Source organism: Siphateles boraxobius, unplaced genomic scaffold, assembly GCF_051911475.1.
Source record: "Siphateles boraxobius isolate OS27281-9 unplaced genomic scaffold, OSU_SipBor_1 25, whole genome shotgun sequence".
In the NCBI taxonomy this organism is placed as follows: domain Eukaryota; kingdom Metazoa; phylum Chordata; class Actinopteri; order Cypriniformes; family Leuciscidae; genus Siphateles; species Siphateles boraxobius.
The window spans coordinates 1,740,211-1,812,299 of NW_027508866.1; the positions used below are offsets into that span (position 1 = coordinate 1,740,211).

Here is a 72,089-nt window from a genome sequence, read left to right on the forward strand (position 1 = left end):
CCATGTTAATCACTGCAATCAGACACAGGTGTTCATCATCTGCACTTGATCTACTTACTCACCGCACAGCTCGCTGACTCGTTTCTCGCTACAGACTTCGCGAGACCACCCCCCCCTCGCCACATACCCCCACCGCCCGACTCAGGCCGGGGAGCCGTCTGGCCTTTTAGTTAGATCAGTCAGCGGGCTAGCGAGGTCCGAATAATTAGGCACAAACCTTCTGTAATAACCCGCTAGCCCCAGGAACTGTCTAACCTCCTTTTTGGTCTTGGGTCTCGGACAGGTCGCAACCGCTGCCGTCTTATCAATTTGGGGACGCACCTGTCCGTGACCCAAGTGGAAGCCCAGATACCTTACTTCCACACGCCCAATCGCACACTTCTTCGGGTTCGCCGTGAGCCCCGCCCTTCCCAGCGTCTTCAGGACAGCACGCAAATGCTGCATATGACGCTGCCAATCATTACTATAGATGATAATATCATCCAAGTAGACAGCGGCATATGCTGCATGCGGACGGAGAATTTTGTCCATCAGACGCTGAAAAGTCGCAGGAGCCCCGAACAAGCCGAAAGGAAGGGTGACAAATTGGTGTAAACCGAACGGCTTTGTGAAAGCTGATTTTTCTTTGGACATAGGCGACAAGGGGATCTGCCAATAACCCGGTCCAGTGTCGAATAAAAACGAGCAGTACCCAGCCGATCATGCAATTCGTCAACCCTCGACATTGGATAAGCATCAAACTTAGACACCGCGTTCACCTTTCTATAGTCTACACAGAACCGGACCGAGCCGTCGGTTTTAGGAACCAAAACTATCGGGCTCGCCCAGTCACTGCTGGACTCTTCTATTACCCCCATATCCAGCATAGCCTCTAATTCGTTCTGAACTACCTTTTTCTTGTGTTCAGGTAAATGATATGGGTGGCAGCGCACCACCACACCCGTCTCAATGTGGTGCTGAATGAGGTCTGTTCGGCCAGGCAGGGGCGAGAACATATCAGCAAATTCAGCTTGTAAATTTTTAATGTCAGTGAGCTGGGAGGGTGAGAGGTGATCTCCACCAAGAGCCAGCGCGAGAGATTGTGGTTTTGTGGTCGCTTCTGGCCCGAGATCCTCCTCTCCGCTCACTACCGTCGCCAGCATCACTGACTCAGCCTCAACCCACTTTTTGAGGAGGTTGAGATGATAAATTTGATGTGCTCCGCCCCTATCTGTTCGAACCAACTCATAATTGAGATCGCTAACTCGCCGTGTGACCTCAAACGGTCCTTGCCACTTGGCGAGTAATTTAGAGCTGGAAGTAGGGAGTAATACAAGAACTTTATCTCCCGGTGCAAATTGACGCAGTCTAGCCCCCCTGTTGTACAGCTGACTCTGTCTGCCCTGGGCCTGTAACAAATTCTCCATTGATAGCCGCCCCAAAGTGTGGAGTTTTGTTCTCAGGTCCAAGACATACTGAATTTTGTTTTTACTAGCGGACGGTCCGTCCTTCCAAGTTTCTCTAAGAACGTCCAACACCCCGCGGGGCTGACGCCCATAGAGAAGCTCGAAGGGGGAAAACCCCGTGGAGGCTTGGGGGACCTTGCGTACAGCAAACAAGAGGGGTTCTAGCAACTTATCCCAATTTTTGGCGTCTTCGTGAACGAACTTCCGAATCATGGACTTCAAAGTGCGCTTAAATCGTTCCACTAGCCCGTCTGTCTGTGGGTTGTAGACGTTAGTGCGAATCGATTTATCAACCAATAATTCGTAAAGCTTGCGAATAGTTCGTGACATAAATGGCGTGCCCTGATCGGTGAGAATCTCCTTAGGGATTCCCACCCGGGAGATTAACGAGAAGAGCGCGCTTGCAACACTTTTGGTAGAAATGTTACGGAGCGGGACTGCTTCGGGGTACCGCGTTGCATAATCCACCAGGACTAACGCAAGCAGTGCCCGCGTGGTGACCGTTCTAATGGCCCGATGAGGTCCATACCAATTCGTTCGAAGGGGACCTGCATTAATGGAAGGGGGCACAATGGTGCTTTTGGATTGGCCGGTGGATTCACCAACTGACATTCACGACAAGACGCGCACCACCTGCGCATGTTCTCGTGAATGCCCGGCCAAAAGAATCGGGCCATGAGACGGTTTAGTGTCGCCGTTTGACCTCAATGCCCGGCCATTGGATTACAGTGAGCCGCCTGAAAAAGCATTTCCCGGCGGCTCTTAGGAACTAACAACTGTGTTGTATCTTCTTTTGATTGTGTGTCTTGGGTCACCCGATACAACTTATCTTTCAAAATAGCAAAGTAGGGGTAAGAGAGCGGTTGGTCTGGGTGGAGTACCTGGCCGTCGATAGAACGGACCTGATCAAACGCACGTTTTAACGTCTCGTCCTGGGACTGCTCCAGGGGACAATCAACGCGCTCTGTGAGGATGGTTCTCTCCAGAGCACTCCGTTCCCCCACAGCAGAAGCCAGAGGTCCCGGCTCAGCATCTCCCACCTGAAAAACCGCTGTCTTTCCCTTCCTTTTCTTTTTCCAAGAGGCATCCGCACACAAAGACCCCAATAATTTACTAAAAGCCGGCCAATTCGTTCCCAGAATTAGCGGATGCCGGAGGTGTGGGTTAACTGCTACCTCTATGCTATGTTTTTGTCCCCTAAATTGAATTACCACAGGCATTATAGGATAACTCACCACCACCCCGTGCACACACCGCACCTTAACCATGCGGCTGTTATCCAATGCCCCAGGTTGAATCAGGCTTTGATGAATGGAGGTTTGGTTGCAGCATGAATCCACCAAAGACTGATAAGTACCCCCCTTGATACTCACTGGTATCTGGTACAGGCCAGCTTGATCGGGGGCAGCCTGCGGCGCATCGGGGACCCGGATCAGTGTCCCCACCTCCATCACCGGACACCGGTCTATAAAGTGTCCTGGGTCCCCGCAGCGCCACCAGGCCGGCCCAGGCCTCTCCACCGCCCCAGTGGCGGGAAGCGGGTCAAGGGATTGGCGTGGAGAGCGTGAGGCTGCAGAAACCGGGGCGGAGTGGTCGAGCAACCCCGTCCCCCCCGGGTGGGGCCCTGGAGGCCGGGACGGGTTCCGCCGGAGGCCCCGTTCTCCACCTCGGCGCCGGCCGGGGCATCAGCCCCCCTAAAGACCTTTGAGGGGGACAGGTGTGGGGAGAGAAGGGGACGAGAGAAAGAGAGAGGGAGAGAGAGAGACAAATGGGAGGGGCTCGCCGACCCCTGGGCACGCCACCATGTGATCCTCCGCCACTCCGTTCCCGTACCACCTTGTTGATGACATCCTCGACGTCGCCTCCGTCGGCCATCAGCCATCTGCGGCAGGAGTCCCGGAGCTGCTGCGCCATGACAAAGGGCCGGCCGGACTCGTCCAGGCCCAGGGACCTGAACCGCTGGCGATGTTGTTCCGGAGTCCGGCCGACCCGCTGGAGAATGGCGTGCTTCAGGTCTTCATAGACCAGGAGATTCTGGACTGGCAGTTGGTGGGCGGCTACCTGCGATTCGCCTGACAGTAGGGGGATGAGCCGCAGGGGCCAGTCCGCTCGGGGCCATCCCCGGGCCTCGGCCGACCTCTCAAAAAGGTCCAGGAACGCCTCCGGATCATCCTGGGCCCCCATTTTATTGAGAGACAGGGGTGGGGCCGAGGCCGTAGCTGGATTGGGGACGGCCCGAATCTCCCGGTCGAGCCAGCTACGGAACAGATCGCGGTCTTCTTGCTGGCCTTGGAGAAGCAGCTGGAACCTTTGATCCTGCTCCTCCTTTACGGCCAGCAGGGCGTGGTGTTGTTCCCTGTGAAGACCCGCGAGCGTTTGGATGAGGTCTTTTGTTCTTTTATTTGTTCGAAATAAAGTGCGACTCCCAAGTTCGCCAACCCTGTCTTCTTCTTCCTTCATCCACATACACTGAAATTGACTACACTGGTACCGAAACCCGGGAAGGAGAAGACCGCCGCCGCCATGCAGAACCCGCCGGGAACGCCATTTGCGGACCTCATCCAAACGCCCGCGGGTCTTCACAGGGAACAACACCACGCCCTGCTGGCCGTAAAGGAGGAGCAGGATCAAAGGTTCCAGCTTTCTGAAAAGTAGCAATGCACAGTAGACACTCTGTAACTTCGTAAGACTCATTCACAAATCGAAGCACAATCAATATATTTTCACATCCTGTGGGTTCACGCGTCCCATCAACTTTCAAGTAATAGGAGTCACCAACTTCCTCCACTATAGCCTCTGTCACCCTATAAGTGTTCTTATAAGTTAATTTTACATATCATGACAGGTGTAAGTGGCATTGTGAGGGATTGTCTTCACCACATTAGCCAATTCAGGATCCTTTTGGATGGTGTAATGAAGCATGGAAAGGAAAAGTCCAGACCCCCCCCCCCCCCCCCCCCCTCCGACATGTCATCAAAAACGTCAATGTTCCCCCATTGTCGCAACTGGTTTTCAACCAAGAACCCAACCACATCTATTAGTGAGGACACATAATACCGTTTTTTCTTAGTTGATCTGCATTGACAAGGCTTGATACCTCATTCCCCGTATTGCGACGCATTTCCTTCTCCTTCCACATTGCATAGCAAGACATGTGGTCCTTCGACGTTTCATGTTTATGAAATCCACGGTCTTTGGCCATAGCGTTTTTCCAGTTATGATAGCCCACACTCGTGAAGGCATCCAATGTCCCAGATTTTCTAGTAAAGCTGAACATCCAACAGCAAAAACAAAATGCTGGATCTGCCTTGACACTGTACTCCAACCACTCTCTGTTGTGAAACCATTTATCAACGAATGATCGCCCCTTACCACTGGATACTGGATACTGTTTTAACACAATTTGGACAGGCCTGTCAGTCCCGATATCATCAACCGCTGTCCGCTGACTCGGGGGGCTTGTAGATTGTTGCTCTATAGCTGCGCTAGTTAAGGCTGTTGGCGGTTGTCCGGAGCTAGCAGTAGCAGAAGGGCTCTCGGCTCTCAGACACCGTGGTCTGCTGATGGGAGAGGCTGAGGAGGACTAAACCATTTTCGTAAATCCATTTTTTGTCGATAATTAGGCTAACAGTTAGCCGCTAACTGTCTATGATATAGTCAGCCAAACTGTTCTTTTCAATTCAAACAACAACTTGAAATGAATTTTGCGCAAATCAAATGTAACAAGTTTACCAAACGACCAATAGGCATTGACCAATGATGACCAAGCCTAGTAGCATGTCATGAACAACCAAAATTATGCGTTTTCCCTGTTCATTTAATTTTATTTCATTTAAAGGGGCTATGTGTAGGTTTTTACTTTAAAAAATCTTTAAGATAGAGTTTTCATTTGTACATTTATGAGCCAACTACTGTATATTGTAATAGAAAGAATGACACCTTGACTGTCCACCATGGTTGCCTCTATCAGCATGTAGGCTCAATTGTGTGTGGAGGAGTCGGGTCCGAATTGGCGAGAAAATTCACTAAATGTGACGTCATGCGCATTCTCGTCTACTTGGGCTTACATCCGTACAGCAGCGGCAATCGCTAGCAGTAGTGTTTCAAATGGACTCTGCGGACGGAAAGAAGCGACCAGCCTCCAGTACAATCCAGATACCCACGGAAACTCCTCGTAAGTAAAAAAAACAAAAAAGAGCCTTATCTAGTGCGGCCAGGTGACGCACAGACATTAACTGACACCGTTCAGACTGAGTTTAACAAGGTTGGCCTGGATAGCAAAAAAATTCTGAGTCAGGTATATGATGGAGCTGCGCTTATGTCTGGGAATTGTTGACTTGGACGTGAGATACCATATGTGCACTGCCTTAATCATCAGTTGCATTTGGTTGTGGTTCATGGCATGTCTGCAGAGACCGCACTTTTGGAGTTTTTTGAGGTGTGCGATTCCCTCTACAAGTTCCGTAGAAAGCCAACGGTTGCTATGCATTATAAAGGTGCGCATCTTAAATGTCTTCTGGAGCTGAGATGGACAGGACATCTTGCCACTGTCTCAGTCATTCTTAAGTCATTTAATGACATAAAATCGATTCTGAGCGCTGCTGACACTGTGCTGAACTGGCGCAGAGACGAGAATGGAAGCTACAGGCCTGCTGCACGACATATCTGAGCCAAGTTTCATGTTCCTTGCCAACTTAACCCAACTTAGTCCTTTCTCTATTGGACCCACCGAACAAGCTTCTCCAGAGAGAGGACACTGACTTGTTGACAGGTTTAAGTATTGTGGCGAGTGCAACAGCATGTGTTAAAAAACTCTGTTGTGATGAAGAGTTTAAGCAGATGCTGGATACGGCCACGCCCACCAGCGTGTCACTGAGACCCGGGCCCAAACGGAGACGCATGGTTGCATCGTTACAGGGCCTACAGGAGGACACAGAGGGGATGATGACTTGGAAACAGAACTTCGGAGATTGTACAACAACACTATTGATCCGGTGGTTGGGGAACTGGAGTGCACTTATAGCACTAAATCCAGAAGCCGATAACTTCCTTGGTGTGAAAGCTTTGAAGCATATTCTCGACATGTCACAATCGAGTATGATTGACGCTGAGTTTGAAGTTGCTAAAGAGTTTTTAATGTCACAAAAGCAAGCAATGCAGGGAATTCAATGTGTGAGAGTTCATTCTCCACCCTGAATTTTTTTTTTTTCGGAACACAGACGCACAATGCTACACGAGAGAAAGGCCAAGTTGGTGCTGCTTGCATTCGAGAAAGACTTGACACGCAAATGCACAAGCGAATGGAAGGACACAGTACTTAGACGGTTCAGCAGCAACACTCGTCGCCTGCAACTCTTCTGAGGGTAAGTCGTTTGTTCATTTCACTTATTGAAGCCAGCCCTGGCCTTCATGATAAGGCCTACTTAGCAGGTGAATTGTTGATGAATGTTTGCTGGGTCTATCTGCATTTGTGTTTTATACTTGGCTGCCTGTAAGATATATGGGCTTATGTCATTTCTGCCTGGTGCGTGGCTTGTCCAATAGGCTACTTGCTACCCGAATGCATGCCTCAGTTATGTCAGCGGCCCTGTCCTGTTACTTATATGTTGTCCAGGAGTGTTTTTGATGATGGTGGAGGCTCAAGTTGTCTATTGTTTATAACCAGTGGTAGGCCTACTTAATGGTTTTCTGGAAGTGCATAAACTGTTGAGAGGTGGATAAACTATTTCTAACATGTCAGAGATGGGTAAACTGCATTTACTTGCGTTTAGCCTCCACGACTGCCCTCCGCTGTGTGTGACTGAGCTGGAGTAGAGAGAGAGAATACTTTACCCCACCCATTTCTGCCTTTTATTATCGTCTTTGTGTGTGTGACTGAGTAAACTGTGTGCATAGGGCTACCACATATTCTCTAAGTGACATGATATAGAAATTAACAACAAGAAGAATAAACGAAATTCGCAAATAATAATAAAAAAAAGTGTTTTTTGTTTTTATAGCATTTCTGCTGTGTTGGACTACGATGTCGCCACTGCGTCAAAATATTTCTCAAACGGCTGTGCCCCCCCGCCGATGACCCAATGCCCCTCCAGTAGATTTGCTCTGGCACAGACTCTGCTGGTTTCCACATCAGCGCTGTTTGATCTAATAGAGATTTACGGTTAATAACGGAGTAATTTGAATGCTTTTCACTCCTGACCATGTTCATTTTCGACATTTGTGACCCAGGTGGCTGTTCCAGCACTGTGACCAGCAAGCTTGCGTGCAACCATTTTGTCCAGTCCTCCCAACAGTGATGTTATACTGGCTTTGATCTAATCCAGTCTTTGAAGGACATCCTGAGCATAGGTATGCATTAGCCACCGGTGCTTGGGAACATAAGGACACAGGCATAACAAGACCTGAGGTGACCCCTTTGTGAAAACTCTGGCAATCTGTCAGAAACTACACGACTTTCGTTTATTTATTTATATAGCACCTTACATGTTACCACAGCAGTACCAGAGTGCTGTACATTGCAATAAAAAGCAACAGAACAATAATATGAAACATAAAAACATCCATGTACTAAAATGCCAAAGAGTACAGATAAGATTTTAAGCAGTCCTTACAAACATTAAGAGTCAAGGAAGATCTAACATCCATTGACAGATTACTCCACAATCTAGGACCAGCGACAGAGAATGCACAATCACCCTTCAATTTGAGAAAACGAAACAATGTCAAGCTGTGATATATCAAAGCTCCCGCTGATCACTTTCCTCTTGCATTTCCTACAAGACAGGTTCTCAGACGCCATAAAGTAAGACGTCTTAACATCGACTCCCTGTGGGATTTTCTGGTGCACTCCTCCTCCTTAACACAGTCTGAACGTGGACATTTTAACTGGACTCTCCACAGCTTTCTTGTAAAAGTGAATTCTTGTTGAATTTGTGCTGTTGAATTGTGTTTGTAAAAAGTTATCTGACGCCTGAAATGGGGGATGATTCTGACATTTGGCAACCCTATATTGACCATTACCACTGAGGCCGAGCAATCTCATCCCCCTACTTCTGCTGTTATCATACTCTTTATTTTCATTCACTCACTTCCCGAAGTCAACTTGAATGTTGTTAAATTGTTAATACAACAGATTTTATTGAGAGAACACCAGAGAAGTTGACTCTATAAATTCACTTTAAAATGGTCAATGAATTATAGCTCATTTTTGAGTTGCTAAAACTTACTACCACTTAGTAGAGGTAACAACCTGAGTATTTGTAACTCAATTTTTATAGTTAAGTAGTTTATAGTTTAGTAGTAGTAAACTTAAACAGTTAAGTACACTGAACTCAACCAAAAAAAAGTTTCCTTAACAAGCTTGGTCACATTACTAGACAAATATGTCTACTCTAAATTTGATGCTTTACTTTAATTTGTTAATACAAAGACATACATAAGATTGTTGGGACAACAATGGACCAATTATTTGTATGTATTTCACTGTATTGTCACAGTGTGGTGCAGGCAGAAGACGAAGAGAAGTCGAAGGTTCGAACTCAAACTTTTACTCATTCACAGGTACATGGAAGAAGGACAGAAGGTTCTCACACACACTAAATACAACATATAACAGACCATGAGCTAGGCAACACATTGGGCTTAAATACATGTGGAAACAGATCAGGGAAACAAGACACAGTTGACAAGACTAACAGGTGAACTAATGAGGGTTGCCATGGAAACAAATGAGTGGCGGGAAAACAGAGCAAAGGAAGACATGTGACAAATGAACATATATACAAACACTGAGACATGACGTGTATTGTTCAAACAATATCTGAAATATGACTGAATTAATTAAACAAGTAATAAAAACTAAAAACAGCTAATTGAGCTAACAAATGAGACGTAACAAATGAGGAATACAGCAAGCGATTCATCATGAAGAGGCAAACAAACATAAGAAGTGCTCAAAATACAAAGTTTCATACATTGCTTATAGGGATTATAGGAAAGTGAGTTTTTTTTTTATCTGTCCTGAAATGTATCATGTCTAATCGCTCAATCAACCACAGAAAGAGGTCAATAAAACCGCTTGAGAACAATACATATTTACCTCAGAAAAGCCATTTACTGACCAAAGCATGTTAGTTAGCTAGAAAACATAACTGTAGAGTATTTTGCTAAATTTTTACTCATGTCATAAAAAATTATAACGTTATCATAAAACCGCATTTGAGTCGTTAATAATACCAGCTCCCTTTATGTTTGGCATTAGTTGAGAGATTTTTTTCCTTGAGGAATGTAACTGTGTATGTTGTCAGTAAACTTAATAAAATGTTTAGTTACCAAATGTTTTGACATTCAACTCCACCTGGGGCCTGTTTCAGAAAGGAGGTTAAGTGAAAACTCTGAGTATGTTAACCCTGAAATAAGGGAAACTCTGGGTTTTCTGTTTCAGAATGGGAGGTAAGTCAAACCTGAGAAAGCAGGGTAAATCAATCCCGTTTCTGAAACAGTGGTAACTTATACTCAGAGTCAGTTACAATGGTAACTTACTCTATGAACCTAACCTGGTCGGGAGCAGGTTTACTTCCGTAAACCCAGAGTTTATTTCGGTCTCCTCCCCTTTTTTAAAGAGGAAGCAGTGTTTAAACACATCATTCATTCTTTCGGTACATTTATTCATTGCTGTTTTTTTTCCCCAAGTTTTTTAATAAGATTAAGTCTATAAAACTTCTTAACTGGCAACTGAAAATACAATAGATTAGAGTTACATTATGTAGTTCTAAACAAATTCTACAGAATTAAACTGTGGCATTCACTGAAAATCACTGAAATGTGTTCATCTGTGCACCAGAAGTTGATGGACCTTCCTCCTGCTGTTCTTCCACACTCTGGGGACGGGGGAGAGATAAGAATATCCGTTTATACTTAGATATAAACTTAGATTCTATAGGCTACTCCACATAAATAATGTGAAGAAATGTGATTGTGTAGATTGTTTGATGTGTAGACACATAATATTAACATTTCCTCTGTAGGCCTCTCTGTGGCAGCAGAAACTTCATCCCCATCGTCCTGTGAAGATGAGCATTTGGTTGAGCACATTTTATAATACTATTTGTCATAATTTCTGGTGTATTGAGTAGGCTACATACAACTGATTGGGGTTCTGTTGGGACAGGAGGCTCCAAAAGACAGACATTACCATCAGAATCAGTTGTTAGCAACAAAAAACCCAACCCAAAGTAAAATATATGGAAATATCAAAAACAGCCTATATAAAAAATAACACATATGCAGACCTCTTACATTTTATGAAGGCCCTTGAATCTTCAGGAGTGACTGGCTCTGATGAGGTCCCTCCAGGAATTCCCTCAGCCATTGGCCTTCCAGCATTCAGGCTCAGGGCCATCTCCATCTCCATCTCCTCTGCATCTCCATCTCCTCTGCATCTCCATCTCCTCTGCATCTCCATCTCCTCTGCATCTCCATCTCCTCTGCATCTCCATCTCCATCTCCATCTCCTCTGCATCTCCATCTCCTCTGCATCTCCATCTCCTCTGCATCTCCATCTCCATCTCCTCTGCATCTCCATCTCCTCTGCATCTCCATCTCCATCTCCTCTGCATCTCCATCTCCTCTGCATCTCCATCTCCTCTGCATCTCCATCTCCATCTCCTCTGCATCTCCATCTCCTCTTCATCTCCATCTCCATCTCCTCTGCATCTCCATCGCCATCTCCTCTGCATCTCCATCTCCTCTTCATCTCCATCTCCATCTCCTCTTCATCTCCATCTCCATCTCATCTCCATCTCCTCTGCATCTCCATCTCCTCTGCATCTCCATCTCCATCTCCTCTGCATCTCCATCTCCATCTCCTCTGCATCTCCATCTCCGCTGCATCTCCATCTCCTCTGCATCTCCATCTCCTCTGCATCTCCATCTCCTCTGCATCTTCATCTCCATCCCCTCTGCATCTCCATCTCCTCTGATTCTGCATCTCCTCTGCATCTCCATCTCCTCTGCATCTCCATCTCCATCTCCTCTGCATCTCCATCTCCATCTCCTCTGCATCTCCATCTCCATCTCCATCTCCTCTGCATCTCCATCTCCTCTGCATCTCCATCTCCTCTGCATCTCCATCTCCTCTGCATCTCCATCTCCTCTGCATCTTCATCTCCATCCCCTCTGCATCTCCATCTCCTCTGATTCTCCATCTCCTCTGCATCTCCATCTCCTCTGCATCTCCATCTCCATCTCCTCTGCATCTCCATCTCCATCTCCATCTCCTCTGCATCTCCATCTCCATCTCCATCTCCTCTGCATCTCCATCTCCTCTGCATCTCCATCTCCTCTCCATCTCCATCTCCTCTGCATCTCCATCGCCTCTGCATCTCCATCTCCTCTGCATCTCCATCTCCTCTGCATCTCCATCTCCTCTGCATCTCCATCTCCATCTCCTCTGCATCTCCATCTCCTCTGCATCTCCATCTCCTCTGCATCTCCATCTCCTCTGCATCTCCATCTCCTCTGCATCTCCTCTGCATCTCCATCTCCATCTCCTCTGCATCTCCATCTCCTCTGCATCTTCATCTCCTCTGCATCTCCATCTCCTCTGCATCTCCATCTCCTCTGCATCTCCATCTCCATCTCCTCTGCATCTCCATCTCCTCTGCATCTCCATCTCCTCTGCATCTCCATCTCCATCTCCTCTCCATCTCCATCTCCTCTGCATCTCCATCTCCTCTGCATATCCATCTCCTCTGCATCTCCATCTCCTCTTCATCTCCATCTCCTCTGCATCTCCATCTCCTCTCCATCTCCTCTGCATCTCCATCTCCTCTGCATCTCCATCTCCTCTGCATCTCCATCTGCATCTCCATCTCCATCTCCTCTGCATCTCCATCTCCTCTGCATCTCCATCTCCTCTGCATCTCCATCTCCCTCTCCTCTGCATCTCCATCTCCTCTGCATCTTCATCTCCATCCCCTCTGCATCTCCATCTCCTCTGATTCTCCATCTCCTCTGCATCTCCATCTCCTCTGCATCTCCATCTCCTCTGCATCTCCATCTCCTCTGCATCTCCATCTCCTCTGCATCTTCATCTCCTCTGCATCTCCATCTCCTCTCCATCTCCTCTGCATCTCCATCTCCTCTGCATCTCCATCTCCTCTGCATCTCCATCTCCTCTGCATCTCCATCTCCTCTGCATCTCCATCTCCTCTGCATCTTCATCTCCTCTGCATCTCCATCTCCTCTCCATCTCCTCTGCATCTCCATCTCCTCTGCATCTCCATCTCCTCTGCATCTCCATCTCCTCTGCATCTCCATCTCCTCTGCATCTTCATCTCCTCTGCATCTTCATCTCCTCTGCATCTCCATCTCCTCTCCATCTCCTCTGCATCTTCATCTCCTCTGCATCTTCATCTCCTCTGCATCTCCATCTCCTCTCCATCTCCTCTGCATCTCCATCTCCTCTCCATCTCCTCTGCATCTTCATCTCCTCTGCATCTTCATCTCCTCTGCATCTCCATCTCCTCTCCATCTCCTCTGCATCTCCATCTCCTCTGCATCTCCATCTCCTCTGCATCTCCATCTCCTCTGCATCTTCATCTCCTCTGCATCTCCATCTCCTCTCCATCTCCTCTGCATCTCCATCTCCTCTGCATCTCCATCTCCTCTGCATCTCCATCTCCTCTGCATCTCCATCTCCATCTCCTCTGCATCTCCATCTCCGCTGCATCTCCATCTCCTCTGCATCTCCATCTCCTCTGCATCTCCATCTCCTCTGCATCTTCATCTCCTCTGATTCTCCATCTCCTCTGCATCTCCATCTCCTCTGCATCTCCATCTCCTCTGCATCTCCATCTCCATCTCCATCTCCTCTGCATCTCCATCTCCTCTGCATCTTCATCTCCTCTGCATCTTCATCTCCTCTGCATCTCCATCTCCTCTGATTCTGCATCTCCATCTCCATCTCCTCTGCATCTCCATCTCCTCTGCATCTCCATCTCCATCTCCTCTGCATGTCCATCTCCTCTGCATCTCCATCTCCTCTGCATCTCCATCTCCATCTCCTCTGCATCTCCATCTCCTCTGATTCTGCATCTCCATCTCCATCTCCTCTGCATCTCCATCTCCTCTGCATCTCCATCACCTCTGATTCTGCATCTCCATCTCCATCTCCTCTGCATCTCCATCTCCTCTGCATCTCCATCTCCTCTGATTCTGCATCTCCATCTCCATCTCCTCTGCATCTCCATCTCCATCTCCTCTGCATCTTCATCTCCTCTCCATCTCCATCTCCTCTGTATCTCCATATCCTCTGCATCTCCATCTCCTCTGCATCTGCATCTCCATCTCCTCTGCATCTCCATCTCCTCTGCATCTCCATCTCCTCTGCATCTTCATCTCCTCTGCATCTCTATCTCCATCTCCTCTGCATCTCCATCTCCTCTGCATCTCCATCTCCATCTCCTCTGCATCTCCATCTCCTCTGCATCTCCATCTCCTCTGCATCTCCATCTCCATCTCCTCTGCATCTCCATCTCCTCTGCATCTCCATCTCCTCTGCATCTCCATCTCCTCTGCATCTCCATCTCCTCTACATCTCCATCTCCATCTCCTCTGCATCTCCATCTCCATCTCCTCTGCATCTCCATCTCCTCTGCATCTCCATCTCCTCTGCATCTTCATCTCCTCTGCATCTCTATCTCCATCTCCTCTGCATCTCCATCTCCTCTGCATCTCCATCTCCATCTCCTCTGCATCTCCATCTCCTCTGCATCTCCATCTCCTCTGCATCTCCATCTCCTCTGCATCTCCATCTCCTCTGCATCTCCATCTCCTCTGCATCTCCATCTCCATCTCCTCTGCATCTCCATCTCCTCTGCATCTCCTCTGCATCTCCATCTCCTCTGCATCTCCTCTGCATCTCCATCTCCTCTGCATCTCCATCTCCTCTGCATCTCCATCTCCTCTGCATCTCCTCTGCATCTCCATCTCCATCTCCTCTGCATCTCCATCTCCTCTGCATCTCCATCTCCTCTGCATCTCCATCTCCTCTGCATCTCTATCTCCTCTGCATCTCCCTCTCCTCTGCATCTCCATCTCCTCTGCATCTCCATCTCCATCTCCTCTGCATCTCCATCTCCATCTCCTCTGCATCTCCTCTGCATCTCCCTCTCCTCTGCATCTCCATCTCCTCTGCATCTCCATCTCCTCTGCATCTCCATCTCCTCTGCATCTCCATCTCCTCTGCATCTCCATCTCCTCTGCATCTCCATCTCCATCTTGTTGTCCATAATTGTGTTAATTAGACCTATGTCAAAAATGCTGCTGCACTGCAAGACACTGGATGCTATTTAGTTATTGAATATGTCAAATGTTTGTAAAGTCAGGTATACACCCATGATATGCTCAAGCCTTACCTGACTGAATTATGTTTTTATATTTCATTTTCAGCTGCTGCCATGTTCTTTTAATGCCTGCAGGATTGCACCTACACGAAAATTAAAATTAGGTTGAATAACATACTGTTCTTCCAGTTTCACCTCTGATATTATAACAGCTGGGTAAGTTACTCTAAAATAGTTATTAATTACTAACTACAAATGACATCTTCAACAGTGTAATTAGATTAATGTAACAATTACTATCTCTAGAAAGTATTGCTCTACTTATTACTAATTACTTTATAAATCCCATAACAACCTCAACCACTTGAACGATACAAAATGAGACAATAAACTGCGCTTTTAATGCTTTCAAATTAACAATATACAATTGCATGAATTATTCTTGAATTGACCAAAGTGTGTAGAGAGAGAAGGTTGCATTAAAAATATACCTTTAAAAAATGTTATGTTAAATCCACTATTGTTTTATACAGAATTTTTCTATAGTCTATGCAGTATTTAATGCAATGACATCATATTTTACTTTATATTACAGAAGAATTAAGAGTAATCCCTTTAATTAAATTACAGTATTTAGATTACTTGGTAATTACACCCAACACTGTATAACAGTAATTAAAATGTAAACTTACGCATTGACTTGTGCAACTATTTTCTCCCAAACTAACTCTCTCGATCGCCGCTGCTGCCCTGTTGCTTAAAAAGAAAATGTTTGCATACTGCTGGTGAGAAATATGCAGACCTCTTTTTGTCTGGCGCTGTTACCATGGTGACTCATAATATCTGCGCTCCATTGATAATGGCTTTTTATAGTTGTGGTGCACGCGCTTAACTCTGAGTCAGTCAACTTAGAGTTGATTGAACTTACTCATTATAGCTATTCTGAAACCGAAAACTCAGAGTTTCCCATCTCAGGCTAAGTCAACTCAGAGTTCAAGTTTTAACTCGGAGTTGGTTGAACCTCCTTATTGAAACGGGCCCCTGATCACATTGGCTATTGATGTCATAAATATGCTTTATAAACACAGTTGTATGACCTTGTCCTTGGCAGAGCATCATTATTGATATATATATACAGTGCTGGTCAGAATTTTTCTTAATTTTTTAAAAATAAAATATCAAAAGGATAAACAATGCAGATTTATTTTTTACAGCCATCTTTGATCATATTTACTGACCTGAACTGTATGATATGGGTAGGAAATAGGTCACAGATTGCGGTAGGTGGCGGCGATGCTCCTAGGAGTGAACAGCCAGTTAGAAGAAGAAGAAGAAGAAGATAACCGGAAGTAGAAAGAGTTTCATTGAACGGCGGTAGCTTTAGTGATGCGACTGTATATGCAGCATACAGTGAAGAAGTTTACTCATATTCAAAATATCCTCTTCATTACACAGTTATTGTGTGATGGCGGCGGGAGGAGCGACGCAAGTGGGCGATGTGGAGGAGGACGCGTCTCAGCTCATGTTTCCTAAAGGTGAGTGATCCCAAACAAACACCCCATCGGCTCTTTATCATGGACAACAAACGAGTCACACACACTCGCTCTGGAGTCTGCACTGTATGGTTTGTGTACTAAGATAATAACGTTTTATCTAACTATCACACAATCCGCAGTGCTGCTTTCTCCAAAATGGGATGAAAGTGATACAATATTATCATATATTCAGTGGCGATCGGCGCTGTTCTGAAATGAGGAGGCAAAGTCTCAGTTTTATTTGTTGCTTATATATATATATATATATATATATATATATATATATATATATATATATATATATATATATATGTGTGTATAAATTAGAGAAACCAAATGCAAATCTATTTTGTATTTTTACATTATGTTATTTATATTATTTTTATTGTTTATTTATTAAAGTGTCTTGCACTTACATGCCCAGCCCTTAGGCTTAAAAGACACTAATGACATAAAACAAACATAATACACAAAGATGACCATCATACAAAGCACATAGGAAAACAACCATCAAAAAGAAAACTATATCATCATCATTTTCACAGTATAAAAACAAACAAAACAAGACAAGACACCGTCAATTTAGATCAGGATATAAATTCCTTTGCCTAAGTTTCCACGCCTTTTCCACATATCTAGCTAAACTATAAATTTCATTTTCAAAGAGCCAATTCAACATATCCCCATCCGTCATCCAAAACAAATAAGGCTTTTTATGTTGAATTCTCTCAAACATACCCATTCTTAATTCATGATATAAAGGACAAAAAAACAAAAAATGCCATTCATCCTCAACCACCATTAAATCACACAAAACACATAATCTATCCTCTTCTGGGACACCTTTTTAGCGCCCCACCTCAATCTGCAGGGGCAACACACCAGCTCTAAGCTGGGCACACAAAGACCTCTGTAACCTAGTTAACCAGCATTTAACATAAGGCTCTGTGGAATATTCATTTTTAAAGTGGACATAACTTCTCAATTTAGGCTTATTTAACACCTGCCATTGCCATTGCTCTTTGTAAGAATTAAACAAAACCTGCCTGACCTGAGATATATCACATTGTAAAGTATTTGTAAATATATACTGTGCTTTTACTGATAAAAGTATTCCAAGGACCTCCATTGACCAAGGATAATTGTGAGCTTTATCCCAATCAAAAACTTTCCGAGTAAGTCTATCTTCAGGTAATCTTATAAAACGATTCCATAATCTTATTAATTCCACCTTTTGTTGCACCATACAAGGCTCCCAACCCATATCTCCCTCTAGCGCAGCTCTAGTAGTGAACGTGTGTACTCCAAGGAAACACCTCAAGGCCCTGCTCTGCAATCTATTACATTCAGGCGCATCTTCAAAGCCCCAGACCCCAGCTGCATAAAACAAAATAGATCCCACCATACTGTCAAACAGCTGGGTAAATGTTGCATAACCTATTTCTGGGCAAAGCTTCAACCTATTAATAACGGCTCCCAGGGCCCTCCCTGCAGACTCAGACAAAACCCTTCTCCCTTCTGAGAATGTCATATTTTCATGAAAAAGGAAACCAAGATATTTATAAGTTCTGGAATACATAAGCTGTGTTTGTCCAAAAAAGAACTCAAATTCACTGCGTAACACAGATGGTTTCCTAAAATGGACAACTTGTGTTTTATCCCCATTTATAGAAAGTCTCCATTTATTACACCAATCCTTCATAATGCCCAACATTTTTTGTAGTTTAATTTCTTCATCTGCGCAAACAACAATAACATCTGCATATAATAAAATGCTGAGGTTAAAACCATCAATGTCTATACCCAAATTTGCTAACTTTATCTCTTGTGCTAGATCATTCACAAAAAGCGCAAAAAGAGTGGGTGAAAGAACATCTCCCTGCTTAACCCCCTTTTAACATTATGTAATACCCAATTAATGTTATATTCATTAAAACCAAGTATAAATGTCAAGTTCGTTTTTTAAGCATTTTTACATTTATTCCAAAATAATAAGACACAATTTAAACAATATATTTTATTTGCGAACTGATGTTCAGCTGTCCTTTTTAATAGTCAACTTATTTTCATCAGTCAGTCATCAACCTTGTACACGTCACAGACACGAAGATGTATCTTTAATTTCCCCAAGCTGATTGCTCACTAAAAAAACCCCACAGTCGTCATGTTTTCAAGCCATTTCAAGTTTGATTTTGACGTGACAGTGGGGTGATATCTAATATGACGTAGACTACTTAATTAGTCTTCACATTAATGCCATCATTTTGGTCATCCAGTCCGATTCGAGAATGTGCACGGAAACTAGAGGTGGGATTTATCGCAGGAGCCGATCATATCCTATCACAGCGCGATGGAGGCATTGCCTCGCCTCGCGTGACTTTCCTCCATTCATTCTCAATTACCCCTCACTAAACCCACCACAGGCTTAAGTGGATCTATTAAAAGTCAGTGGTCTCAGGGGAGGCAAGAGAGAAGCGGCGTCCCACTGTAACTTCACCTGCTGGTGGCCGTGTTTCTCTAGAAAAACGAGTGATTTATGCACTTTTTAAGGTTGTTTTATTTTTTTAATATGCATTATTGTCTCATCCAATTTTTTGAGGAGGCACTCCCGCCCTCGCCTCCTCAGAGGAAACGCCCCTGAATGTGTTTTTGAAATGAAAGTTTTGTGATATTTTCTGCTTGATTTCTTGGGTTTTGCGTCTTGTTTTCAGAGTTGCAGCGACGTGTTGTTCATTTGATGCGCTGACCGATGTTTGTTTTGTCTCAGAGTTCGAGAACTCGGAGACGCTGCTGAACTCGGAGGTCCACATGTTGCTGGAGCATCGCAAGCAGCAGAACGAGAGCGCGGAGGACGAGCAGGAACTGTCGGAGGTCTTCATGAAGACCCTCAACTACACCGCCAGATTCAGCCGCTTCAAGAACAGAGAGACCATCGCCAGTGTGCGCAGGTCAGCAGGCTTCACACAGCAACACACACTGTACACTGATCACTGAGAGACACTAGTTTCTACTAGTGTCCCTTTCATATGAAGGCTTGTTTCCATCGCTAAAATCAGAAAAAGGCAATTGTGCCTTTTCATCCTGATATTTTTCTCTCAGAAAATATATAAACTCACTTTTATTAGGGGAAAAAGTCTGAATTGTGAGATAGTCTCAATTACCTTTATTATTATTTTTTCAGCGTAATAAAAGTAGGTCGTAGCAGCGAAACATGACCTTTTAATTCACATGTCGTTGCGTTGTATTGAGCTATTTGATGTAGGGCTGCACAATTAATCGAATTTCTAATTGCGATTACGATTACGGATGCCACGATTACGTAATCGTTCAAAGCCGCGATTACAAAAGAAAATCCACTCTGCGTGTGTGTGTTTAGAGGATAATTATGTTATGAGAGGGGAATCACGACTACTTTAGAAAACCCAGCACAATATGACATACCAGGCAGTGACGTAAGTGTACGCTGAAATAAAAAGTCTTTCACCTCAGAAAAACGGACTTTACTGTCCTGTCAGCCGTTATCCACCTTTTTCCTGGTTAGCGAATTTACCCATGATTCATAGCGGGCTTGAACCGGAAGCCGGTTGTCCTTTTCCGGTTCGAAGCTTTATGAAGATTAAGCGCGCTTGTTTAGAACGCCCGCAGTGATGTGCTGGTTTGAAAATATGTGAAATAAGTAGGGCTGGCCCTGCCGGTGCACGACTGAAGTTGGGTTGGAAGTTATGTATACTATATGGGAGAGAATGCCAAACCATAATGAGCATTTTCGTAATATATTGCCTATTCTGCATCTCAACGCTCGCATAAGCTTGCCACAAAAAACCCCCGGCAAAAGTAATGATTATGCATTAAACATTTGAATTGTTTATTAATAACTAGTGTTTCCTGTAAGTGTTGACTGCAAAGATAAATTTGATGATGCTGACTCGCCATCTTCGCAGTAGTGAACGCGCCTATAGAGAGAAATGCACACTTATGAATTAACCTATACATAAGCAGAGATCAGCCCATTTCTGCTCGTTTTAATTATTTTGTTTAAAAGTACACATTGCAAGCTTTCTATAGATATACTTCTCAGGTATGTAAGGCAAGTAACTTATACGCCGAGTTTCGTTGATTAATAAGATGCGCTCCAGTTCACGCGCCCGCGCCTCCGTGTCCTGTATATCTACTATATTTGCTTCTTATTTAATATTCCAGGCAATTTGTTGATAAAACATTGATAAAAATGAAGATACAATTTATACTAAACGAAGTTCACTTTAAAGAAAGGCTTTCTACAAAACAAAACTTGATAAGTGGTCAAAATCATGTCTGAGCCATTCCAAATGTATTTTTTTTTTTTTTACTTTTTTTAAACTTTTTTTTAACTTATATTTAAGCGTCACACTGCTCCGCTTTGCTCATGTGCTCTGGTGTGTAGCCTATAGATACATGCATGTGTGGGTGATGTGATGGGTGCGATTCTCTAATATTAATTGCATAATACCCAGCGATCTTCGAATATTATTTTTGCATGAAATGCCCATCCCTTCTGGTAACGTATTACACCTTTTTCGTTGGATGCTTCGGTTTTAGCGCAGCTAACCAATAACGTCTACTCTCTGGCATTGAATGTAGCTGATACGAACCGGACATAGGCATTCTCTCCTTTTTATCTTATGCTCAAAGCACCCAGTTTCTAAAAAGTTTTTTAATTTCTTTGAATTGTTAAAACAACCAACAACAGCACATGTAGAGCCTGAACTCATTCTCTCACTGCTAATACAGTACGAACCGGAAGTAGGCAACCGGAGTCGTCGTCATGGCGTCGCGCATTGTTTAGAGCAGAATAAGGTGGATACTGTGCTCGTAGCGCGCACTCTTCAATTGCACGTGCAAATGCGACGGCGCGCGCTGTGTATCTTTGTGTATCGTGTATAAAGTGCAAAAGAAACTACGAGCATGCAACGTCGTTACAATGTAAATTAGTAAGTCACGGAATAAAAGTAAAATGCCAATAAATCACGTGTTAGCCGAGGAGGATTTGCACGCAGGTGTGATTTTCATTCTATTCACCAGGAGCTGTTTCATTAACAGTTCTTGTTAGTATTGTGTATTCAACATGGTAACTGTCGTTTCCATAACCCCAAAATGCCACCTTATTTTCACTTTGTGTCATTTTTTTATATTTTTAAATGACTGTGGTGGCTCATATCAACATTGTATTAAAAAAAACTAGTTTGGGACTGCTATTTAATTGCTTTAGCATAGTCCTAATGTTCATCTATTAGTAGTCTTTACTATTAGTCATTCTTACAATTTATGTGTATGTTAAGTAAAGGGGGACAGTACTTGTGTGTGTGTTAACAATTTTTGTGTAAACATGTATTATAATACGCCTATACAGGTCCTTCTCAAAAAATTAGCATATTGTGTTAGTTAATTATTTTCCATAATGTAATGATAAAAATTAAACTTTCATATATTTTAGATTCATTGCACACCAACTGAAATATTTCCGGTCTTTTATTGTTTTAATACTGATGATTTTGGCTTACAGCTCATGAAAACCCCTAATTCCTGTCTCAAAAAATTAGCATATCATGAAAAGGGTCTCTAAACGAGCTATTAACCTAATCATCTGAATCAACTAATTAATTATAAACACCTGGAAAAGATTCCTGAGGCTTTTAAAAACTCCCAGCCTGTTTCATTACTCAAAACCACAATCATGGGTAAGACTGCCGACCTGACTGCTGTCCAGAAGGCCATCATTGACACCCTCAAGCAAGAGGGTAAGACACAGAAAGAAATTTCTGAACAAATAGGCTGTTCTCAGAGTGCTGTATCAAGGCACCTCAGTGGAAAGTCTGTGGGAAGGAAAAAGTGTGGCAAAAAACGCTGCACAACGAGAAGAGGTGACCGGACCCTGAGGAAGATTGTGGAGAAGGACCGATTCCAGACCTTGGCAGGACCTGCGGAAGCAGTGGACTGAGTCTGGAGTAGAAACATTCAGAGCCACCGTGCACAGGCGTGTGCAGGAAATGGGCTACAGGTGCCGCATTCCCCAGGTCAAGCCACTTTTGAACCAGAAACAGCGGCAGAAGCGCCTGACCTGGGCTACAGAGAAGCAGCACTGGACTTTTCCTCAGTTTTGCATGTCATTCGGAAATCAAGGTGCCAGAGTCTGGAGGAAGACTGGGGAGAAGGAAATGCCAAAATGCCTGAAGTCCAGTGTCAAGTACCCACAGTCAGTGATGGTCTGGGGTGCCATGTCAGCTGCTGGTGTTGGTCCACTGTGTTTTATCAAGGGCAGGGTCAATGCAGCTAGCTATCAGGAGATATTGGAGCACTTCATGCTTCCATCTGCTGAAAAGCTTTATGGAGATGATTTCATTTTTCAGCACGACCTGGCACCTGCTCACAGTGCCAAAACCACTGGTAAATGGTTTACTGACCATGGTATTACTGTGCTCAATTGGCCTGCCAACTCTCCTGACCTGAACCCCATAGAGAATCTGTGGGATATTGTGAAGAGAAAGTTGAGAGACGCAAGACCCAACACTCTGGATGAGCTTAAGGCCGCTATCGAAGCATCCTGGGCCTCCATAACACCTCAGCAGTGCCACAGGCTGATTGCCTCCATGCCACGCCGCATTGAAGCAGTCATTTCTGCAAAAGGATTCCCGACCAAGTATTGACTATTGTGTGCATAACTGAACATAATTATTTGAAGGTTGACTTTTGTTTTTGTATTAAAAACACTTCTTTTATTGGTCGGATGAAATATGCTAATTTTTTGAGAAAGGAATTTTGGGTTTTCATGAGCTGTATGCCAAAATCATCAGTATTAAAACAATAAAACACCTGAAATATTTCAGTTGGTGTGCAATGAATCTAAAATATATGAAAGTTTAATTTTTATCATTACATTATGGAAAATAATGAACTTTATCACAATATGCTAATTTTTTGAGAAGGACCTGTATATATTCAATGTAAATTGTGATAATCGTAATTAATAATCGCAATTACAATTTCAAGGGAATAATCGGCAATTATGACTTTTGTCATAATCGTGCAGCTCTAATTTGATGGTGGTTTGTATTTGTGCGAATGACACTGTGTGCATCTTCTAAATATCAGTATTTAAATCACCTTGGGAAAAAGCTACTTAACATGAACTTTGTTTCATTATATGACTTTCTCTTTACTCCCTCTGTCGTAAGGTGGTTGTTAGTATATTATAAAGGTAAAGTTAAAATATTAGTATTTTTTATTTTACTATAAATTTGACCGTTTTTTTTCTACAGCGAGATAATTGGGCTTGTGTAGTTTTTCCCAAAATCGAATGGAATGTTTCTGAGATTGTCGGTTTTTTTTCTCTTGTATAATTTTAGTCATTTCGTAAATATGACGTTCATATGATTTTTTTGTGTTACATTGCTGTTAACTGTGGCCCTGTTTCACAGCTTACTTCTGCAGAAGAAGCTTCACAAGTTTGAGTTGGCAAGTTTAGCCAATCTGTGTCCCGAGGCTGCAGAGGAGGCCAAAGCCCTCATCCCAAGGTTGGTCATTATAATGTGCAGATTTATTTATTCAATCTCGTGCCTGTATTCTTTACATGAGATTCTTAGTCATTTTATTGTCAATCTGTCATGCTGTTGATTTGTTTTGCGCAACATTATACATGTTGTCTTGGATTGTGCATGGACTGCAGATCTTGACCCAGGGTTCAATAGGGCTGCATTTCCCAAAAGAGCATATCGATATTAAAACGATACATCGTGCAGCCCTACAACAGACCGAGCCATCTGACGAAATCAGAGCAGAGTAGACCAATCACAACAGACTGAGCCATCTGGCCAATCAGAGCAGAGTAGACCAAACACATCAGACTGAACCATCTGGCCAATCAGAGCAGAGTAGACCAATCACAACAGACTGAACCATCTGGCCAATCAGAGCAGAGTAGACCAAACACAACAGACTGGGCTATCTGGCCAATCAGAGCAGAGTAGACCAATCACATCAGACTGAACCATCTGGCCAATCAGAGCAGAGTAGACTAAACACAACAGACTGGGCTATCTGACCAATCAGAGCAGAGTAGACCAAACACAACACACTGGGCCATCTGACCAATCAGAGCAGAGTAGACCAAACACAACACACTGGGCCATCTGACCAATCAGAGCAGAGTAGAGCAAACACAACAGACTGGGCCATCTGACCAATCAGCGCAGAGTAGACCAAACACAACAGACTGAGCCGTCTGACCAATCAGAGCAGAGCAGACCAATCACGACAGACTGGGCCATCTGACCAATCAGAGCAGAGTAGACCAATCACAACAGACTGAGCCATCTGACCAATCAGAGCAGAGTAGACCAATCACAACAGACTGAGCCATCTGGCCAATCAGAGCAGAGTAGACCAATCACAACAGACTGAGCCGTCTGACCAATCAGAGCAGAGTATACCAACCACAACAGACTGGGCAATCTGACCAATCAGAGCAGAGTAGACCAATCACAACAGACTGAGCCGTCTCACCAATCAGAGCAGAGTATACCAACCACAACAGACTGGGCAATCTGACCAATCAGAGCAGAGCAGACTAATCACAACAGACTGGGCCGTCTGACCAATCAGAACAGAGTAGACCAATCACAACAGACTGAACCATCTGACCAATCAGAGCAGAGTAGACCAATCACAACAGACTGGGCCGTCTGACCAATCAGAACAGAGTAGACCAATCACAACAGACTGGCCATCTGACCAATCAGAGCAGAGTAGACCAATCACAACAGACCGAGCGATCTGACCAATCAGAGCAGAGTAGACCAATCACAACAGACTGAACCATCTGACCAATCAGAGCAGAGTAGACCAATCACAACAGACTGGGCCGTCTGACCAATCAGAACAGAGTAGACCAATCACAACAGACTGGGCCATCTGACCAATCAGAGCAGAGTAGACCAATCACAACAGACCGAGCGATCTGACCAATCAGAGCAGAGTAGACCAATCACAACAGACCGAGCGATCTGACCAATCAGAGCAGAGTAGACCAATCACAACAGACCGAGCGATCTGACCAATCAGAGCAGAGTAGACCAATCAGAGCAGAGTAGGCTCTTGAATCTTTAATGGAATCGTTTTAGACAATGTGAAAAAAAAAATATATATATATTATGAGAAAATTAAATTGTTTCTTGACCTTGGATGCATGTAAGCGTATTGTAGGACATTTCAAAACAGAACCTTTCTAATTGCATAGAAGGGGCACTTCAACACATTTGCACACTGATGGCTTATGAAGGGGTTTAACTGAACATCACATGAACAAATCTAACTCTGTGTTGTGTTTATTCTCTGTCTAGCGTGGAGGGCCGGTTTGAAGATGATGAGTTACAGCAAATCCTGGATGACATTCAGACCAAGCGCAGCTTCCAGTACTGAGCTATCTCTCCTCCAGTCACTGTGATGCTCACCGGCTTTCTCTCGGCTTCTCTGCTCTCCACCTCTTTATGTATTGACAACAGTGTTCACTTCTGTAGTTGCTTATTATGCCATTGTTTGGAATAAATAGTGTTTTTGATAAAATTGATTGTTTCTCAATATGTCACTGTACAAAATATACAAAAAGAACTACTAATGTACAAAATAACTATTAATAATTATGATATTTATTCAGATATGATGAGAATGTTATGGTCTCCTTAAACCCAAAGCATTATTTTACAATTTATATTTTATGTTTAGTAAATGTTGGCCTAATTTTAGCCACATCCCTGAATGTTTATCCAGAAAGGGAGGCTGTATCCCGGTCCATCATGGCTAGTAAATGCAAATGTAAAAAGTAAATGTCACTACTGAATAAATTTTTAATGCAATTAAATAAAAATGTTGATTTATATATATATATGCTCAGTAATGATAAAATACCTAAAATTTTCACTACCAAAATAATCATGTCATTTCCAAAACATTATTATTTGTTAGTTGAAAGAAATATACAGTGATGTAGTTGCCCAAATCAGAGATAGAGATAGAAAGACCCCTATGTCAGATACTGTCTAAGACAATTGAACCTTGCTATCCACTTCAGATATTTTTCAGTTATTAATAATGTTTAAGGGTCCGGTTACTGCAAATCTAGATAGTACAGATACGCATTTGTGTTATTCCTGAAGATGAACCAATACTCAGTTAGAAAGATTAAAAATATAAAAGTCTAAAGATTTTCATTGTGGTGATTTCTGTTTTTAGCATAGGCCTATATTGTTTTTCTTGTAAGATCTTGCAGTGTTTATCCATACAAACAGACAATTGACATCAATTCATTAATTATTTTTTTATTAATCTTAAAACAAGCGTTTATAATGTTTTTTTAATGGAAGAATGTGATAATATTGTGATCACTACCACTGAAACGTGATGTGTGTCAAAAAGTAGGATAATGACTGATTCCAGTAATTAAGTCTGAAAAAAGTTTGTTGTATAATGCATTTCTATAATAATTCAATAGATTTCTACATTGTTGCGGCAGTGACAAATTCTGGGTGAGAAAATACAAGCTATAGTTTGAACAAATAAATTAGCAACTGCTATATAAGAGTAGCCTAGGCTAAATTACGAACTATTACTTAATATTACAAGAACATAATTTTTGGAAAAATTAATTATTTTGTGTCTTATAAATAGAAACACGGACGTTATATTGTTATTATTATCTATGATGGAAATGTGGATAATAATTATATTTATTTAATATATTCACTGTGTGTGTTTCAGCTCAATAGACACTAAAGTTTCTCTGTTTTTTTATTTATTATTTATTATATCCAGATGCAAGCAACTGCGTACATGGACAGCGTTGTCACGTGGTACCTGCTACTTTTTTCAGCGCTGTTCACGACGCCCTGTTTCTATATTTGTTGAAGTGGCTTTTCATTTGTATGCCAATCTTAGTACATGGCATAAATACATGTACAATGGCAGTACGAGTGCACTGCTAAAAGACATAAAACGTCGTGAGATTTGAATGTAATAACTCTTCCTGAAGCGCTCTCTCTGGAGGAACACGCACTATTCTTGCTGCGCTCGTCCACGTGTTATTGATGCGCCAGTGCGCATGCGCATGCGCCTGGTGTCCGGCCCGGTGTGTATGATGGCGGCGTATGTGGAGATACTGAAGAACGAGTTTCCACAGATCGACTCTGAACTCTTCGATTATATCACTGGTACTGTACAAATATTTGAGATTAATATACAGATGTAATGCCTAATATGCGCTGTTACTGTCAAGTCCTGCGTCAATGACACGAGTTCATTCATTATATAAAATAGTTCTGATGATGTGTTGATCATGCTAGCAGATAGTATCAGATAAATCTGATGAATTACTGACATTAGCGCTTAAATAATTTAATGGACACACGAGTTGTCGATTCAATCAAAACATACGTCAAAACATAATTACAGCATAACTCCATATTTGTGAAATAAAGCAGTTTGACAGTGATAAGTTACCGGTCTCATGTTTCCAAACAGACAGACAGAGGATTTACTACAAAATATAATATTGCTGTAGATAAAAGTTTATATATATATATATATATATATATATATATATATATATATATATATATATATATATATATATATATAACGTGTGTGTGTGTGTATGTATATAATTAATTATATTATATATGTGTGTGTGTGTGTGTGTGTGTATATATATATATATATATATATACATACACACATGTACATACACAAACACATGTATGTGTTTGTACATGTATATATTGTTTGTGTATGTACATGTATATTGTGTACAGTAGGCTATATAATATGTATACTGTAACACAGTATATATATATATATATATATATATATATATATATACATATATACTGTAAATATTATATGTATACACATATTATATAAACAAACTTTTATGTTAGATGCAATTAGTCGATTTGAAATCACCCATAATATGATATAATAATATTATATAATAGTTTGACTCACTGATGATTTTCTTGAACAATACCGCAACTTCGTGATAGATCACGTGATACATGAGTTCGGCAGATTGACTTGATGAATTATATCACGTATGTGAATAATGGATAATCACGCAGATTATCTGATCAGTAACAAAAATAATATCATGGTTTATGAATCATGTCAGAGTGTCCCAGGTGTCATTCGAAATAATTTATGAATGGCGTTAAAATGAAATGAATAAATGAACACATCTTCGTTCTTTATTATGCCTTAATTTCTTAATATATTTTCCCCTAAAAGATTTATATGCAGCGACAACTGTAGATTTCAAATATTAATTTAAGTTATAATTAAATAAATATATAGTGTGTATGTGATTACTCAGTATGCAATAACATTTTAGTGCTTTATTTCTTCATGTGAAAACAAGAGTCTTTTAGGGCCCCTAATAAAATGGCTGGGTATCTGCGCAATTAATTGGTAAAAAGATTGGAACTGAACCTTTGACAAGTACGATCACACCGTAACATTCAAAGGACAGAGTGGCAAATCTGTAAAGTGTGATAACTGTCCTTTAACAGTTTTGAAACTATATTCTCCCAAGTGTGTTACACTTGCAACTAGTTGTTTTTCATGTTGACCTCGCAGTGTGACGCAGGTGTAATGATGGAGATGTCGAGCATCAGGTGTGTGTTCTGACTGTGTGTGTCGTGTGTTTTACGGCGCAGGAGTGTTGGGTAGTGGCGGCTCAGATTTCGAGGATGGGGAGGAAGTGTTTGAAGCCATCGGTGGCGTTCTGCAAGAGGTCGGGGACAAGAATGAAGACGACATTCGAAACATCTGCTTCCAGATGTTCAACACACTCCAGCTGTAAGTGCCAGTGATCCGATCCCACATCAGAGGAAAATCTGTTGATGTTCATGTATTCTTTCTAAAGTAAAACCTTTGCAGTTGGAACTCGCTAATAATGAATTGTGTCCGCTGATGATGTTATTATATTTATTGTTTTAGTGTTGGCTAAATGAATGATGCAAATTGAGTGATTTCCACTCATCGACTGATCATCGCTGTTATATAAATTGCATATTTAAGGTCTAAACAACCACATTCTCACCTAAAAAACTCTTAAAACTACATTCAGTGACACAATAACAGTAGTGTTGTGTCTGCTTTTCCGCCATTTTCCAGCAGAAACTGGTAGAAATTGTGAAAGTTACCGTGTGATATTCGGAGAATATCGCATGGCTGCAAAAAGCTCTCAGCCAATCAGATTCGAGATCCAGAACTAACTGAAATTTCCAAGTTATGAAAGGGAAACTCCTGACGTCTTCTGTCGTGATCTTTCTTTAAGATGTGCTGTGTGCACATTTGAGACTTCAGCAAAAGTGAAAATGATTTAAAAATGAAATGGATGCGTGCCAGATTCAATGACACACATGTGCCTGCTTTTCTGTTCCGGATGTCTTTGTTGTGACACTGGCCACCCTAAAGAGGAAAGCTGTTTCACTAAACCTCTGTTGAGCGATGAGAAAACCTCATCAAATCCGTGATCTTGTCTGTTCTTGTTCGTGTCAGGACGAAGTGTTACTCTGGACAGCAGCAGATGCTGCTCGAGGCTCCAGTGCAGTTATCTCAAGTGTCTGCAGGCGCAGGTGAGAGAGATTCATTTCAACTTCATTTTTTACACTCTCAGTGGTGTTAGACAACAGCTAGATGGCATAAAGCATACAGGTGAGGAATTCCTCTTTTGACATAAAGGGTAATACTTTTGTTGTTTCTTTATTTCCTCTTAGGTCCACTTAAAATGTTAACTTTTTTTTAACAAAACCAAAAACAAAACAGTCATAATTGTAATACACCACCATTTCTTCAACTGTGAGAATGAACGGATTTGTTTTGGTGCTGCTGCTTTTAAATGAAAAAATCTCCTAGTGCCTAAAAATATCTTGAATGTAACTCGTGTGCGGTTCTGTGAATATGCAAATGAGCCCCGCCTCCACTCACTCACTCAGCTCAGAGATCCACTCGTTGACGATCACACGTTGATCTGATTGGTTACAAGGTAGTTTGTGACGTCAGAAACACCAGCGATTTCAAAACGTGTTTTTGAGACTGTCTTTGGTTCACTGCAGTTTTAAGGAGAAAATACTCAGCAATGCTGTCGACTTATGAATTTACACATGGTTTGTCTTAAAGCACATTAAAAACACCACATAGACATATAAACAACATTAAAAGCTGGATTTTCACCACAGGGGGACTTTAAGACTTCAAGGCTATTTTCAAAGATCATTATTATTTGTGTAGCTCCTCTATGCACGTTGATTTCTACAAAGCCCCTCCTTCCAAAAAGCGCAGTGTGTTCTGATTGGCCAACAGACCCGGTGCGTTGTGATTGGACAAACACTTCAAGCGGGTGTGGGAAATGTAACGCCCCTTACCATAGTAGTGAGTTTCAGCTTTCAAAGCAATTATAAAGCACTCTCTGCTCTGATTGGTCGGTCGGATCAGTGTGTTGTGATTGGTCGAGCGTGTTTGGGAAATGTCCCGCTCTTACCATAACAGCCAGTTTCAACACACTACTAACTATCTCAACCAGGCCCCGCCCCTTTATTCTGCGTATGAATTATTTAAAGGATTAATATTGTGACGTGTTCGTTCCCTGAAGAAACTACAGTGGAGGCGTTTCAGGAGTTCAGGAACACTGACACTGATATAGAGAAGAACTCATCATTTCTGAACTCTTTCTGCTCTTTCAGCGACGTCTGCTAATGATGTTCACGGTATCTGGATGATGAAGAGGAATCCGAGCACAGTAAGATCATCTCTTCTCATACCATCTTTCAAACTTGAGTAAAAAGATGTTGATATGATGCTTTGAATTTGTCTATGTCCAGCACCATCAACTATGTGCCACTTCTGGTCAAATCTAACTATCAATCTGTTCATGTTAGACGGTGAATGCCAAGAAACTAGAGAAAGCCGAAGCCAAACTGAAAGCCAAACATGAGCGCAGAAATGAGAAGGACTCCCAGAAAACATCATCTCCACTGTGAGTTCTGCTTCATCGCTGGATACACCAGTTTCTGTTGCTGACTTTTTAAAATGGACATGTTCACATTACAAACTGAAAGTGCAGCGGTCTACTAATGCTAAAACCCTTTGGCTGAGATCATTGAATGACTGTTGTTCTGTGTGTGAACGCGTCCTGTCAGGGTTTTGGAGGAGGCCTCAGCCAGCCAGGCGAGCAGTAAGAAGGAAAACCGCGTCGACTCCTCTGGGAAGAATCGAAGCTATGACATACGCATCGAGAATTTTGACGTGTCTTTTGGGGAGAGGTGAGAATCACTTGTTAAACAGAAACACTGGTATCTAACTTATTTGATTGAGAATCCCCCAAAAAACAGTAATATTGTGAAATATTATTACAATTTAAAACAGCTCGTTTCTATGTGAATATATTTTAAAATGTAATTTATTCCTGTGATCAAAGCTGAACTTTCAGCATCATTACTCCAGTCTTCAGTGTCACATGATCCTTCAGAAATCAGTATAATATGATGCTTTGATGCTCAAGAAATGTTTATTATTATACAGTTGTGTGTAAATTTTCAATTCTTTGATGACTTGAAAGTTCAAAAAAGAAGCATTTATCTGAAATGGAAAGCTTTTGTAACATTATACACTACCGTTCAAAAGTTTGGGGTCAGTAATTTTTTTTTGGGGGGGGGGATAAAATAAATCAATACTTTTCATAAGGGTATTTTGATCAAAAGTTACAGTAAAGACATTTATAATATTAAAATATTAAATTTTAAATAAATGAAATGGAACTTTTTAGTCATCAAAGAATCCTGAAAAAGGAAATTGTGAACACCTGAAACTGTTTTTAACATTGATAATAATAGAGAATATTGAACATCAAATCATCGTATTAGACGGATTTCTGAAGGATCATGTGACACTGAATATTTAAAAAAATATTACTGTTTTTTTTTTTATCAAGTAAATGTAATGTTGGTGAGCAGAAGTTTCCAAAGCTTTTGAACGGCAGTGTATATTGGTTGACTTTGTTTTTTCAGCCAAAATTACATTATTTTGTAGTACTCTGTCTGTTGATGTCATCACATTCACTCAGACTACAAATGCACATTTACAACTTAACAATATGACTTTGTCTAAGGGGCCATGGCATAGGATTTTTTTTAATTGAGGTTCAGTTATAACGTTAATAAAAAAAGGTTTGCACACACAAAAAAACAAATATGTATGCTGAAAAGGTATTATTTTCAAACCTCACTGTCTCTCACTGCGTCTGAAATAACCAGTTTTTAAGGCATGGCTCCTTTAAGGCTTGTCAGTAAATGGCCAGTTATGATTGGCTAACGTCATCGCATAATAAACCGTATCAACGCCCACTCGCTATTGCATGCGAGTAAGTTTTTTAAAAACATTATCCATATAAAACGTCACATTATGAAAGCATTATGAAATCTTTTACTTACTGTTTGTGATTCAGTTAGATCCAATACAGTTGCTGTCGCGTCTGTCAATAAAAGTTTATTTGCGAACTCTCCATTACACTGTGCCTCGTTTACGAAACAAAATGTCGCTTTTCTATCTGGTCATTCTCCTCTGACCTCTGACCTCAACCAGGCATTTTCACCCACAGAACTGACGCTTCTTTACTCTTGTTTTGGTCATTCTCTGTAAACACTAGAGATGTTTGTGCGTGGGAAAATCCCTGTAGATCAGCAGTTTCTGGAATACTAGGACCAACCCGTCTGACACCTGACACGTTTAAAGTCACTTAAAGGGATAGTTCACCCTAAACTGAAAATTAGCCCATGATTTACTCACCCTCAAGCTACCCTAAGTGTGTATGACGTTCTTCTTTCAGACAAATACAATCGAAGTTATATGAAAAAATGTCCTGGCTCTTCCCAGCTTTATAATTGCAGTGATTTTTTTTTTCAGTTTTGACTGAACTATCCCTTTAAAGTCCCCCTGTAGTCAAAAATTTTATACTTTAAAATTTTTTTTTTAAATATGTTTACTGCCGTTTTAAATAGAAATTTTCTCAGCATTGGTGTCGACTTATGAATTTACCCATGGTTTGTGTTAAAGCATATTAAAAACACCACATAGACATATAACAAAATTAAAAACCACAGATTTTCACCACAGGGGGACTTTAAATCACCTGATGCTCAGTTTGAACTTTAGCAGATCATCTTGACCATTTCTACATGCCTGAACGCATTGAGTTGCTGCCATGTGATTGGTTGATTAGATATTTGTGTTTAGATTAGATATAGTTGAACAGTTTTACCCAATAAAGTGGCCATTTTTGTATATAGCCAAATAAATCAATATCGATTTGAATTAAATCGAATTGAATCCTGATAAGTATGTCAGTACCCAGGCCTACACTTTACTCTTGAGTAAGACAACCCTAGGGCTGTCACTTTACGTTCGAAAATCGATTGCACAATCGATCGGACCAACCAACACAAGTTTCGAAAACGAAAATAGAGAATCGATTTTAACTGCCTTTTTTTTTAACCAAAAATGTTTTTTAGATAGACAGATCAATACAGTACACAGAACATGTAGGATGTTGGAAAATAACAATGTCTGTTCTGTTAACCAAATGCTTTTTAATATTGGCTATTACTTCAGTGCAAGTGAACAAGGGCGCCGTTATTTGTTGCTTAGTGACGTGTGTGTTTTCAAGCAAGGCAGAAATGCGCAGATTCTGCGCAATACGCTGTATTTAATATATCATGAGGACTCACGAGTTGCGTATTTGCGCTAAAGCCATGCAGATTTGGCTCACACGAACTTCCCCAGCAAAGTGGGTAAACATAGAAACATGCAAAATTGGCTCATGATATGACAGCGTTACCCGCCAAGGTTCATTTTATCCGAATTTGGCGGGTGTTAATTTCAATCCTTGAATGTTGCACTCCTGTTTGTCATTGTGCAAAAAACTTCACGCCAATAAATCATCAGAAATATTGCTGACTTGTGCGCGTCTCAAGCGAACTCTTTACGTTCGTCCTAATGCCTGTTAGTTGTCCGTGGATTTGCCAATATTTGGTGTTGAAAATGGAAACGTCGTTAGACATGGAAAAATCAATTTTACAATCGATTCAATGAACACGTATGTCTTAAAAATCAAACAGGATTTTTTCACAAAAGTGACAGCCCTAGACAACCCTCACACTTTGAAAAATGTCTGCATGGCCTCTCTTGTCTTATTGCTTTAAAGGAAGTGCATTGGTGTGTGTGTGTAAAGCGTAAGTTAACGCTAGTTCCCGTTCGCAGGTGTCTGCTTCAGGGCGCTGAGCTGTCTCTGGCCACCGGCCGGCGCTACGGTCTGATTGGTCGGAACGGGCTGGGTAAGACCACTCTGCTGAAGATGCTGGCGAGCCGAAGCTTGCGTGTGCCCTCACACATCTCCATCCTGCACGTGGAGCAGGAGGTGGCCGGAGACGACACCGTGGCTCTGCAGAGCGTCCTGGAGAGCGACGTCGTCCGAGAGGCGCTGCTGAAGGAAGAGCGCTCACTCAACGCACACATCGCCAACGGGACGTACGTCACTGACCAATGCCTCACACACTGAAATATGTTTGTATCATATAGTGCCTCCTGTATTCTGTAACCTCAGTTTGGAAGCCTCTTGTTGATATATGGGTTTTTTTTACGTATTTTTACGTATAAACTAGAGCTGTCGATTTAATTAGTTATGGAAAAAAATAACGCATTAAATTTCTTAATTCAATGAACGCATTAAGGCCCCCACCCAGGACCTGCGTAGTTCATCTGCCATTTCATAAAGTTGATTGGTGACAAACATGAAGCAGGGCAATAACTCACTGCGTGATGTAGCCTATAGAATGCCGTTAAATGCCCCTAATATTTAGGATATTGGGACAAAAATGCCCCTGTATGAGTTTGTCGTCTCATATTTGTATCATATGATATAGTTAAGCAATATCACACAAGTAACAGGCGCAATGTCACACGAGTGTTGTTTCTTCCCGAATCGCACGAGTGCACGTTATACTGATTTTATACAACAGGTCAAAAATTAAGTTAATATTGTGTTATATTTTAGACACAATATTGTCTGTTTTGGTCAATGAAAATGTTACATATAAAGCCACAGCAGAACGATTGTGTGAGCAACAGGGTGGTGTTCTGAATGACTTACATTTTGAATGACTCAATTGGGTGAAGCAATCGCCCACTCATGAAGAAAGACATTTACTTCATTACTGAATGAATCAGCCGTTTGAATGAATGAATGACTCAATGACTTACTCATGGCCTGGTTGAGTTAGTTAGTAGTGTGTTGAAACTGGCGGTTGTGGAAAGGGGCGGGGCATTCCCAAACACTCGAAGCGCTCGACCAATCAGAGCACAGTGTGCTTTTCAGAAGGAGGGGCTTCATAGAGACAGGAAGTGAACAGAGCGTTACTGACAGACTGGGAAGAGAGGAGCCGCAACAATGGAGAATATGGGGAAAATAATCAGCATTCAAGCAGGAAAACCTGTTCTAGTAGAGCCCAAAAACAAACAGATGTTGTAAAAGTGCATTATAGGTCCTGATTAATGTATTTCTAGTTATAGCTAACACCTCTGTTTCTGTGTCTTTCCTTCAATCTTTCAGTGCTGATGGGTTAGAAAGTGTCCGACTTTCTGAAATTTATGCTAAACTGGAAGAAATTGAAGCCGACAAAGCGCCCGCCAGGTGAGTGGAAAAATATTCGCATGTTTATCAAATAAATTAGAATTAATGTTTTCTTCAGACTAATTTTCATGTATCTGTAGATAATTCCATACTGTTAATCAGGACACGTAAACATAGTCATGAAAAAGTCATGTGATGCTCATTTTCCTCCCCACTCTTTCAGAGCATCGGTCATCCTTGCAGGTTTAGGCTTTTCACCTAAAATGCAACAGCAAACAACCAAGTGAGTGTGTAGCCATGCAATGATGGCTGTTGTCTCTGTGTTATAAATCTTCTCTCTTCACAAGTGAAACCTTTATAAGAGTATACGTGTTGATTTATAAATGGCTGCAGTGGTTCTTGATGTGTGTGTGTGTGTGTTTCCTGTTTTCCTGTAGGGAGTTTTCTGGAGGCTGGAGGATGAGGTTAGCTTTAGCAAGTGCCCTGTTTGGACGGTGAGTTTATTATATCATGGTGTATTCTATACTACAAATAAATGTATTATACTATTATTTCATAATTTTGTGAAAATGAATGTTATATATGTATAATTTAAAAGGTTGTATGGTTAACTAGTCAGATTATTCAAAGTACCTTGTGATAATAATGATTGTTTTATCTGGTGCTATTTTTTCAGGCCTGATCTTTTGTTACTTGATGGTGAGTAAAATGTTCTGAATATGGTGGTAATATTGATAATCTGCGTTAAATATTGATATTGATTCATCATCTCTGTACAGAGCCCACAAACATGTTGGACGTAAGAGCCATTCTCTGGCTGGAAAACTATTTACAAGTAAGTGTCTTCTAAGACAGACACAGACGGTTCAATAGTTTGCTCTAATGGCTGACGTTTCCTCATTTATCAGTTCTAAATGTAAACTAATGGACAGTTAAAATGTTTTAACGGGCGAAATCTGATAAGATGGTAGTTCCTGCCAACGTTTTAGAAGTAATTGTGCCTTTCTTTCCGCTTAGACATGGCAGTCCACCATCCTTGTGGTGTCTCACGATCGTAACTTCTTGAATGCGGTGGTAACAGACATCATACACCTGCACTCCCAGCGGCTGGAGAGTTATCGCGGCGATTATGAGAACTTCATCAAGACCAAAGAAGACCGACTGAAGAACCAGCAGAGAGAATATGAAGCTCAGTTACAGTACAGAGAACATATACAGGTATCAACCAGCTTCTCTGCAGAACATCTCCCTCCTCCTTTAGACGCAGTGTGAAAGATGTTCAGCAGAGGTCTCAACGTTTGTGTGAAATCGGGTCCTTCACGCAGAAATCATTCTAATATGCTGATCTAGTGCTTTGGTTTAGTGTTATTATCTTTGTATATCTTTATATTTGTGCAAACCTACTATTCAGAAGTTTGAGGCAAGTAGTGTTGTCAAATATTCGATTTGCATCGCTACTGAAATATCTGAAACCAATACTCCTTTTCTGCAGTGTCGATACATCAATACCAGCTGCACGTTCTTGCTTTCTCTTTTTCCTGACGCTGAATTGACACACACCCGCCTCCGCTCACTCACTCGTCTCATTCGCTATAATAGTGTTACTGGGCCGGTGTTGCACATAATTTTAGTCATTCCCACAGGCTTTGTGCGAGCACCACTGATCTATACAAGTGCCGCGCACATAAAGCCATCTGCGAGTACTGACGTTTTGTTATTTTTCTTGGCTTATTGTGCTTAAACAGTCAAATACACACAATATTATGTTAAAATGCCCGTCTTGCCAAATATTCAGGTAAACGCAGGCAGTTTTGTAATGTAAATATTTGAGGGGGGGAGGGGTTCATGTTGTGTAACAGTATATTGCACCGTGCATAAGCTCTTAAAGTGACAGGGGCCTAATAAACCTGCGGCTGTCTGACATTAATGTTAATCAAACAACAAAAGACTAAGAGAACATCACTCTCTGCTCTTGACTGAATAACTTGTGTAACTTTGATTGAAAGCATTAATCTGTATTCAATCTTTACGATGAAGACTATTCAGTATCAGCTACTTTTAAACCCACCTGAAAAACTTAAAGCCATGTTTATTTCATTTGTATCTTTAATCTATTTTCTTTTTGTGTGCTATCGTTTGCAATTTGTTAATTTGTTCTTATGTTATTTCTGACTGTTACTTAAAGTTACATTTAGTTCAGAGTTTCAAATTAAGCCTCCTTGTGCTGTGTGAAAGCTATTGCAACAAAATTACCAAATTATCAAAAAATCACGAGATAATAATATGTATATTGCAGTTGTTCGCCATGGTATCTCAAATGGTATCGAATATCGTAATTCTTCAAGGTATCGTATCGAAGTTCGATCGGTAAGTAATAATAATAAGTAAGAAAAAAGACTAAAAGAAAGATGGATAGAAATACTTTTACTCAGCAAGGATACATTCAATTGACAGTAAAGACGTTTATATTACAAAAGATTTATGTTTCTAAATCTTTCTTTTCATCAAATAATCCTGAAAAATAAATGTAGCACGGTTTCCACAAATATATGAAGCCGCAAAAACTGTTTTTTTAACATTGATTGTAAAAAAAAGTTTGAGCACTAAATCAGCATATTTGAATGGTTTCATATTTTACGGACATTGATAATTTATAATAATTGAGCATCAAATCATCATATTATAGTGATTTCTGAAGGATCATGTGACACTGAAGACTGGAGTAATGATGCTGAAAATTCAGCTTTGATCACAGGAATAAATTACACTTTACTATATATTCACATAGAAAACAGTTATTTTAAATTGTAATAATATTTCACAATATGACAGTTTTTACTGTATTTTTGATCAAATAATTGCAGCCTTACTGAGCATTCTTTCAAAAACATTAAATATCTTAATGATTCCAAACTCTCCACCAATAGTGTAATTTATATATGAATTATGGTTCCAAAAAATGTGAAAAAGAGCATTTTCTGAACGCGTTGTGCATGTCTGCACGCATCACAAATATTGCAAGTATTATTTGATCGATGTGTGTTTTTCAGTGCCTGATGCTGATTCACCAAAAGTGCTGAATTACTTTTTACAGTTTTCCCAATCCAGCAAAAATGACAGTGCTTATGATCCATAGATAAGGCTGCCAGATGAAACGCATGTTAATGTTGTGCTTGTGTCAGGTGTTCATCGACCGCTTCAGATATAACGCCAACAGAGCGGCTCAAGTGCAGAGCAAACTCAAGCTGCTGGAGAAACTGTAAGTGTGACACGAGCAGCTCATGTTTACTCACTGATCAAACACACACTCTCGCTCACTCGCCGTCTGTGTGTGTGTGTGTGTGTGTGTGTGTGTGTGTGTGTGTGTGTGAAACAGGCCTGAACTCAAGCCCCTGGTGAAGGAGTCTGAAGCCATCTTACGGTCAGTTTCGCTCCGTCTTCCTGTGTGTGTGTGTAGCAGATTGTCAGAAGTGAACGTGTGTTTGTTTCTGATCTCCAACAGTTTCCCGGATAACTTTGAGAAGCTGTCTCCTCCGATCCTGCAGTTGGATGAGGTGGAGTTCGGATACTCGCCCGACCAGCGGCTCTTCAACGGCCTCAGCGTCTCGGCGGACCTCGAGTCTCGCATCTGCATCGTATGTGTTCGCAGCAACACTAAACAACTTTGTCTAGCTCTACAAACCAATTCCAGAGCTTACTGATCTTTTCTGAGGCGATCACTATTAGGGTTTTGCCGATGGACGATGATGGCTGACCAACATCACGATGTAGAGCCGAGTGTGACTCACTAATCCTAGTCTCTTCTAGAGTTAACCTAAAAACGTTGCAGGGATTGCTCTGTAAATTAATTTGAGAATATCACTAATGCATAAATACTATTTTAAATACTGTAGTATATGCCAGAGACGTGACGTGTTAGTCTGTGAAAATACCGTGTCAGGCAGGCTACACAAATTTTGATCTTGACATTGTTAGCTTCTTGTCTTTTTTTTTACATGTCTTACACTGTACATTTAGATTAAAATATGTTATGTTGTAGGCTACAAGAAAATAGCCTTTATTAATGAATTATTAGTAGTTGTAGTGTCTCAGAAAATCTTGCTCATTGTCACATAGCTCTTGTATATACACTGAAGCGGCAGTTTAAGATAAACCCAGACTTCAGCGAACGTCAAATAACTTTTGTCTGGTTAATACTTTTAAAGAAAAATTTCCTTCGCCCAAAATGTCAAATCAAATGAAAGAAACAAGGTGAATATGAATAACACACATTTATTAAAGCATAAAAGAACAACAAATAAAGAACAAGAAAACGGGAACAACACTCAGACCGAAACTCGCTATTAACATTTCACTTAGCCTATAATTAGCAGCACAATTAACTTCAGCATAGGCTACAAAATAAATTATGTTATTGAACAGGGGTGTAACGATATTCAAACCGAGCCGAAAAAACGCGATACTGAACCCACGATACGTATCGCGGTTCTCTCATGGCGTACCGAACACACCCCGCCCCCCGCTACCCCGTTCAGCCCTGGCTCACTGGACCTCATGTCTTATGTGGTACACAACGAATTCAGTTTTGTACCCTAACCACCATTAACACCATACAATAGCAAGGTCCGTGTTTTGTTACTTTCGATAATAAGCCAGGTGTAATCTTTCAAATTATGTCTATTTGATCACGAAATTCAAATAAATGCCGTTTTGGTGCTCTTTGATGTGGCGTGAGTCGTGTCAGATCACTGTACTAGCTCATCATTTCAAGCGGCAGCGCGGAGCGCGAGTAAACGTGATCATCTCTTCTTCAGTTACAGAATAAACATGAATGGACACCTGAAGGTATGTTGAAAGATACAGTATAGTACTTACTGAAAGGCATCATAACTCATATAATCGCTCAATCAGTGTTTCAGCAGCGGAAAGACGTCAATAAAACAGCTTTGTCACATAGCATTATATTTACCTCAACGGGCTAGTCATAATTACAGTGTCCACAGCTTGTTGGTTCCTAGAGAAAATAGCTCTTGCACTAAATAAATGCACTATATTAGCCTATATATTAGGTTAGATTTTACTTAAACTGTTAATGATATCTTAATTATTTAATGTATGTTTAAAATATCTTTAATGAAAATGACAGCAACTTTGTAAATTATTATATTTCAATAACGAATTAGAGTAAAAACATAAGTTATGTAAAATGCAAAAACTGCCTTATGTTCATTTTACATGTTTTCATACAATGTGTTGGGTATTGATTATTATATCTAAAAAATAAGTACAAATAGCATCTGAATTTAGGCTAAAAGTCTATGCTGTTTTGTTAACCTTTAATGTTATAGTAATGTGCTGGCTCCATATAGTTTACAGCATTAGCAGATCTTTTTTTTAAATCCTTGCAAAACGTTTAATTGTAAGTGAATTAATTTAAAGACAAAGACAATTTTTTCATTAAACCACTGTTTTAAAAAAGCAATTTTAGCTTTCTAAACCCCACCGAACCGAACCGAGACGTCAAAACCGCGGGAAGAACCGAACCGTCAGTTTTGTGTATCGTTACACCCCTATTATTGAAATATTGTAAAGTGGTCATATGAACTACACAAATGAATGTTTAAAAAATATGCAACATCGAATAGCTCCGCAACGGATGGTTGAAAAATGCGGATCACACGAGCAGATCTTGCACACAACTTCGCACGGGTCCCTTGGCTGTCCACTCTCATCAGGTCTAAATCCAAAAAGTTGCCATATAGGCAAAGTTAGTACCCTTTTTAGCAACCAACACCAACGCCATTGTATCAACTCTTCTTACGTGGAAGGAAGCTACTTTTTTTTTCTTATGTGCAATATATTAAAAAGCCCGGATGAGTACTAATTAGTCGGGCTAGTAAAATAAGGAAATTATAGTTTTTCAGTAGAGAAAAAATATTTATGTAACGAGATATATTAAAATAAAAAGTGCTTAAAAGTGCACAACTCTTTTTAAGTGGAAGAAATATTTTCTTATAATTTTTTTCCCCTTACGTGCAACCTATTGGAAAGCGCGGATGAGTCATAGTTGGGATAGTAAAATAACGAAATTATAGTTTTTAAGTAGAAAATAGTTTTTATGTAAAGAGATATATTAAAATAAAAAGTGCACAACTCTTTAAGTGAAAGCTAAAAAAAAAATGCTTCACGTGTCGTGCAACCTACTGATAAAGCGCCGACGAGTCATTTGTTTGGGTTAGTAAAATAACGAAATTATATTTTTCCATATCATTTATAATCCCCCCCCCAACGGCGATATCAACGTCCATCACGATGTTTTACTGTCAACATCGTCAACTGCCAATTTAGGGGACATCGCCCAACCCTAATCACTATTACCATTGTTTAGAATGATTATAAAAACCTAATTTTGTTCTGTCGTTGATTCGTAACCGCTGTGAAACCTAGATAGTTATAAATATATATTTAGTTATTCCCCCCCAACAAAACGTGCATTCATTTAATTTATTTAAAGTCATTGTCCCTGATTAATGTCCCTTAATCAAAAGACTTACCAAGTGGTATGTCAACCAAAAACCATACAGACGTTTCCATTAAAAGGTTTGACGAAATATCCATTTAATATCTAAAGTATGGCTTTAAACCATGATTTTTTTTATTTATGTACATTAAATATAATTTAAATTATAATTTTTAATTTAAAACTATGATGCAAGAACAAAGTACGCAATATTTGTCTGTCGCCGACTCGCCGCCATGCTTCATTTTATAGGATTTTTGTTTAGTTTTGTGTTTTTTTGTTTTGTTTTTTGTATTCGCTTTGGCTACTTTTAGTAATTTCCTATCAGTTAACGGAAACCACATATTCATTACTATAATTTAAGTTGTTTAAAATATATATAATAGCTTGAATTATGCAATATTTGTCACCACCATTTTAAAGGATTTTTGTGTTTTTCTGTGTTTTGTTGTTTTGTTCTCAATTCTGAATCGTTTTAATGTTACTGTGAAGAGTAGCGCGTGAGCCGTGGAAACGGAGTGAGGTCGTTTTGTTTATTTTAAAACTTCTGTTTACTGGTTCCCCCTTCTTCCCTGCGCCTTGAACTTTGTTAAATTTATGTTTAAAAACATTCTTGATAGGAGATTTAAAAAAAAAAACACTTATATAAATAATACCTTAAGAGATAGGGCCTAATCTTTTTATTTGTCCTCAGATGTGTTTTCTTCGTGTCAGTCACTGAGTGCACAGAAATGACCACAAGACAAACGAGGTGCGGGAGTATTTTAAATTAGAAATGAAACTGAAAAGTGTAATGTAAGCTGTGCCATTTCAAACTGGCATAACTCCACTAGAGCCATGTGCATATACCCATATTTAGGTTGTGTGATAGCCGAAGCAAGCAAATGCCCATCGCGTATTCACTTCAACTCCGAAAAAATAACAGCTTCAGAATCAGAATGAGCTTTCTTCACCAAGTGTGCAGCGTTTATTATGGGATTTAACTGTTTGATTCATAGATTAAGTGCTCAAATGGATCATATATACACGTCTTTGGAGGGTTTCTTACTTTTAGACTAGTCGGTTGCAAAGCCGTTTAAACAACTGTCAAATTAGTCAATGCGCACATCCCTAGTTTTTTTTATATTTTGTCATCATTTTAAAAATAACGTTTAAATTGAATAATATTTAGAGCTCTGAGGTTCTGCAAAAAGTGTGAAGCACTTTGTGTGAATTTCACACTCAAAAGGTTGTACAAACCCTGATATGAATAATGTAAAAACATTCAATACCATGATAACAGTTAGTATTCCTGTTAGCAGTAAGGGTTATTATACTATGTTAAATCCAGGGTGAATGTTGGTGATTTGTGGATTGAAAAGCCTTCTTTAACGTGTTTGTCAGCGCTGTTTGATCCGATATCTGTGGTTTATTACAGAATCTCCACTGAATTTGATGCTTCACTAGATCTCGCTGCGATGTTATTCATTTTGCGACAAATTCAAACACTTTCTCACTGGATCTCCCAGCGCTGTGTAGTAATTGTGTCGTGTGATCAAGATCGGCCCGCGAGTAAACCTGTTCTGAGAACGGTCCGCGCTGCAAAGCTCAAACTAGAAGAAGCCAAGCTTTCGTTTCATTAGCCATTTGATGTTTCTCATATGCAACAGCAATGTTGTAACTTGTAATTACTATAGTAAGCACATAGTATTTACAGTAAATGCGAACAGGACTGTAAAAGGTTACACTTTGTTGGTTAACACTTTATTTTACAGCGTCCTTGTTACATATGTACTTACCGTAGTAATAAGAGTAAATTATGCATAATTACATGCAACTAACCCTAAACCAAAACCTATAGTAAGTACGTGTAGTTAATTATTATTCCTCAGTACTTAAATATATAATTACACTGTAACAATGACACCCTCAAATAAAGTGTAACCCTTTGTTTTACAGTGTCCTTGTTACATATGTTACATGTAATTACCATAGTAATAACATTAAATTATGCCTAATTAAATGCAATTAACCCTCAACCAAATCCTAATCCTACCCTAACCCTATAGTAAGTACATGTAGTTAATTAATATTACACTGTACTTAAATATTTAATTACACTGTAACAATGACACCTTAAAATAAAGTGTAACCATAAAGTGTAACCATAAAGTGTAACCCTTTGTTTTAAGGTGACAGTTACATTGTACTTAAATAAGTACTGAGTAATATTAATTAACTACATGTACTTACTATATACTTAGGGTTTGGTTAGGTTTAGTTGCATAATTTACTGTTATTAATATAGTAAGTACATGTAGTAACATGTAACTTCGTCACCTTAAAATAAAGTGTTATCCTCGGTTACACTATAATACATCACATATACTTAGTGTAATTACAGTGTACTTATCCAAGAAAGTACTGGTAGTAAAAGCTAACTACATGGGTTAAGGTTAGGTTTAGGGGATCAGGGTTATTACCCAGTTATTGTAAATGCTATAATAAGCTCTTAGTATGTACACGCGGAACAGGACTGTAAAATAAAGTGCTACCAGTACCGTATTTTCCGGACTATAAGTCGCTCCGGAGTATAAGTCGCATCAGCCCAAAAATGCGTCATGACGAGGAAAAAAACATATATAAGTCGCACTGGACTATAAGTCGCATTTATTTAGAAATTTATTTAACAAAATCCAAGACCAAGAAAAAGTTATTTAAACTAACTTAAATGCCTTCTGTTTTAATGAATTAAAGTTATTCAGCTACACACAATAGCACAAAGAACAACAGGCTGAATATGTGTCGGGTATGTTGTTAACGTAACACATCAACAGTTAGCTACACAATAGCACCTGAGAGGCTGAATAGGATCAAATAAAATAAAAAAAACATAAGACAGCGAGTCCAACAGTTATCGGTAAAGCAATTTCACCAAGCTCCCGCTATCTTATTCCACATCACTGAAGAGAGATTTTTTCAGCAGTAAAACTAGCTGTAGTCTAGAGCGCATAGAGCGCTCTCTCGTGGCTGTAGACGGTAATGTCACCCCCAATTTCGGCAAATGATGCATTCACGTCATACCACAAATACATCAAAAACTCGCAAATAATAATCTGGGGCCGTCAGCGATCCTGTGACGAGTAAATCTTGGTAATTTTGATATATAAGTTGCACCTGACTATAAGTCGCAGGACCAGCCAAGGTATGAAAAAAAGTGCGACTTATAGTCCGGAAAATACGGTAACTCTTATCAGTTAACCGAGAGCACATAATCTTTCATTGATTGTCTTCATGTGTCTGTAGGTGGGAGAGAATGGAGCTGGTAAATCCACTGTACTGAAGCTGCTAATGGGAGAGTTGACGCCTATCAACGGTGTCAGATACGCCCACAGGTGAGCTTCACTGCCGCACCAAAGAGCCTATAACCTGTCTGTCTGTCGGTCTCTCACATCTTTGTGTCTTTTCAAACAGAAACTTGAAGATTGGTTATTTCAGTCAACATCACGTGGATCAACTGGACCTCAATGTCTGCTCTATAGAGCTGCTGCTGAACAGATTTCCCGGTAATGCCTCAAATTGACACTTACATTCTCATCAAAATCATCAGGATTACACCCCTGACCCCTACAGAGACACTTCTGATGTCTCAAGTCCTGTTCATTAATGAAGATATTAGTCTCATCATTCACACTGAGAATGTCAAACTGTTTTTCTAGGCCTTTGTCACATCATCTCTGTGATTAACGCATTTAAAGTCAACATGAAGTCAATCATTTTTAATTGTCTTTGACTTTAATAAACATTGTTGTGTGGGTAGGAAAAGTAATATCAACTAATAACATAGTGCCCTGCATTACTTGCCAATGAATATTGTTTCTACTAATATATAAGTCCCTCTGTTGGCAATCATTTTATCCCTTAAAACTCATATTTGATCACCATATTTAAACGTTTTTTCCTGGAAAAAAATGTCATCTTAAAATATCTTGAATGTGTCACGGTTGGGTTGCCGGAAAGGATCGAGGACTCAAGTGCAAGGAAGTGAAATGTATTCAAGTAAAAAATAAATCCAGAAAACAAACAAAACAAAAGCAGGCAGTAAGATAATCAGGTCTTAGCAGGAAACACGAGGAAACATAGTAACATAGACAACGAACCAGCACAGGACTGCAAACACAGGGAGACTAAATAGGGGAACAAACATAAGAGGCAGGCAGGTGGGGGAACATTAAACAATAACGAGATAACAAGATGGGCGGGGTTTGACAATTGTCAAGAGAGCACATGGCACAAGGAAATAACATGACAGCCATGTGCTCACAACAGACCAGACTAAACACAAACACATGACAAACCGGGAGTGTCACAGCTCTGTCACTAAACCAAGAGAAAACAGACAAGGGTGACAGAACTGTGACAGAATGTAACTCGACACTCTTGCCTCATTTAGAATACACGGTTCTATGAATATGCAAATGAGCCCCGCCTCCACTCACTCACTCAGCTAGAGATCCACTCGTTGACGATCACACGTTGATCTGATTGGTTACAAGATAGTTTGTGACGTCAGAAACACCAGCGATTTCAAACCATGTTTTTGAGACTGTCTTTGGTTCACTGCAGTTTTAAGGAGAAAATACTCAGCGATGCTGTCGACTTATGAATTTACACATGGTTTGTCTTAAAGCACATTAAAAACACCACATAGACATATAAACAACATTAAAAGCTGGATTTTCACCACAGCGGGACTTTAAGTCCATTTAGCTGAAGTCTGAACCGTCTCTGTGTTGCTGTGATCAGGTCAAACGGAGGAAGAGTACCGTCATCAGTTGGGTCGATATGGCATCACGGGGGAACTGGCCACGCGGCCGGTGGCGAGTCTGTCAGGAGGACAGAAGAGCCGCGTGGCTTTCGCTCAGATGACCATGCCCTGGTAAAACACTAATCTAACCAGTGTTATATTAATATCATTGAGATGCAATTATAGATGTTTTATTTTACTTTTATATTTTCCATTTAGTTAAAGTTCTAGTAATTTAGTTGTTGTTGTTTGTTGTAAATGTATAAATATAGTTAATTTTTATAAAAAATGTTTAAAAAAAACAGCTTTATTTATTTTAGTACATCAAGTTAAACTAAATGAAAATGAGAAATGTTGCCTGAAGTAATTTTCTATTTTATTTTAATAAAATATAAATATCCCACTAGAACAAAGTTATATATTTTGTTGACTTGTGTACGTTACACAAGTTATCCCAAATGTTTCCAACAATGTTTAAATCCAGAGAAGTCCCCAATTTAAAGCTGTGTCTTTGTTATTATTTTGAATAAGCGACCTCTAGTGGTGAAGCTTTCATATTGTGCCTTTAACATTTATTTTATCTCAAGTAACAAAAATGTTTCTTATGGTTTTAGTTCACCATAATAACCTTGCTTCCAACTGCCATTTACACCTGCATTTACATCACCTGACCTGTTTACAGCTGCTATTAAGATGCGTTTTGTTTGATCGGATCACAAGTAGACGAGAGACACATTCCCGTTTACACCTGGTGTTTTAATCCGTCTCTTTTTCCACTTTCAACCACTTCTGTCCTGATTTCTTCGAGGGGAGTGTCTATGGACGGGTAAATATATGGGCTTTTTCTTTTAGATCTTTCGATCTAATGGACTAAATAAGCTTGCACAATTTAAAAATGAACACAACCGGAGATGTCGGAAAAACACACAGAGAGCTGTCGCTTCAGTTTCTGCTCTGACAGACACAAGACCAGCCGAACGCTGTGAGTTTGTGTCAGAAATCAGGAATGGTGACAGAATATTGTGTTTGGGACATTTTTCACTTTTAAACCAAACTTGGGTCTCCAGCCGACAAAGTTTAAATCCCGTTTGGCTAGAGCTCTTCTCATAATGTTACGCATTCGGTCAGTAGACGGAGAGAAGACGCTCTTTAGAGGCTGTTTGAACACATCGATCACATGAGCGTTTACACTACGAAAGCAATCCGGTCGAATGCGTTTTCAACTTCCTCTGGATGTGTTCGACAGTGGACGAGCTCAAAACATTTTAGACTCCGTTTACACCTGTATTTAGTGTCGTCCACTTGTGATCCGATCGACCAAAACACATCTTAATACCAGCTGTAAACAGGGCCTCACATTCATTGACTGACCTTCACTTACACCCTCTGAACCGTATTTACACCGTATGACCTTCATTTGCACGTTCATTTACATATTCTGACTTTCTGACATCTGACTTTCATTTATAGCCCCAACTTCTACATTCTGGATGAACCCACAAATCATCTGGACATGGAGACGATCGAGGCCTTGGCAAAAGCCCTCAACGTTTTCAAAGTAAGTTCAGAATCTGCTAATGCTGCAAATCTGATGTGTTCTGAGGAGATTACAGCTAGAGATCATTATGTAATTGTAATCACTTGATGTAAAATAAAACAGCAGAGAGTAGCGACAGCTAATTAAGTGTTGTCTGCAGAAACTTGACGCGTGTGTGTGTTTCTCTGTCAGGGCGGTGTGGTTCTGGTGTCCCACGACGAGCGTCTGATCCGGATAGTTTGTAAGGAGCTCTGGGTTTGTGAGGCCGGGCGCGTGCACCGCGTGGACGGAGGCTTTGACGAGTACAAGGATATCTTACAGGAACAGTTTCGTCGGGAAGGATACTTGTGATAGTTTCCTTCGAGACGTCTGTTTGCCTGCTCTCCATTACAAACACCAAAACTGCCATTTGATGAGAGTGTCCTCAGTCCCACGCCAGCAGGTCGGATGTTCTCACTCAAACCCATTCAAACTCCCTCGATCATGCGGCTCAGACACGTCCTCCGGGTTCAAGGCTGGGCGCTTCCTGAACTTTTATGTAGAACGACATATTTAAAGTTGAATGAAAGGCGAAGTGGACATATGCACTAACAGATGTAATACACCATACCGCTTTTAAAAAATAACTCAAACTACAGAAATAAAATAACTGTCCAAAATGTTTTAATTTTGTGTCTGGTCACTATTGTTAATGTTATTCATTTGTCAGATAACCAGATCCATCAGATGTAGTTCACTTGCTTAAAATAATGCACTTTGTTTCTTCTCACTGTCTGGGAAAATGTTCTATTTATTTATACATATAAGCTAATCACACTTCCTGAAATTAGGGATGGGCGATATGACCAAATTCTTATATTTTCACTCGAAAAATTAAACAGTTCATGTATTTCAGTAATTCAAATTAAAAGATGAAACTAATACATTTAGTGTATATAACTATATAGATATGCATGATTAAACTTTTCAGAGGGACGACATTTTTGTATTTAAAATCCTTTTTTTATTGATTTCATGTAATATTCTAATTTTCTGAGATTTTGAACTTGGGGTTTTCATAAGCTGTAACCCATGATAGCCATCAAAATTATAACTTTTGCACGATATCATAATTTTTCGAGTTTCACCTGTGTGTGTATATATAATATATATTTGTTTAAGAGCTCTCCTACAATTGGTTTACATGTATCCAAGGTCAGAAAACAGTTTTCTCTCACAAAATTTTCTCATAATATACATTGCAGCATTAGATTTTTTCTCACAGTGTTTAAAAGTGGATCACCTGTTGTGATTGGTCGACAGCTTACAGTGCGTGTCAAAATCGAATAGCTATAAGCATATCTGAATTTCAGCTCCGGAGGCTTTCCTCGGCACTTGATACACAGCAATACGAACAGTAACGATGGTGTTTGTTTTACCGTATCAATTCCAGCATGAGTCCTCATCCTTTGGAAATGCATGCAAAGTGGATTTGCTTCTCGACAACACAATCACACTCTTCCAGTCTCAGCTACAACTACATGAGGTCGGGTTAAAATGGACGTATGGTCAATGAAGACCATAAGCTGGCATTATGCAAATTTGTTACAAACATGCGTGGGTTCGAAAAGGAAATAAGAATGTAATTACTGAAGAATGATTTCAGGCTGTTCAGAATCTCTTTTTCTTTTGGGAGAAAATAACTCCATTTATCTGCAATTTGATCTTTGAAACGTTGCAGACCTTTTAAATTCACCAACAGCTCTATTACACACTACATGAATGGTCATATTCCAACAAGCATAAAAGGATCACTTAATTTACATATGAAACACTTCACACGCCAAAGAAAGTTGAAAACTGTATTTAGCTCACATTTATTTTAAACTGACATTTTGCACGTCTGAACCGTGCAATAAAAGGACAGATCATCCAAAAATATCATCATTAATCAATTAGAAAAAAAACTTGTAACTATTATTGAATAATAAGGTTTTATATTCTTAAAAATAGTACCAAAAGAAGGCAAAACATTTTTGCATGTCAACTTAGACTAAAAGCCACTCTCGAACAGTGTGTACGTGGAGAGTGGCAGATTTAGTCTTCGAGCCCTCAAAGCATTCTGTAATCACTCCAGCAATCACGGAGGAAAAGAAAAAAGCCAGATTGTCTGCTTCTACTATGTTCCTTTTTTTGGGATTTCCAATCAGGATTTAGACCGCATCTTAGTTGAAGACTCCTCTCATCAGAATTACAAATGGCTTGCTCTTATCATCCGATCGTGGTTGTATCTCTCTTTTAGTGTTGACCTTAGTTTTGCATTTGATTCCGTCAACCACAACACAACATTCTTTTGAATAGACTCAAAAATGATGTTGGCATTAGTGGAATTGCATTAGCATGGTTCAAATCGTACCTATCAATTATCGTACCAATATTAATTTGTAGCAGTAAAACAAAATTCTCAAAAAAAAAAAAAAATATATATATATATATATATATATACACTCACCTAAAGGATTATTAGGAACACCTGTTCAATTTCTCATTAATGCAATTATCTAATCAACCAATCACATGGCAGTTGCTTCAATGCATTTAGGGGTGTGGTCTTGGTCAAGACAATCTCCTGAACTCCAAACTGAATGTCAGAATGGGAAAGAAAGGTGATTTAAGCAATTTTGAGCTTGGCATGGTTGTTGGTGCCAGACGGGCCGGTCTGAGTATTTCACAATCTGCTCAGTTACTGGGATTTTCACGCACAACCATTTCTAGGGTTTACAAAGAATGGTGTGAAAAGGGAAAAACATCCAGTATGTGGCAGTCCTGTGGGCGAAAATGCCTTGTTGATGCTAGAGGTCAGAGGAGAATGGGCCGACTGATTCAAGCTGATAGAAGAGCAACTTTGACTGAAATAACCACTCGTTACAACCAAGGTTTGCAGCAAACCATTTGTGAAGCCACAACACGCACAACCTTGAGGCGGATGGGCTACAACAGCAGAAGACCCCACCGGGTACCACTCATCTCCACTACAAATAGGAAAAAGAGGCTACAATTTGCAAGAGCTCACCAAAATTGGACAGTTAAAGACTGGAAAAATGTTGCCTGGTCTGATGAGTCTCGATTTCTGTTGAGACATTCAGATGGTAGAGTCAGAATTTGGCGTAAACAGAATGAGAACATGGATCCATCATGCCTTGTTACCACTGTGCAGGCTGGTGGTGCTGGTGTAATGGTGTGGGGGATGTTTTCTTGGCACACTTTAGGCCCCTTAGTGCCAATTGGCCATCGTTTAAATGCCACGGCCTACCTGAGCATTGTTTTTGAACATGTCCATCCCCTTATGGTCACCATGTACCCATCCTCTGATGGCTACTTCCAGCAGGATAATGCACCATGCAGAGGTGTCAAGTCCTGGTTCAGAAAGTAAAATTCCTCCTCAGTATTTTGTTCCAATCACCTGGATTTGCTAATTAGCACAGTTTTTCAACCAGGAGATAGAACTAATTAGTGAAATCAGCTGGCTGAGTTAATGGGTGGAATAAACATATGGCAGGACTTTTACTTTCTGACCCCTTGAATTGACAGATCTGGCACCATGTCACAAAGCTCAAATCATTTCAAATTGGTTTCTTGAACATGACAATGAGTTCACTGTACTAAAATGGCCCCCACAGTGACCAGATCTCAACCCAATAGAGCGTCTTTGGGATGTGGTGGAACGGGAGCTTCATGCCCTGGATGTGCATCCCACAAATCTCCATCAACTGCAAGATGCTATCCTATCAATATGGGCCAACATTTCTAAAGAATGCTTTCAGCACCTTGTTGAATCAATGCCACGTAGAATTAAGGCAGTTCTGACGGCGAAAGGGGGTCAAACACAGTATTAGTATGGTGTTCCTAATAATCCTTTAGGTGAGTGTATATATATATATATATATATAAACACAGGTGAAACTCGAAAAATTTGAATATCGTGGAAAAGTTATAATTTTGATGGCTATGGGTTACAGCTTATAAAAACGCCAAATTCAAAATCTCAGAAAATTTGAACATTACATGAAATCAATAAAAAAAAGGATTTTGAATCGTGAAATGTGAAATACAGAAATGTGGGCCCTCTGAAAAGTATAATCATGCATATGTATATAGTTATATATACTAAATATATTAGTTTTACGAAACAAGAAACAGGTCCCAGGCACTCAGTCAGGTTAACAATGAGGAGAAGGTTAAAGTTAAAAAGCCTTTATTAAATATGGCTTAAATCATAATAAAAGTACAAGAGCAAACATGTTTCGACCAACACATGCTCTTCTTCAGGGCAGAGTAACGTTAAGTCCCACCTCTAATTAGAAAGAATTAAATTTGCCTAGTAAGGATTAATACAATCAATTAACCCAATAAAGCAATCAGGTCTAACAGGATAGGGGAAACCAACATAATGAGTATCTAAACAGGTGACACTCAAACACCAAACAAAAACATAATATAGAAAAATATCTCCCTCAACGTAGGTTATCTGGAGAGAAAAATAGAACAAACATTTGATCTTTGTTATGGTGGATAGGGACAATGATCAAGCTTATGTCTGTTCCTCACACAAAGCAATTTGTTTGGCTTTGGAGGTTTTGTGATATTTTATCTGCATGTTACATGCTTTATATTGTTGAGAGGTGGTTAGGTTTAGTAGGGATCAATCTAGATGTTCTATATATATATGAGGAGAGAGTAGTTGAGCAGAGCATCAGGGTGAACATCAATCCACACCAAAATGTAAACAACAGGTGCGTAGATCCAACCCAGATACAATGAAAGGTAAAAAGAGGATATTCACGCCAAAATGTAGGCAAAAGCTTTCATCAATTTTATTCCATCAAGGACACCAAAAAGTAAAAGAGTGTCAAGTGTAAAACTTTTCGAGCTCAACTCTTTGTCAGTGCCATTCAATTCCAAGCGTACACTTACATTCATTTAAATTCTAGGACATTATCGCAATCCTACTGATATAAACATGCAGATATACAACACATGTTTTATTAATACAAAGGACATACAGTCAAACCAAAATTTATTCAGACAACATATATCATTTGTTATATTTTTTTATAAGTGGGTACCGGACACTATAGTTCATTTATGTAAGTTAGTATAGCAAGGTGTCTGAATCAATTTTGGTTTGACTGTATTGTTATATGTTCAAGTGCATTTTTACTAATCATTTCCTTACATTCTTATCATTAATACAATTATCTTATATAACCTTTTAAAATAATTAACAAGAATTTTGGCAATATCATTGTTGTTTGTAATTTTCATGAATCATTTTATGTATTGTAGGGGTTCTCACAAATACCACCAAAATGGCCTGGTTTCACAGACAGGGCTTAAACTAAGCCAGTTCACTTAGGAAATCTAAGTAGCTTTTATAAACATATCTTATATATGTTTTCACCTTTCCAGTAAAGAACAAAGATTGTTGAACAAATTATGTAAAGTATATAAATTGAAAGAAGTTTGTCAGCTGACCAATCTGATGGATTTGTGAGATATCGGACAACTTGTAACTTGCCTCTTACTGTATTATCAACACAAAAGGGAAGATAATAAAATAAATTGTATTAACAAAAAGATTTTAAAAAGAGTAACTACACACAAACAGTAAATACCATGAATTATAAAGGAATAAAATGCATATTATGCATAAAATACAAGTGGTTAAGTTGATTGTGGCTATGGCAGTTATGTAAAGATAAACTTTTGTTTCTCTGAAACTAATATGGTGAGGAAGAACCGTGTGCATAAAAACGCATATGAAATTATTTGTTTTGAACTGGCATCAGCTATATTATCTTTAATGTAAGTTAGAAAATCATATACTTTAATATAATATACAACAATGCCAAGGTCTCTGGAAAGAGGTTTACGTTGCACGTCTTCCACTGGTTGTGCTGGGTGACAATGCAGTGGGAAAAGAAGCAGGAATCCGTTTCAACAGCCTTGAACACGAAGATCTGTGGGATGCTGATCTCCTGGAGCACTAAAAGGGTCCTACAATATTAAACATGCAGAAGGTCCTTAATCTGGAACACAGAGACGTAGGTACCTTGAAGTTAAAGTTTGCTCTCTGGAGCTTAAGCTTGTTGCAAATTTGCCTATCTGAGCCAGAGACTCAGTACCTGGTCAATCTGCTTTTGTCCCTTTGGCATGGAGACTCGGGACATGCTGTATCTGTCTGTATCTGTATGTCTGTTTCCTCAGACTGGAGACTCAGTATCTGTTGCTCCCTCAAAAGCTGTAGACTCAGATCATGGAATCTGTTGCTGTCTTTTCTTTCACAGGTCAGAAACATATAGAAAGGTGTATATGTTAATTCCCTTAAGAGACTCACAATGGTACGGTTTATCTGTAAATGGACGGACCGGTGACTCAGAGTGTCTGTTGACCCTTCTTTCCCCTGTGCACAATCTCAAGCTTACAGTTAGAACGGTGTCTTTAAAGGCCGGGACACCCCAAGCTTTTTGAGTGTCGGGCGGCGTAGGTTTTTCAGCGTGTTACGCACTGTTGGCTCTAGATGGACGCTGTCAGGGTTTTCTTCTTTTTTGGCCGATTCAGCATGTTGAATGTGCGTCAGGCCGTCGGTGAGAGAGAGAACTCTGATTGGCTGTTCAGCTTAGCGAACGAGTCAGTGCACGAGAATCAAAAGCGAAAGTGAGCAAAGAAGTCAAGACGGCAGAGAAAGATGGCTGTTATAATTTTACGTCATCTTACCTGAACATTTGAGTGATTGAATATTTTCATAATAACATGAGATTGATACTCATAATGGCAAGCAAGCACTGCTTTGTTGATGGTTTGTATATCTGCAGTCTTAGTTTCGGTTTCCCTTTTTGAATGACAAAAATAGACTATTGATACCTGCTGATATAGACGGATATTTCCTTTCATGCAGGCACAGAACATGCTATTTGACAGTCGCCTTTAGGCCTTTTTGTGTGTTCAAGTGCAGTTTTTTGGCCGGGACGCAGCCGGTGAGAGGCGACAACACAGTCAGCTTTCGTCGGCTTTGTGTGTCCCGGGCTTAAAATTTGAACAGTGCATTAATCTCATCCTAAACCACCACCAGAATACCTTTGGCAATGTTCTAAACATATATGGTCCAAACATGATGGAAAAAGACTGAATTGTCATGCATGCATTCATTTGTACGTTGTACCTTAATTTGCAGTACAAATAGCTGTCACTGAGAATACTTATTTCTCTCAGTGTGAAATGGATGTGTTGTATCTTACACCAATTGTAAGGTTTCCAAACAGTTATGAATGGATTTGGATGGATTATTGTGGCCTCTCTTTGTTTCAGCCACTGCTACTGCATCCAAATGGCCCTAAAGACTTTTTATGCTGGTCCAGGATGGATCTGGCGGGCCTGTAGACCGAGGTCGAGGTGGTGAAGTCAAGAATGGGGAGATCCGGTGGAATTTACATTACACATTTAATTTTATTCTCCTCCAAACCAATAGATGGCAAAGAAGCTCATGGCATCACTATATCTTTTACATTTGTCACAATAAAGAAGTTTTAGAAAGCCTTTATTTAGCAACAGTATAAAGTGTTACATGGAATGAATAAACGTGTTTTCATGATGAAATTTTTGCACTTTTCAGGGTGCAATGTTTTATGGTCATATAACAAGAATATATAGGAACAAAATGGGCCATTTCTTTTAAGAATTTCAGCAAACCTGCTGATGTCAAAACACAAATATTTAAAACTTGCATTAAAATGACACAATTTGGAAATTGAGTAAATGCAGAGTACCATCATTGTCAAACACAAGCAGATTTTGTGTCTTTCCAAACACTCTTCAGCAAAACTTTTCAATATTCACATTAAATCGATTTAAACCTAAGTTGACTAGAGTATTTTCACATCATATATCTTCAGAATATTTATGTCTCACCCTGGAACATTTGAAATGGATGTGAATCATTTGCTCTTTTAATGATATCCTAATCTACTTAAAGGAGTTGTACAAGAAACACTACTATATTTTACATCATGATGCATTTATATAAACTCAATGCATTTCCTCAACAGTAGGGTGTTTGTACTGTACATGTACTCCATTCCCCCCGATGTCTGCAGTAGTTTGAGGTCAATATATGTCAGGCAGTTGTGAGTAGTTCCTGTTCCAGTAGCTGCCGTTGTAGAGCCAATCTGGAGCTTTGGTGTGAGGGCTCGGCCCCTGATGAAACCACCTGTGTGTGAGCATGAGATTGGTGTTAAGCTGTAGATCAATGCTATCATTCTCTCCTCACAATAACTTGACATACAGAGTCATGCAGATCGTAATCACTGCTGATGTTTGTTAACACACAGACTCTTTAGGACCAAGACGACTGATGGGCGTTGGGCCGCATGTGAGCGTCTGTCAGGATCGTTTTTGAGGTATGTTCCACATGTCAGCTCTAGCGAGTCAGTGTATAAGAATACAAGCGAAAGTGACGAAAGCTAGCAAAGAAAGCACTGACTAGTCGGGCTTATGACTTCGTCAGTCCACCCGATACAGCATGTTGAATGGCCATCTATGAGAGAGAGAACTCTGATTGGCTGCTCAGTTTAGCGAATGAGTCAGTGTATGAGAATAAAAGCAAAAGTGATGAAAGCGAGCAAAGAAGTCAAGGCGATACAGACTTAGAAGGCTGCTATAGTTTTTAGTCCGTCAGTAACACTCTGTTTAGTTCCTGCTTCTATGAAGCCCCTCCTTCTGAAAAGCACACTGTGCTCCTATTGGTCGGCTGGAGCAATGTGTTGTGATTGGTCAAGCACTTTGTGTTTGGGAAATGTCCCGCCTCTTACCAATTACCATAACCACCAGTTTCAACACACTACTAACTAACTCAACCAGGCCCCGCCCCTTTATTCTGCGTATGAATTATTTAAATGAAGATTATTGTGACGTGTTCATTCCTGGAAGAAACTCAAGACTACAATGGAGGCGTTTCAGGGAGTTCAGAAACACTGACACTGATATAGAGAAGAACTCTTAACTGATATAGAGAATGACTTTGTGGTTTGCAGACCTTTTTCATGCTGAAACAGCAACAAAATTACACACTAAAGAAAGATGAACATGGAAAACATCAGAATAGCTCCTCTAACATTTCAAACCTTATTTTCCATTCTTCATTTGATTGGGAGCGATTTTTCCGAGCCATGCGTTGTTTTTCCTCCAGTCTGTTCTTCTCTGCGCTGGCTACATCTGGGGAAACAGCAGCAATGCGATATATAATTAAGTAGTTTTATATTATGTCATATATAAAGTTGAACAATAACTGATGATGGATGGATCAAGGACTGATGATCTGTCGTCCATCATTGAGGGCAGGATGTTGATATGCGTTTAATATTAAACATATACAATATTTAATGAGCACTACAACAACATTGCAGTGGGGGTGGTGATGGCGGGTGGGGGTTTTGATGGCGCAGTGGATAAGACACATGCCTTTGGTGTGAGAGACCCGGGTTCAAATCCACTGTTAGACACCAATGTGTTCCTGAGCAAGACACTTAACCCCTAGTTGCTCCAGAGGCGTGCGACCTCTGAAATATAGCGATTGTAAGTCGCTTTGGATAAAAGCGTCAGCTAAATGAATAAATGTAAATGTAAATGTAACATTCCAATGTTCCACTGTTATTTTAGTTGAATTTTTAGTGCTTCTGTTGATGTGCTTTTGTCATTTTCATAGTTTTATTTGCATTATGCAAATGTACAAAACTAAGGAGGGTGGTGTTTATGATATAAGCACCCCCTTAATGGTCAGTAAAACAGGAAGCGTGACTGCAGGTTCAACATGGGCTTTCGGGATAAAGACAAAACAGGTATCAGCCTAAACTCAACAATTCCTGCATTTCAGAAATTGGTAGGATGTTTTTTTTTTATGGGTGAATGAATACAACAAGAGGTTAATGTACCTATGTGTCCGCTCTCCAATGCTCTGATATCAGGTCTCAGACGACAGTCTGTTTGTGGAAGAACTCGCTCCATCTCTGCATCCAACTCATTCAATTGCAGAGCAAATGATGTAAAGGCGTAGTACTGACAGAGAGAAAAAGAAGACAAAGAGGAATGAATGACAGTTTGTCACAAAACAGGAATGTTTCTTTTTATGTATTAACAGCGGCTGGTAAAATGCATACAAGTAAATCAATGTCTTGGTACAAACATGTTTGTTTTTTGTCTTCTTGCATATTCAACATTGATCATGTCTGCTTGACAGTCATTCTTAAGTGATGATTAAAAAAAAACTACACTTAAATTAGTTCCAAGTCTCGATGGCATTAGTTCTACATCCCTTCGCCAAAGGTTTTTCAGTTATATATATATAGCCTTCGTTGGAAATACCTGTGCATATAATTAAATTACTGTTTGAAACCAACATGATTACATCAGTGACACCCAACAGTGCTACCAATTTCCCCTTTACACCTTTAAAAGCAGCAAGACGGATGGCAAATGTGCGCGGCCTATTTGATTTGATTGCTTTTAATATTTGCTTAGTTATGTTTCTTTTTTGCATGCATCATGATTTTTTGCACAGCACATTACATTCCCATGCATTCATCTAGCATGACACTGCTGACGCCTGACTGCTACATTACACAGTTTTTGTATAGTTTTCCTTTTGTTAATAAATAACTTGCTTTAAAAGTTTGGCTTTCTCGGGTGTGCCACTTTAGTTGCGTCCCTTTTGAGCCACGGGGCGTAATACTTGTCATTCGGTTCAGCTGTGTTGACCTTATCATCGTCAGTATATAAGTTCCTGTGTTTTCAGTGTTCTTTGTCAGGTCTCATTTATGCTACGTTGATGTTTGCCTGCCTATCGTTGGAAATGCCCGTGGATATAATTAAAGTACTATTTGAACCTGATTCTTCTTCTTGCCACAACATACCGTGACAGTTACAGGGTGGTACAGATGGCCCATCGACAATGAAACAAATGTTAATTTACACATAAATATAACTGTGCCTCATAGGGTGACATCTCACATGACCGATCATGGCAGTCACCTCCAACTACTTGTGCTCTTCTCAAGCCTTAAGTATAGCCACATCATAATAACAAGGGCATATAATGACAAATAGTGAAATATTCTGCCTACTTTTCTGGAGTTGTCTGGTCGCGGTGATATCCTCCAAATGAGCTCACTTCCTGGAATCACCTGCACAGTCTCTGTCTCTGGAGGAGGCATTTCATCTGGCTCCTCCTCCGCATTGTTACTCTGCAACGTTTGTGAAACACATGACATTAGACATTAATGTTATTAACACCAAGCCAATTTCTGCTCTGATGGTTTAAAATGCATATTTATGTTCAACAGCATATTACATAAAACTGTAAACCGAATCAATATTCGTGATCATTATCTCGACAGTCACCTGTGTACTTCCCTTCCTGTCAGAACGCTTTATGTCAGATTTTCTGTGAGCATCAAACGTCGCTGGATCCACAGAATACAAACACTCCGTCCACTTGCCATAGAGAGCACAGACCTTCTTTTTACTGGACAGACATAAAGAAAACGATCGTATTACAGACAGCATACTGTGTGTGGCTCTTCATTAAAGTACACACTTATGTTTGTTAAAGATAACACTTTTTGACCAATTGTTAGTTAGGTGTAGCTAATTTTTTTCAAGAACAAATTTCATATAAAAGTTCAGTCCAATATCAGTCCAAGTCATAGCAAATGTAATGTAAATGCATCACTTGCAATCATGCTATTGTACTGAATATCACAGTATAACATCTTCTGTACCAGGGCCGTAACCACCAGGGGTCTGTCTCAGGCGTCTAGCAGCGCTCGTCAATGTCAAAACGACTGAAATGGCAAATCAAACCAAGAAGACGAGCCTTAATGCTCATAGATTTCAGCACATTTGATTTTAACAATCAAAGAGTGCGAGGTAAGATCAATGTTCCCTACATTTTTTTTTTCTTGCTGAGCGAAACGTTTCACTATTGGACGGACATTTTATGCAACCTGAGCAAAAACATTCTTTATACCAGACCTGTGCAGCGTATGTACTGTAAACACACACAAAAAATGGTTTCATCATGCAGTTGTAACTTTTAATTTGAATGTGCCATTTCTATGTTATTTGACCCATTGATGTAACTTAGTGGCATTAAATCATATTTTTGAAAACAAGCAGTTAATTAAGAAGTCACTAAATGAAGCACAATTTAGGTTACTTGAGAATTTTGTATCAGATTCGAGTACCAGTCTTTACCAAGAAATTCTATTAAAAAAACATTTACAAAATCTCCTGTAGGACAGTTCAATTCTTTACAGTAATATAATATAGTATGAAACATATTAAGCAGTTACACTGACATGGTTTGGGACAACAATAACGTATTTTTGTAAAGTCAATTGTAGGTTACTTGCAGGATTAAACCATCAAAATTAAATGATTGTTTATTGCTTATGAATTTCCAATATTCTCATTATCAGGGGTTTTCAAACTTTATAATGACAAGGAGCCCTAAACAATCCCCTAGTGAGATCAATTCTGTATTAGTTAGTAGAATAGTAGATGTCTGTTGGAGGAACATCACAATAGAGAGTAAGCAGATACTTGACACGTGAGAACAAACCTCATTGGTCTATGTGGAATCTCAAACGAGCTGTGTTACACAATACATTTTTTGAAGCGTCAAAGTGGTAGTTGCGTAGCTGTCAATGGAGGGACAGATAGCTCTCAGATTTAATCAAAAATTTCTTTATTTGTGTTCAGAAGAAAAATGAAAGTCTTATGGTTTTGGAACGACATGAGGGTGAGTAAATGATGACAGAATTTTAATTTTTGGGTGAAATAACACTTTAATTCACAATAATTTTGACCCAAAATGGCCTATTTTGTGAATATAAAGAGATACAAAAAGCGAAATACTCCGAAATCAGATCTGTTTTAAGAACATCACATATTGTATTTACCACACTACAGTCATGTAAAACTGAATACGCCTATTTAGAGCCGCTGTGACAAAAATATCATCAGATATTTGTTATTTAAGTAGTGTTTACATACCTTTTATCAAGTATGTATCCTTCTACTTTATGCAACTCTTTTCCAAACATGCCACACGACTTGAAAGTCAAACAACATCTTTCCCCAGTTCTGTTAAAAAAACACAGTGAAATCATTTGTGTGTTTGTCTTCTGCAGTAGTTAGACTCTTTCATTGTTCCTCTCAAACCTTAATAAAGCAACAATTATCTAATTTACACCTAATGATACTTTCATGATATTTGCTCTTACTTATGATTAATAATTTCAACATTTCCATATTGCTCAATCCACAGTTGTCCCATGATAATGTTATGAACACAGCAGGTAGGGTTGGTCCAGGTGTAGGCTTCATTGTGACTGCGGAACAACAAATTAGAAATAAATATGTCAGTGATAAAGCTGTTTAATAAATGTTTATGTCTGTAAGAACATGACATGCTCTTGAATACACACATGCTCCGTATGTTTACTGGTGCACACATGTAAGGCTGGAAATCACTCACACGGGAAGCTCTAGGGTGATGATTCCACGAGGTTCGGCCTCCACACTCTTTCCCCAGAATTTGAGTTTGGGATAAATGGAGCCATGAAACATGAAGTCGTTCTTTATGCCCTCGGCATGGAAGGCACTGACCGGTGGATGATGACTGACCTGCTCAGAGATCCATCTGAACCCCAGATCCTCTCTGATGACAGAAGAAACACTGGCGTGATCAGCTCATTGGAAACAGTGGCGTGATCAGCTCATTGGAAACATTGACATGATCAGCTCATTGGAAACAGTGGCGTGATCAGCTCATTGGAAACACTGACGTGATCAGCTCATTGGAAACATTGACATGATCAGCTCATTGGAAACAGTGGCGTGATCAGCTCATTGGAAACAGTGACGTGATCAGCTCATTGGAAACAGTGGCGTGATCAGCTCATTGGAAACAGTGGCGTGATCAGCTCATTGGAAACAGTGGCATGATCAGCTCATTGGAAACACTGGCGTGATCAGCTCATTGGAAACATTGACATGATCAGCTCATTGGAAACACTGACGTGTTTCAGCTCATTGGAAACATTGACTTGATCAGCTCATTGGAAACACTGACGTGATCAGCTCATTGGAAACACTGGCGTGATCAGCTCATTGGAAACAGTGGCGTGATCAGCTCATTGGAAACATTGACATGATCAGCTCATTGGAAACACTGACGTGATCAGCTCATTGGAAACACTGACGTGATCAGCTCATTGGAAACAGTGGCGTGATCAGCTCATTGGAAACATTGATATGATCAGCTCATTGGAAACACTGATGTGATCAGCTCATTGGAAACATTGACTTGATCAGCTCATTGGAAACAGTGGCGTGATCAGCTCATTGGAAACACTGACGTGATCAGCTCATTGGAAACACTGACGTGATCAGCACATTGGAAACACTGGCGTGATCAGCACATTGGAAACACTGACGTGATCAGCACATTGGAAACACTGGCGTGATCAGCACATTGGAAACACTGACGTGATCAGCACATTGGAAACACTGGCGTGATCAGCTCATTGGAAACACTGGCGTGATCAGCTCATTGGAAACACTGACGTGATCAGCTCATTGGAAACACTGGCGTGATCAGCACATTGGAAACACTGATGTGATCAGCACATTGGAAACACTGGCGTGATCAGCTCATTGGAAACAGTGGCGTGATCAGCACATTGGAAACACTGACGTGATCAGCTCATTGGAAACACTGGCGTGATCAGCTCATTGGAAACAGTGACGTGATCAGCTCATTGGAAACACTGACGTGATCAGCTCATTGGAAACACTGGCGTGATCAGCTCATTGGAAACACTGGCGTGATCAGCTCATTGGAAACACTGACGTGATCAGCACATTGGAAACACTGACGTGATCAGCACATTGGATACACTGACGTGATCAGCACATTGGAAACAGTGGCGTGATCAGCTCATTGGAAACACTGACGTGATCAGCACATTGGAAACACTGACGTGATCAGCACATTGGATACACTGACGTGATCAGCTCATTGGAAACAGTGGCGTGATCAGCTCATTGGAAACACTGACGTGATCAGCTCATTGGAAACACTGGCGTGATCAGCTCATTGGAAACAGTGGCGTGATCAGCTCATTGGAAACACTGACGTGATCAGCACATTGGAAACACTGACGTGATCAGCACATTGGAAACACTGGCGTGATCAGCTCATTGGAAACACTGACGTGATCAGCTCATTGGAAACACTGACGTGATCAGCTCATTGGAAACACTGGCGTGATCAGCACATTGGAAACACTGACGTGATCAGCACATTGGAAACACTGGCGTGATCAGCACATTGGAAACACTGGCGTGATCAGCTCATTGGAAACAGTGGCGTGATCAGCACATTGGAAACACTGACGTGATCAGCTCATTGGAAACACTGGCGTGATCAGCTCATTGGAAACAGTGGCGTGATCAGCTCATTGGAAACACTGACGTGATCAGCTCATTGGAAACACTGGCGTGATCAGCTCATTGGAAACACTGGCGTGATCAGCTCATTGGAAACACTGACGTGATCAGCACATTGGAAACACTGACGTGATCAGCACATTGGATACACTGACGTGATCAGCACATTGGAAACACTGGCGTGATCAGCTCATTGGAAACACTGACGTGATCAGCTCATTGGAAACACTGGCGTGATCAGCTCATTGGAAACACTGACATGATCAGCTCATTGGAAACACTGACGTGATCAGCTCATTGGAAACACTGACGTGATCAGCTCATTGGAAACACTGACGTGATCAGCTCATTGGAAACACTGGCGTGATCAGCTCATTGGAAACACTGGCGTGATCAGCTCATTGGAAACAGTGGCGTGATCAGCTCATTGGAAACACTGACGTGATCAGCACATTGGAAACACTGACGTGATCAGCACATTGGATACACTGACGTGATCAGCTCATTGGAAACAGTGGCGTGATCAGCTCATTGGAAACACTGACGTGATCAGCTCATTGGAAACACTGGCGTGATCAGCTCATTGGAAACAGTGGCGTGATCAGCTCATTGGAAACACTGACGTGATCAGCACATTGGAAACACTGATGTGATCAGCACATTGGAAACACTGGCGTGATCAGCTCATTGGAAACACTGACGTGATCAGCTCATTGGAAACACTGACGTGATCAGCTCATTGGAAACACTGGCGTGGTCAGCACATTGGAAACACTGACGTGATCAGCACATTGGAAACACTGGCGTGATCAGCTCATTGGAAACACTGGCGTGATCAGCTCATTGGAAACAGTGGCGTGATCAGCTCATTGGAAACACTGACGTGATCAGCACATTGGAAACACTGACGTGATCAGCTCATTGGAAACAGTGGCGTGATCAGCTCATTGGAAACACTGACCTGATCAGCTCATTGGAAACACTGACGTGATCAGCTCATTGGAAACACTGGCGTGATCAGCTCATTGGAAACACTGGCGTGATCAGCTCATTGGAAACACTGGCGTGATCAGCTCATTGGAAACAGTGGCGTGATCAGCTCATTGGAAACACTGACGTGATCAGCACATTGGAAACACTGACGTGATCAGCACATTGGAAACACTGACGTGATCAGCACATTGGAAACACTGGCGTGATCAGCTCATTGGAAACACTGACGTGATCAGCTCATTGAAAACACTTGCGTGATCAGCTCATTGGAAACACTGACGTGATCAGCTCATTGGAAACACTGACGTGATCAGCTCATTGGAAACACTGACGTGATCAGCTCATTGGAAACACTGACGTGATCAGCTCATTGGAAACACTGGCGTGATCAGCTCATTGGAAACACTGGCGTGATCAGCTCATTGGAAACAGTGGCGTGATCAGCTCATTGGAAACACTGACGTGATCAGCACATTGGAAACACTGACGTGATCAGCACATTGGAAACACTGGCGTGATCAGCTCATTGGAAACACTGACGTGATCAGCACATTGGATACACTGACGTGATCAGCACATTGGAAACACTGGCGTGATCAGCTCATTGGAAACACTGACGTGATCAGCTCATTGGAAACAGTGACGTGATCAGCACATTGGATACACTGACGTGATCAGCTCATTGGAAACACTGACGTGATCAGCTCATTGGAAACACTGACGTGATCAGCACATTGGAAACACTGGCGTGATCAGCTCATTGGAAACACTGGCGTGATCAGCTCATTGGAAACAGTGACGTGATCAGCACATTGGATACACTGACGTGATCAGCTCATTGGAAACACTGACGTGATCAGCTCATTGGAAACACTGACGTGATCAGCACATTGGAAACACTGGCGTGATCAGCTCATTGGAAACACTGGCGTGATCAGCTCATTGGAAACACTGGCGTGATCAGCTCATTGGAAACACTGACGTGATCAGCACATTGGAAACATTGACGTGATCAGCTCATTGGAAACACTGACGTGATCAGCTCATTGGAAACACTGACGTGATCAGCTCATTGGAAACACTGGCGTGATCAGCTCATTGGAAACACTGGCGTGATCAGCTCATTGGAAACACTGGCGTGATCAGCTCATTGGAAACACTGACGTGATCAGCACATTGGATACACTGACGTGATCAGCTCATTGGAAACACTGACGTGATCAGCACATTGGAAACACTGGCATGATCAGCTCATTGGAAACACTGGCGTGATCAGCTCATTGGAAACAGTGGCGTGATCAGCTCATTGGAAACACTGGCGTGATCAGCTCATTGGAAACACTGACGTGATCAGCTCATTGGAAACACTGGCGTGATCAGCTCATTGGAAACACTGGCGTGATCAGCTCATTGGAAACACTGACGTGATCAGCACATTGGAAACACTGACGTGATCAGCTCATTGGAAACACTGACGTGATCAGCTCATTGGAAACACTGGCGTGATCAGCTCATTGGAAACACTGGCGTGATCAGCTCATTGGAAACACTGACGTGATCAGCTCATTGGAAACACTGACGTGATCAGCACATTGGAAACACTGGCGTGATCAGCTCATTGGAAACACTGACGTGATCAGCACATTGGAAACATTGACGTGATCAGCTCATTGGAAACATTGACGTGATCAGCTCATTGGAAACACTGGCGTGATCAGCTCATTGAAAAAACTGGCGTGATCAGCTCATTGGAAACATTGACGTGATCAGCTCATTGGAAACACTGGCGTGATCAGCTCATTGGAAACATTGACGTGATCAGCTCATTGGAAACACTGGCGTGATCAGCTCATTGGAAACATTGACGTGATCAGCTCATTGGAAACACTGGCGTGATCAGCACATTGGAAACATTGACGTGATCAGCTCATTGGAAACACTGGCGTGATCAGCACATTGGAAACATTGACGTGATCAGCTCATTGGAAACACTGGCGTGATCAGCACATTGGAAACACTGGCGTGATCAGCTCATTGGAAACATTGACGTGATCAGCTCATTGGAAACACTGGCGTGATCAGCTCATTGGAAACATTGACATGATCAGCTCATTGGAAACACTGGCGTGATCAGCTCATTGGAAACATTGACGTGATCAGCTCATTGGAAACACTGGCGTGATCAGCACATTGGAAACATTGACGTGATCAGCTCATTGGAAACATTGACATGATCAGCTCATAAATAAGCAGACACTGACCTGAGCAGCTCATAGGTTTCTCCCAGCAGAGGGTTGAAGGGTTTGCCGGTCCTCTCCCACTGCGAGGCCACAGCTGACACAGCAAACGCTGCCACACTCTCAAAAACCAAAGAAACCTAATATTACTGACATGTTAAGAGTTTGTTTCAGGAGATGGTAGCAGAGCCATCGGATATACAGTACATTTCAGGTTTATAGTGTATAATTGTTATATGTTCAGATCTTTTGCATGTAGTCATAATAAATTTTATGTATAAAACCAAAAATTCCATCGATGTAATAGCTATTCACTGCTAATAAAAAGCAGTGGATTGTATTTACATAAAATCTAGAAAATGGATTCTGTATGCTGACTAATTAAATGCAAACCATATAGTATAATTCAGGTCAAAGTTCTGCCAATTATTGTTCGACCTCAAAGAAAGTTTTGTGAAAAAAAAGTTAGCTTCAATCAAACCTGGAATTATGAAGCTGAAATTATTCTTTTTAAGAAAGCATTTTATTTATTCTTTTTGCGCCGTAGTTTTTCACCTATATTTAACAGCGCTTCGTCAGAAGTAAATACAACAGGCGTTTTTAAAATCATATCCAATGGTTGAAAAGAAAGGAGTAAACACGGTCACTAGTAGGTTGTCAATCAAAATGTTGAGCGGTGATTCGTTCCATGTCGTCCCTGGAAGGGACTAAATAACAAAGTATTTTTATCAGCTGAAATGCAGAATACAAATGTTTTTATTAAGTTAAATGGACATTATATAACAGTTTCAGGTTATGTTTTAGTGTTGGTAACATGTCCCACACAAACTTAGTAATCGTCCCACATTTGGTTTGTTTGATGGTGGTCACCCTATGTGTGGAATTTCTTTGAATTGCCATGAATTGAATTCCACTTCCTGTCATTCCAATTCAAATTCAACTTTCTGTGGGGCGGAGTCAATTCAATTCAAATTCCAATTCATGAATTGAATGGAGGCCAATTCTGAAATTCTGAATTTTGCACAAGCCTGGTGGGGAGAGTTTCATAACCGCCCAAATGTACAGTATATGCAAAGAAAGAAGGCGTAACTTTTATTCTCGCTGTGTTATTGCAGCCATGTCTTTTTCGTTACGAAAGCCAAACTACTTTGTTTGGCCTTCCGAAAGAGGTCACAATTATAAAACAATGTTTAAGCTTAATTTACAACACTGTTCCAGAACAGTACGCCTAAAATATTCGACTGTGTGCTGCGCATTCCTCAATGGGGCAACTCCATCTTTGCAAGTACAGTCTGGCGCTTCTGACTCACAGACACAGCCTGTAAGTATTTTTCATATTTTAAGAATTTGAATCCACGATCACAAATGCAGACATAGTTTTATGTTTACATAGTGTTCTCACACCCGTAGCGCGGCGCGAAAAAAGACAGTATAAGCATTTTAATCAGTAAATGGGACATTCTACCAGAAACGTACATTATCTGTCCTTGAACTGTTAGAGTGAATAAAAAAGTATTTCATCCAAAAAAAATCTAAAACTGACTGATTGTTGATTTCTGTGAGTTGATCTGTAAATTAATATGTCATTCATTAGATTCTCAGATATTTTTTTCTTTATTAAAAACATTTGAAAAATACAAATCCTGTACTTGTCCTTGTCCTCAGCCAAATTGGAGCTACAGCTTTCATAGTTTTGTTATGCTAAAAACTGTTATTTAGAAAATAACTCCATCAATAACAAGTTTAACTTCTTATTCACATCAATTGATTAAAAACATGAAATTCTACATAAATTCTACAAATAAATACTATTTTACAACTGTCCCCATGTTTTCGGTCAGTCCTGTCACGTTTACATAAAACTCTACATAAAATGTGTGCAATACGCCTTTAAGGGTATGACTCAGAGGAAGTGACACCATTTGACAGAGGTGAAGCTAACATGATCAAGGGTAAGATCTCTCATTGAATTGTATGATTTTAAACTTGTTTTTGTATGTTTTTTTAAGGAGGACGAGCTAAAGGGTCAGGCCCTGTCACGGGAAAACATCCCAGAAAATAATGAATTTTTTTTTAATCCAAAAAATGTCTAAAAATATTACTGAAATTCCTTCCTTGCATGTTAACAGTTTTTATGCTAGCATGCTAACAGGCTGAGTAATGGCAGTTTAAAATGGCGGCCGCCAGGCCCCGTCACATCAGGTCCCGTCACATCTCTATGTGACACGGCCTTACAAATGAATGTCATTGTTCTGTTTTTATTACCTTTAATGCATATATGTATTTAATGCATGCCATAGTAACACACCATAGCAACCAACCAGAACATCCTAGCAACCATCCAAAATACCCTAGCAACCACCTGGCAACACCATAGCAACCACCCAAAATACCCTAGCAACCACCTAGCAACACCACAGCAACCACCCAGAACAGCCTAGCAACCACCCAGAATACCCTAGCAACACCATAGCAACCACCCAGAACACCCTAGCAACCGCCTAGCAACACCATAGCAACCACCCAGAACACCCTAGCAACCGCCAAGCAACCACCTGAACACATGAATAAGCCATATCTCAGCACCAGAACATCGTACAGACATGTTTGTTGGCTCGTATGCAATCATGTACCACACCCTAGGAATTGTACAAATAAAGAACACAAAACATAACTTTTTCTGCATCAACGAAATCCATAAAGTCATTCCTGTCACAGCACCGTCAGTCGTGTCACACAGGAAATTATGATATAAAAATTTACTATTTGAGGAAATATTGATGAATTAATCTCTTTAATTGTGTAGATGAAGGTGAGGGTATATATCCACCACTATGTTTTTGTAAAAATCTCCTATGTAAAGCTAGTTTTTTTTACAACCATATGAGTGCCTGGCGGGTATTCTGTGATTTTGTGTACTACAGTTGACCGAAAAGTTGCTAAATATTTATTAAAGGAATTACAAAACCATGTTAGATACAATCAGGGACATGTGACCAATAAGAAAATGCTATTTGTATCAAAGAAATTTATTAGGAAACCATTCTAACATATACAAATTCGTCTGTGACAGGGCCTGACATTTTAGGGGTGAAATGCGTATAAAAATGTATTATTACATCTTGTTCAGTCATAAAAACATGCTGAGATGGCATGCTATGTGTTTGTCATAGTTTAACATGTCCTCTATATGACTCAATGTTTAGATTTAAGAATAAAATATTTTTTCCCCCAAGATTTTTGGAAGTGGAAATGTAGGTTTCTGGTAGAATGTCCCAATTATGTCCCAAATGAAAATTAAGTATAAATAAATAAAACCTTACCATTCTAATACGATCTGGTCCAGTCACGCTGGCTAAGTTGATCAGTCAGCTTGGTCACCTGCATTTTTCGGATCAGATTCGGGCTCGAATTGATAAGGTACTGCCGACATTATCACCTGTCATTATTGCTTTGGGAGCTGATGTTCCAAATATGGTAACGGGTGTGACATTTCCAACCCACGCTTAAGGTTTTTGGGCCAATCACAATGCACTGGATCACTGGCCAATCAGAGCACATCGTGCTTTTCAGAACGATGAGCTTTGTAAAAATCGTTGCGTTTCAGAAAGGCTGGGCATAGGGGAGCAACAATAATGTACAGTATGTGTAAAACAATTACTTTTTTTTTTTTACCTAAAACCACATAAACACATTGCATTAAACCAAACACACAACATAATGTTCTTTTTAGAACCATCATATGACCCCTTTAAGGAGTTTGGAAGTCGTCATTTGATTGGTTGAATTCTACAGGATTTCCGTGGGTGTAGTGTTCTTTAACGGTCCACCTGGAAACAAAGCCTTTGTGAGCGTTTATCAAGATCAACTAAACGCTGGATTTTTAAAAGCATGTGAAGTTTGTGGCTCCATTGTTGTAAGTAAACATGCAAAACATTCCTGAATGAATCATTTATTACATGCACGCTAGTCAGTGAAGGGACATCAACTTTAAATTTTCATACCCCTTAAAGCATATTTTATTTAAGAACAGTTGTTTTAAAAGTTAATGCACTTAAAAAGGGAATGTCATTTCATTTCAATAAAAGATGCGATGCTTGTTTAGGTTTATTTGCTTATTGTGCTCGCTTGCCCCCTCTTGTGGGCATAGGAGACAATACAGTACTTTTTTACTGAAACATTAAGTACTGCCTTTAGAATTCGAATAATTAGAATTTTACTAACATTTAAGAAAGATATTCGAATTTAGCTTTACAGCCATTTTGACAGCCCTTATCTCCAACTCATATTGCGCCATGGTATTTATAGCATAGGGGTTGGGACACTTTACATTCTAGAGAGCATTTGATTGGACAGAAGATATGATGAGAGGCTGAAGTCAGCGGGGATGTCATAAAAATCTGTGATTCATTTTAGCGGAAGTAAGAGATTGTAAG

At 40.4% G+C, this 72,089-nt stretch overlaps 3 protein-coding genes across 4 annotated transcripts in view; 2 read left to right on the forward strand and 1 right to left on the reverse strand.

Annotated features, from left to right (window-relative positions):
- The first annotated feature begins 16,083 nt into the window (after positions 1–16,083).
- On the forward strand, positions 16,084–26,559 carry polr2d (RNA polymerase II subunit D). Its single transcript, XM_077241961.1, has 4 exons — positions 16,084–16,326; positions 19,094–19,274; positions 23,781–23,876; positions 25,701–26,559. Exons 1-4 carry the CDS (start codon positions 16,257–16,259, stop codon positions 25,777–25,779), a joined length of 426 nt encoding a protein of 141 aa, XP_077098076.1. The 5' UTR covers positions 16,084–16,256; the 3' UTR covers positions 25,780–26,559.
- An 855-nt stretch (positions 26,560–27,414) lies between these two features.
- On the forward strand, positions 27,415–49,544 carry abcf3 (ATP-binding cassette, sub-family F (GCN20), member 3). Its single transcript, XM_077242059.1, has 21 exons — positions 27,415–27,563; positions 29,064–29,205; positions 29,911–29,987; positions 31,095–31,150; positions 31,290–31,387; positions 31,551–31,673; positions 34,666–34,932; positions 36,014–36,094; positions 36,258–36,317; positions 36,472–36,528; positions 36,711–36,733; positions 36,814–36,869; positions 37,052–37,252; positions 39,217–39,293; positions 39,411–39,455; positions 39,537–39,669; positions 45,840–45,928; positions 46,008–46,099; positions 47,340–47,472; positions 48,811–48,898; positions 49,070–49,544. The coding sequence occupies exons 1-21, from the start codon at positions 27,455–27,457 to the stop codon at positions 49,226–49,228; spliced, it is 2,166 nt and encodes a 721-aa protein (XP_077098174.1). The 5' UTR covers positions 27,415–27,454; the 3' UTR covers positions 49,229–49,544.
- Positions 49,545–56,337: 6,793 nt separating this feature from the next.
- Positions 56,338–72,089, reverse strand: part of LOC143749640 (oxysterol-binding protein-related protein 1) — a 24,555-nt gene continuing 8,803 nt past the window's right edge. For both annotated transcript variants that reach the window (XM_077242061.1, XM_077242063.1), the window contains exons 5-13: positions 67,678–67,775; positions 62,448–62,630; positions 62,194–62,301; positions 61,964–62,053; positions 60,308–60,431; positions 60,031–60,150; positions 58,843–58,966; positions 58,036–58,126; positions 56,338–57,122 (exon numbers count right to left, since the gene is read on the reverse strand). In XM_077242061.1, the coding sequence (XP_077098176.1) occupies positions 57,020–57,122; positions 58,036–58,126; positions 58,843–58,966; positions 60,031–60,150; positions 60,308–60,431; positions 61,964–62,053; positions 62,194–62,301; positions 62,448–62,630; positions 67,678–67,775 (1,041 nt within the window). In that variant the 3' untranslated portion in view covers positions 56,338–57,019. The remainder of the gene's footprint in view (positions 57,123–58,035; positions 58,127–58,842; positions 58,967–60,030; positions 60,151–60,307; positions 60,432–61,963; positions 62,054–62,193; positions 62,302–62,447; positions 62,631–67,677; positions 67,776–72,089) is intronic.

Excerpts from the sequence above, each read along its gene's own strand:
- polr2d (XM_077241961.1), top strand. The coding sequence starts at position 16,257 with ATGGCGGCGGGAGGAGCGACGCAAGTGGGCGATGTGGAGGAGGACGCG. Across the intron at positions 16,327-19,093 it reads TCAGCTCATGTTTCCTAAAG|AGTTCGAGAACTCGGAGACG; the intron begins GTGAGTGATCCC and ends GTTTTGTCTCAG. Across the intron at positions 23,877-25,700 it reads GCCAAAGCCCTCATCCCAAG|CGTGGAGGGCCGGTTTGAAG; the intron begins GTTGGTCATTAT and ends TTCTCTGTCTAG.
- abcf3 (XM_077242059.1), top strand. The coding sequence starts at position 27,455 with ATGCGCATGCGCCTGGTGTCCGGCCCGGTGTGTATGATGGCGGCGTAT. Across the intron at positions 31,151-31,289 it reads TGAAGAGGAATCCGAGCACA|ACGGTGAATGCCAAGAAACT; the intron begins GTAAGATCATCT and ends TGTTCATGTTAG. Across the intron at positions 48,899-49,069 it reads AAGCCCTCAACGTTTTCAAA|GGCGGTGTGGTTCTGGTGTC; the intron begins GTAAGTTCAGAA and ends TTTCTCTGTCAG.